Here is a 69,616-nt window from a genome sequence, read left to right on the forward strand (position 1 = left end):
CTCAGTGTGTTGAATAAAGCTAAATAAGATTTTTGATTTAATTTGTCCTATTTATCTTTAGAATGTTTGAAAAATCTGTACAAACATAAGACTTTCTTATTTTTTGTTAACATAAAACCCAAATACCTAGGTGGCCTCCTGACACAGTTTGCATTAAATTAGATTAAATTAAAATGAGAAGTTAGTCAACAGCAACACATTTGGCTGCAGAATAATGTCTTTGCTATTTAGTAACTTCAAAATAAAAGTTTACTGTGCTGGTACCACATTTAATTTCTATTTATTACCAAAAAACAGAAGGAAAACAAATCAAATATGTTAAGATAAAAAGACAAAACTGCAAGTTATCCATATTTTTGATAACTTACTGACATCATGATACATTTTTGATAAATCTCCAGCCTCTAATGTAAACTGTACAAATATAGTTATCAATTTAATATAAAATAATAAACACATTTTTTTCCACCAACCTAGAATTAGTTAGTATCCATGCACAAAAAACATATTATCCCTTTTTTTATTTTGACCTTCTGAAAGTTAAATTGTTTTATGTTGTCGATGTGTCAGATTACCTTATCAACAAAATTACAGAAAAAAATAAAGCAAAAAACACTTTTAAATTCACAGTTTTTTTCTAAATAAAATTATCTCTTTTCTTTTTCTCATCAGGGATGTCTGGGATCTTTAAAACTTTCTTTTAATAGTTGGACATCAAATAAAAATCATATTTTCCTGTGATCTGATCAAATCAATTAAACATTAAGCAAAGATCTCAGTATCGTAAGGTCCGCCTTTGTTTGAGCTCAAATAAGTGTTTTACAGAAAATGTAATTGTGATGAAAAACCACAAGCATGCAAAGTCACCGTGGTGTTATGTCGCCCTCTGGTGGATGATTGGTACAGACCGGTTCAGAGTTGGGAGAACTTCTGCAGCTAAAAGTTAAATAAAACTTAAATATAAAATGTTGCCGTGGTGTGCAGTTATGAGGGCGTGGGACCGGAAATAATAGAGGAAGTGGATTTCACTGAAAGACCAAACCAGACATAGATCTTCTCATATATCTAAAATATTTAAAGGTTGGACTTCTCTTTAATTTCAGAATAAATAATTAAATATGAGTTTAGGACTGAGCCTTAGTGGGTGATAATATTGGACTAAATTTTTTATTTAGTCTAATTCTTCCTCAAATGTCAGATTTACCTGAGCCTGCATAAAATTCACATTTTATATTCTGGGAAACAGCGATTAAAACCTCACTGCAGAAACCGGTAGATGGCAGCCAAACCTCGACCTGAACAGGAGAAATAGATCTCCGCTGTATACTTGTCTGAGGATGATTGATGCACGATGACATTATGACGCGCCGAAATAGCTCAGTTGGGAGAGCGTTAGACTGAAGATCTAAAGGTCCCTGGTTCGATCCCGGGTTTCGGCACACTATAGGTGACTGTGAGGATAACCGCCTGATTGTTTTTAAATAGTATATGATTTGCATCGAATTTTCAATAAAATGAATTCCATGCCAGCAAATATTATTCGACAATTTAAGCTAAATAAATCCACCTTATAGACACTCTGGGCGACCTTACAATACAAGCAGCTCTTTTTAGAAAATCAACCATTCTTTACATCATAAAAAAGAATAAAAGACTAAAAAATGGTAAAATATCCACTGTCAGAGTACAGACAAGTGATGACTATGGCGATGGGGTCAGAGGACCTCCTGAACCTCTCAGTGCTGCAGCCTCCTCTGCTGTGGACAGGGTGTCTGCCATTATGGCTCCCAGTTTGTCCGATGCGCCTCTCTGCGCCACAGTTCTGAGCCTCCTGCTGGCTTTCTTCCCCAGCTTCTCCAGTCCCTTGGTATTTGTGTCATAAGGTTACATGCCCAAACACTTGGCAGAATTTAAAAAAAGGACGCTACAGTGTGACTAAATGTCTGATCGCAGACATCGTAGGACCTCAGCCTCCGCAGAAGGAAGAGGCAGTTCTGCCCCTTCATGCACCAGACCCTGCGTTCCACAAGCCGATGGCTAGCCTTCTGTTTAACAACAAGAAATGAAGTACGTAAATGTTACATATCAAGAGAACCTCGTGCCAGGAGAGCGGAGAGACCACAGAATGTTCTTGGACCTCTTGGAGGTTCCGGCTGTGTCTCAGCTGTTCTAGCTCGTGTGAGCATTGCCAGGTCATGGTGTGTGTGTGTGTGTGGAGGCAGGAGGGCCTCGGTCCAAGAGAACAGGTCTGGGCCACGGCACAGCAAACAGGTCAGGGACATGCGTCATTCCTTTTGAGACCTGAATGAATGGCCAACGGCCTCTTTGTGGCGATGTGCTAATCAGCAGTGCAGTGATAATGAAGAGGCAGACAGCTCTGCAGAGGGCCGGTGACTCAGGGGACTGACAGGAGGCTCGTGAATCGGTGCAAAGATCCCCATGCAGCGTTCCCCTGGTGTTTGTGCGTACATGCGACATTCTCTAACCTACATGTCAAAATGAATTCAAACAGTCTAAGCTGATTAACGTGCACCGTGGTGTAGCTAAATGCAAACAATAACAACCGAAAATCTTTTTTTTGTTTGTTTTTTTTTGCTGTAAGGCACTTTAATTAGCAAGAAAGACATCTAAATACCTACAGCCTGACTCAGTAGTTGCGCTCAATCACTTATAATCTTCTCTTATATGTACTGATTGGTCAGAAATAAAACTAGAGTTTGAACAGAAGTACTATATTGTTTATGATTTGCTTACCAACCAGAAGATAAAAGTGGGAGGACATTTTATATCAAGTTCAGCCTAGGCAGTGGCAGTATAGACAAAATGCTGATGTTGAGTGTAGTTCCAACCAAAGATTATAACCTTCTGAGGGTTTCTCCTTGTAGACACTTTTATTTGTTGCTGAGTAATCCTGAGCAGAGGGTTACATAAAACTTCCTCCCCTTCTCCCCTTTTTGCTGTGGCCTGCACCGTGTTGTCCGGTTTCCTGGTGACTTTGTTCGTTTTTGTTCTTGGAAGGCTTCAAAGAGCCTCCAAAGATGTCAGTCAGTCCTCTAAAGCAGCCCTTTCTGTTGTCCGGAGGGAACCTGCAGGTGGCGAGCGGTCCAGACGGATGCACAAGCCCACGAAGAGGATGTTTTTGCTGCAGTTAACCAAAACTCTACTCAGTGCATGTCGCCTCGCTGCTAAGTAGCTCGTACAGCAGAGCTACTTTGGTTAATTTGGCAGAACTTCAAGGCTTGCGTAAGTGGAGCAGCAGTGACTCTCTCGCAGAAATCAGATGTGAGGACTTTGTCTGTCCTGGTTGCAAAGCCGGTTGAGCTCAAGCATTTCAGGCTACGCCGCAGGCCTTGTGACGAACTGTAAAAACATCTTTCACTGAGCGGAAAGATAAACCATGTTGTGATTGGGTTGCAGTTGTAATAATAAGAAAGGATGTCTGTTAGATCAAATAAATGTTCATATTTTCTACACTGAGCAACCAAATGTGCTTTCCATTAAGAACTTAAGAACATGTAAGACATATATACACATTCATACAGACATACAAACATCTTCACACAAGTGTGATATAAAACACCCAAGCAATAGACAACGTAATCATTTGCTTTTTCTAAAAGGAAAATTTTCAACTTTTTCTCAAAAATATCAACAGTGGAAGTGCATTTTCATTCATAGGAGCACAAATATTAAAGGCAGCCTACTTGTTAGAAATGCATGAATTAATTCTTTGAATCAGATTTTGATGCAGACTTTTCAACTTTAGGAATGTTTCATAAGTGATAAAAAGCCAATTTAGGGATCTGGTTGACGTGACTTTAAAAATTTAGATCCCCGTCTAATTAAGGTTTCATGCTTCAGAATTGGACTCCAGAGACAGAACTGAGAAGAGCTGCAGCTTTTTTTTCCTTGCACCAAAAATTAGCGTTTCTTTTTTTGTTAGTCGTAAGAGTTTAATTTCTTCACCACCTAAGGGAGTTTGGAGGATCTAACTCATCAGAAGATAAGGAAATGTACAGCTGCAAATCATCCGCATAGTCGTTATAGTTTACCTAAAGAATCAAAGGCTTTTTAAAGAAGAGCTCCAATGTTGAAGCATGGAAGCACCCTTATTACTGTTCACATGTTACTATTCTGTTTCTGTCACAAGTTCTCATTCCCATCTCCTCCAACAACAAATGAACGAACAAAACACCCCAAACAGTTACCCAAATAAAAAAGCACCTTGATCAGAAAGTGTACTATCACTTTTGGTGGCTGTACATTGTGCAACATTGACACAATTTGAAAAAAAAGTTGCAAAAAAAACTAAATGGGATTTTGGCAAATCAAGTAAGACAACCCAGTCCTCTTTAAAGCACTTTAAAAATTTAAAGTTGGACCTTATGTGACTGAACTGACATTCTGAGATATCTTTAACATCTTTTGCAAAGTCACAGTTTAGGTTTTTTTTTTTCATTTTTGAAGTTTTCCCACAGAATGTTCAGCTTCGAGTGGGATGTCGCACTAACTTCAGGGCTGCCTAAATTCTTCCTGTTTCCACAGTCTTTACTCTTCTTTTACATCAAAATGTAGACATTTCTTGTCTCCTTTCACCCAGCGTGTCTTTCACTGCTGCGGGACTTACAGTTTTCTCTGAAATCCCACCAGAGTGCAGAGTGCGCACACCCAAACTCTCACTGACTTCCATTGTATCTGAACCCAGGATTTTCTCTTCAAAACTGGAAGTGAAGGGTGTTTTTAACAAGTCGTGTGTTGAACATAAAACACTGCAGACACATGAAGGGTTTACTTGTGTCAGTCAGTTGCTTCTGCCGCTCAAAGTTGAGGATTTTTTTTATTACAGCTTATAGTTTATGGTTTAAAGCTTTGCACAGTTGTTATTCTGTCTGCCTGTCTTATTAAATGTGCTGTCAAGGAGTAACAGACCCAGGTGTGTGGTTACCATGGTGACCCTAATGAGTCATGGGCAGCAGCTTTAACATTACTTTTAAACTTGGTTCATTTTTGCTTTTAATACAGTCTATATATCAAAACTGTAGTGGTTTATGACTATTGGGTGTTATAGAAAACAGATTATTCTCGTAGATATTTTGGACAGTATTTGCTGTGGCACCATTCAAAGTTTCTTTGGAAACTTTTCTAGTTTTATTTAGAAGCGATCTGTGCCGTCACACAGACAAAACCTAGAAAGCAGACTGTGACTTTCGAGGAGGGCCTTGGATTTGAGACCACGAAGTTCCTACATTTCACAGAATCCCAGAAGGACACAGTTATGTCCTTTGTTATCTGCTGATGGCGTGCTGAATTTGAAAGCGCTGTGACGATCAACAGGCTGTCAAACAGGTCGACGAATGACTTAAACCGCTGAAAAACAGAAAAGCGTGATGAATGAGACCATACAGGTTTCTGTCTTCCAAGAAAACCCATGGGCAGCTGTATGAATTAGACGCAACACAATTCTAAAAATGTGCCTCTAAACTGACAAACAGAGCTGAAAAATACACCAATGTTTTTCTCCGATTGTCCCCTTGTTGAGCTCATGTGACTTAACCCACCATGATACTTTACATATGGTCCAAATGTGACAAGAGGAGGCTGTCTAACTGAACAGATGATGACCTCTCTTTTGTCCTTTGAAACAAAAAGAGGGAATTGTCTTCCCAGACTGGCTGAGTAGAAAGTAACAAACCCACTCAATGTTCCTTGAATAGGTTTCAAGGACATGAGGGAGGCTTGTTTCTCTGTGTTAATCTGAGGAGTTGTTGTCCTGGTTGGTGTTGTTCTTTCTCTGCACTGCGTTGACCTTTGCAAATGCCCGGGGTACTGATCTGCGTCATTTTTATCAAACAAGCAATTGAGAAAAGTTCACCATCGCTTTTGGCCTTTGTTCGCCACTGAACAATGCCGCTTTGGTGATGTGCTGGACATTCAAAGCTTATGTAATAAATTAAAGAAAAAAAAAAGTCTAAGCGTGGTTCAGCCTTCTGACTTGGACTGCGTCGAATCATTTCTTCCAGGAAGTGCAAATAAAAAGCGTGTCCCAAAAGTCGAAGAAAGAAGAGCATGAAGACTTAAAGGGCAGGCATTTCTTGCAGATGTTGCCTGCTGCTGTCCAGAGTTTTCAACGAAATTTATGTTAAAGTTTTAAGCAAAGATTAAAACAAAGAGAAGTGTTTGAAGTGTGTGTTGTGAACATGCCTTAGCCACTATCACACCAAATTTTAGCTTAATATCTGTAAAACTGACTGAGTTAGAGCCATTTTTGTGTTCTTTAAAGTCATCCAATAATCCCTTTCTGCAAGGTTTATTAGAGTTGTTTTTCGTGGTTCATGAGATATTTTGGTAACAGACGGACACATGAACACACACAGACGTGGGCAAAAACATTGTCCCTCGTCCTTCGCCCTTTGGGAGATAATAAAGCTTTCTGTGAGGCCTACTTGAATTTCCCTCAATTTGTTTAAAAGATTTTTTGGGAGTGAGCACATTTTAGCTTTCTCCTTTCTCTGCTCCACCTTCCAGTGCACATAGAAAGGGGTCACATGCAGGTCAGAGCTTCAAAAAAGGAATAAGCTGCTTCTGGTTTTTACTTTCCATGTTTAAAATTATATTAAGATTGTTGATTTCATCCACCAGAGACTGACACCACCAGGTGCAACAGCCCCATCTTCACTTTATGCTCAGTTTGCAGGCTTCTCAGTCTCAAACCACAAACACATCACATCCATCAGTCCTTGTGCGTCTACATTTCACATCCTTTACCCTTGACTTACAGAGGGTACAAGCGGGTAATGGCTGTGGTTTTCGTTTTTACGTCATTACATGCCAGCAGTTATAATGTTCAGAAAACAAATTGTTGGGCTGATCGTTGTTTCTTTTCTTTGTTTCCGTCTGCATCACTGTCAAGCTGTGTGTTCTTATTCCTCACGTGGAAGGTGCATCTGTGGTCTTTCCATCATCTGTCAGGGGTTTCATGAATCACCATATTTTAAACAGGAGCTGAGTGATACATACATCTCAGAGACACATTCAGATCACATAAAACAGCAGGGCTGGGCCAGGATCCAGAAAGCAAACATGCTCAGAAAAAAGCATATCCTCAATTTTTTTTTTTCATTTTTTCTTTATTTTATCTTACCATGCAAACACACATTGCCCATTTGAAACATTATATTACTGATATCTGCTGATGACGGGCTGCTTGCTCCTTCATCTGCGGTCTCAGCCTCACGACCTGTTCTGTAACTTTGCTCCTGAGCCGTTTTATTAAATATAACTCACAATTTTATCAAAGGTCAAGTTCAACTTTTAATGACAACATACATAATGACTAGTGTGACTACATCAGTGATACATTTGGCACTGGGAAAGGGTAAATTGGCTACGTATTTGTCAGACCTGAAAAAGCGGAGGCATGGTTAAAATATAAAAATGTTTTTTTCTAAATACATAGGTTAGTGCTGGTGAAGCAGAGTCTAAAAAATTTAAACCATTATAACATTTTTACATTTACACAAGAGAACAAATATTAGTTTACTAAATTATAATTTTTCATTATTTCACGTCTGTTTGTTCGACTTAGCTTATTTAAAGCATTAAGTATCTATCACTATACATAAATATACAGCAATAGACTTAATAAGTCTATTGTTTTTCTATTCTTTATTTATCAGCGCTGCATTTCTGTTTCCTTGACAACGGTATAAACTTCCGGGCTCGTGAGCCAATCAAATTCGTCTCCAAAACAACCCGGAAAAGGCTAACTTTTCAAAACAAGGAAAAGCCAGTGAGAAGGAAGAGGTAGTTTATTTATTTCTCTTTTTTTCTGTGTAAATATACTGGCAGAATACTAACAATTAAAAAAGCAGTTATTTAGCTAAGCTAAAAACAATTAGAAGCGAGCGGGTTTTAGCCGTGATTTAACAAGACTGAAGCTTAGCTTTGTATTGCTAGCTTTCATAATTCTTAAAGTTTCAGGTACATTTTTTTTTCTTTCTTTCTTCTTTTTTTTGTAAATTAAAGCCACAAAAAATAAGTGCTATAAAAGAAGAGAGAAAAAGAAAAGAAAATACTGAAAACTGGTGTCTAATATACGCAGCTACAATTGTAGAACTTTAAAAAAATCATTTTTTAATAAGATAACAGTTTGAAACCTGTCTGAGTGTTCAAGGTTTCTGTTTTGGAAATTGATTCTGCTTAGTCAGGTTTTTTTTTTACATTTACATACTTTAATGAGAGTTTTTAGGAAGCTTGTATTACCAAAAAAATTACTACTAATGATCCTGATCATGAAATGTATTACATGCTGATGTTCAGTAGCTGACAACACGTACTGTTTCACTGCTGTTCTTAACAAACAGACAGAAATCCAAACAAGTCGAGTTCACTCTGATATGAAACAGAGAACATTTACAAATCTTCACAGTCCTAAAACTGGAGCCAAAAAATGTTTATAACTGTAGAAAGTGTCTTAAGTTAACAAAGTAGCTGTTGTTCAACAGTCTTTCACGCTTTTTTCTAATGAAAAAGGGTTTTTAGTTTTGCATGTCTATTTTTTTCTATAAATGGTTTACCTGATCCTTTATCATTCGATAAATAGTTTTTTTGTTTTACAGTGAAACCCCCCTTTGGAAATCTTCCTTAATCTCTTGGCTCATCTCTATCTCTTGCATAACATTCCCTCACACCCACACACACGCACACACATGTGCACGTCCTCTGACAGGCATTGATGACCTCTTTAGTGCACCGACAGTATCAGTGTGTTTGGAAATTGAAGTCAGCTGGTTTCCTCAGTGATGACAAGCTGCCAACTAACTAAACAGAAAAGTTACCACTGCTTATTTCTCAGGAACTCTTGAGACAAACGGCTTTACGCAGGAATGGTGATGATTTGATGCAGCTATTTCAAAACTGATGATGATCTAAAGTGTAGTTTACATTAATGCAAAGTAATCGGTGGTTGCCAGCTTTGGCTTCCGGTTGTGCAGATGTCGTAAGACGCTTTCACGCTTTGGTTCTGCGATACGGCTGCAAAACTGAGCACCCCCATTAAGGCATCTTTGATTATTTACACATGAACTCATCAAACTGGTGGTGTGGATTTTGCTGAACCTATGGAGTGACAACACCCCTTCTGTTCATGCCTAAAGCTCTTCAGGGTGGAGAGCTGGACCCAGCCTCCTGCGTTCAACACGCAAGAGGTCAGATGTCTGGCATTCAAAGGGCCAGACATCAGATGTATTTCATATATTTATGAGTCTATTCCCAAGTGACAGCGGTATGCAATAACATGAAGCCATGAGTTTCAAAGCACCACTACTGATTGCTTGGTGGATGATACAGGAACTTCTGTCTTATTTACAATATTCAAGTTGATGGCAATCGTATAAACAAAGCACTAGATTGTGACCTTGCTAATCCTGCAAAGGCGTGCAGCTTTTCGCAGTCGTCCAGCGCCTGTTAAACTCCTTTTGGTCTGTGAGTTCATGTTACACATCATCATACTGACTGCCATATTTGTTGATACAGAACTGACTGGGATTTAGAGGCTGCTTCAGACAAGGTGCTGCTGTTGTCAGAGCTGACACAAACCTTTCAGGTATTCGAATGGCGCTCCTATGTATGTCACAAAGGCGCACGCCCTGACTTTCCTGTTCAGGTATGTGGTGTGCCAGTGAGAGTTACTGGACAATGAGTGCTGGCATTAGCGAGAGGAGATTCCTATATGGTTAGGTGTGTCGGCGAATTCGGATGACGCGCTGGAAAGGGTTTAAAAGCTGCTGCAACAGCTCAGTCCATACCTTTTCTTTGAGTTACGTTGTTCCATCCATGCTCACATAAAAATAAACCCGAACAGAAGGGCTTTGCTCTGAGATCAAAAAGGTGGGAAGAAAATAGACTCTTGGCCATGGCTGTAGATAAGACAAACCATATCAGGTTTGTGTTAAGGAGTGAAAGTCACACCGTGCTGCAGCCTCAGGCCCAAGTATCAAATAATGTTGTAGACTCAGAGCCAACAGGACTTGCCTGACCTTCCTGAATGATTCAGTCGCTTACCCTGAGCCAGCAAAGCTATCGTTCTCCTTCGCGTCTGGGACTTAACAATTACTCACCATCTCTCAGTCGTGGAACGTGCGGCAAGTTTTAATCCCGTTCTGCACACGATAATCTCTTCTCCGGCTTAGTTTTCCTACGTAGCTGCTGCGTGAGAAGCATAGAATAAGAGCCATAAAGTCCGTCATCGGGATGTATGTGTGGCCTGCGTAGGGAATAAGGGAGAGTTATTTGTCATTGAGAGGACACCGAGACATTCCTTGCTTCAAGTGCACGACCCGCTCCGCGTGGCTGCGGTATCATTTTGGGCCTTTGCCAACGTTCCTCCGTTTACCTCGTTCACCGTGGTCGGCAGCCTATCATTCAGGCATGGTTTCATTAAGTGCCCTTTTGTTTGGGGGATTACTGGGTTTATATTTAACTCTGTTCTCACTATCACTCAACTGTCAGAGCAGTTTTGGGCCATGCCGGCTATTTTGGTCTGGCGTCGGACTCCCACCAGCGCCTGTACACATTTGAACTCTTGCTGTCTGGCAGCAGTCAGACCTTTCTTCCTCTTGATATCTCAGAGCCTCTCGTCCGTTCCAGTCTCTAGGTTATCTGCTTTTTTTTTTTTTAGCTAAAGACAGGTCTTTTTTTTTCCCTCCTCATGCAGTTTACGCACAACATCTGAGTGCACAGAAAATTACTGCTTTCTCATCATGATCCCAAAGTCAGGCTCTGTTATTTTTGCTGAACTCTTTGTTTCTGACTGCTTTTAGAGGGTTTGTTTTTTTGTTGTTGTTTGCGTTTAACTGCACAAATACACATACCCTTTTTAATTTTTTGTATGACATTATTTGTGTACGTGTGTGTGTGTGTGATTCAAGGAACACACTGTGCTCCTCCTGCAAGGCACAAGAGTCAGAGAGGGTCAACTTAAAATTGGTGACTGACTCACTGAGGAGGCAGTTGTTGATGTTTTGCATCAAGAGAAATGCACTTTAGTGACGATAGATGGAAACATCAGAGATGGTCATGGTGGAGAAGGCTTCTGACGTGGCCAGAGTTTCTAATTTCTTTGTTTTAGTCTGCATCGGCCTGCGTGTGTGCACGTTAGACCATTAGTATGGTTAGCTAAGATAAGCAAATATGTCATTATAAATGTATAGTTTCATATTTTTATGATTTGCAGGTAGACAGAGCCTGTCAGGGGTCCACTGTGAAGCCCTGCAAACCAGGCTGAAGGTGTTTTCAGTCAGGTGAGCAAAGACATGGTGGACTCTTACTTGTCTGCTCCTTCATCTTGATATGCTTTGTGAAAAATACCCTTCTATTATAGTTCCTTTAGATTGCTCGTTTCTGACAGTGTTCCTGGTCTGTCACAGAGAACCATTCTTGGTTGATGGGTTTACAAGTCGCTCTACAGCTTTATGCTGATACACATCGTATTTTTGTACTTCTGGCCCTTAGATTGCTCATCAGCATGTATTTTGAAAACTTGCCTTTATGTCAGTACTACACGTGATGCTGTTGTTTTTGTTTTTATCTGTAATCCTGGATCTAAAAGAGAAAGAAAGAATTCCAGTAAGGTGGAATAATATCCTCAGACGTGTTCACAACAGATTATATCTGCACTAAGCTCAGTCAGTTCTTTATTTATAACAAGGTCAAATATTTTTGTAAAAACATGGGTTTTAAACATGATTTTAAGTTCAGGAAAACCTCTCAAAGTTGGACAGCTTCTAGTTAATTTATAAAATGTGGAATTTGTCTAACATGATACATGTTTCTTTTACAAAACAAAACACCAAAGTGGTGCAAAGGTTTTAAGTTGCCTGTTTTGGTAACATTTTTCAGCATGCAAACATTTTAAAAGTTATCTATTGTCAAATTTGTCATCATAGGTCCAGAAGTTGCAGTTATCTTTTGTTGCTTTTTAAAATATGAGGATAAAACTGAAGAAAAAAAAAACAGGCACAGAAAAAGTAGAAAAAGCTGCAATCTTTTACTGCTAGAAATCACTTAAGCCTCCGTCTCTTTGAGCTGCCAGCAAGTTGGTGAGCAGCATTCACATGGGAGTCTCCAACATGTCCCAAAACGTTGGTGGGCGCTCTTAATTTCCTCACTTGAGTCACAGAGGCTCATAGTGTTGTCTCTTAAATTTTGAATACGTTCAAACGTTTTCCATCCATCCATTTTCTTTACCGGCTTTTCCATTCAGCCTATTTCCAGCAGTCATTGTGTTACAGGTTGAAAGAGGTCACAAATGAAAAAAGAATTTGTGCAGCGAACTTTCTTTCAAAATAATTGCAGATGTCCCAAATCCATCTTGGTCCTGGGTTCAAGCCCTGGGTGGGACCTGGGGTCTCTGTGTGTGGCGTTTGCATGTTCTCCTCTTGTTTGTGTGGGTGTTCTTCGGGTACTCTGGTTTCCTCCCTCAGTCTAAAAACATGCATGTTAGCCTTGAAAATGAGATCTGTGATCTCAATGGGACTTTCCTGGTTAAATAAAGGCAAATAAATAAAAAACATTGTTTGTGTTATTCTAGAGCACTAGAGCTGTATTTTGACGCCTGCGCAGGATTTCTCTTTAATACGGAAAACATCTGAGGCTCCAGTCCTGAAAGTCCCGATCTCACTGCACCGATGATTAAAAAAATATATATGTTAAAACAGTCCAGTTCTGGCTTTCTTCATTTAAAATATGTACTCCTGTAGTTTAAATCATAAAAGTAGGGGCAGCTGCAAAGGTGTTTACAAAGCAGCCAACACAGGATTGTTATGGGGGCAACAACAACATAATGTGCATGGCCTAGAATACAATTTTACACATAAAATGGCAGTGATGTTCAAATATTGGCTGTGCAAAATGCAGCCACACATCTTGCTGGTCATTTGGCTGCAAACACTCAGAATTCAATAAAACTACAATTGGAAATCTGCCCATTCTCTTACAATTTTAAGTCGCCAACTAGGCTCCAACAGTCGCAGCCCAGTGAGATGCCGGCTTTATATGTCCACGTTTCACTCTCTTTGGTCTCAGGTTCTGCAGTCAGTCAGCTGACGGACAGCCAAGCGCAACAGTCAGCACGTATTTACAGACCATCATCAGGCTCATCACCACAAACCCCAGGAGTCTCAGCTCCCTCCGTACCAACCTGGTCATATAAGTACACAGCTCTGTCTTCGGAGTAATCAGGACACGGGGATGGGAGGAGAGTGAGAAGGTTATTTCATATTTAATTGAACTGGTAGTTGAGAGATTGCTGCGTGTGTGTAAAGGGGGTTAGGGGTGTGAGGATGCTTCTTTTTTTTTTTTTCCATAAAATGTTTTGTTCCAAAAACGGGCATTTTCCACCTGGCTGTAGTTACACTGTGAGTGCTTTCTATATTATGTGTGATTGTTTGGTAGTTTGCTGCTTTCAGGAGCTTTCAGGAGCTGGAGTGCTTGTCACGGTGCATAAATGCTGCTTTTTGGGGAAAAGGATTGAGGGCTGAATGCTCACTTGACAAAGAGACAGAAATAACTGCTGCATCAGGCAGCAAGGGGTGGAGGGGATGTTAAAATTTGTCTCAGGGGTGGGGGGGGGAGTCCTTTGAGGGGAATATTGATGGGCTTCTCTCTAATCCCCTGACATGTGCGCTCCTCCTCACGTGCAGGCCCAACTACTGCACTGCAGAGCGAATGAAGTGGCACAGAAACACACTGCTTTGTAGCAGCTAGCATTCCTCCTCGCACAGCCCGGAAAGCCAATTATTTATTACCTTACTATAAACTTGGCACTGTGCTTTAACCGTCAGGAGATGAAAGCTGGCGTGCTTATCCAAACTGTGGATGTGCCCACCACCATCCGCTGTAGGTAAAACAATGATTGTGGGCATGTTCTCCTCATTCATCTGGGTACTCTTTCTTCCCACAGTCTAAAAACGTGAATCTTGGGTTATTTGGAAATTCTTAATTGACCTGTGGTGTTGTCCTGCTTTGTCCTCCTTTTATGATCCCCAAATCAACTAAAGGGATTTGTATACTTATTACCTTAACTTTCCTTTCATTGTAGATTGGAGAAACTTAAATAAATATCACGTTTTCTCTCTTCAGTCACACATCTTTTGGTAATATGCATACACCCCTGCTTTTTAGGTCTTTTTAGGTGGGTCTATAGCAGAGTACAGAGTATTTTTCATCCACCTTGAAGCAAATGGAAATAGTTTGTCCCCGAACTTTGGGTAATTCGGGACCTGTAACTGTACTCCCACATTAGGGCATTATTTTACTGTGTGACGGGTCTTTTTTTTCTCCCAAGAATTAATATTCATCACGGCATCGGTCAGCGGGCGCTGAGACGGCATGCTTTCTGCAGGCTGTGTTGGTTTACGGTGTTGAGTGTCCTGGATGAACGTGCTGCTTGTGTTTTTAATACTGCGAAGATCATGTTTCTTTTAATTTAATGATATTAAGTTTCAAGCCATGGATTTACGTGTCCTACATGTTCCTCGTTCTGACCTGCATGAGGCTGCACGTTTCCCCAGCATTCACACACTCAGCTTCTTCCTTTGCTTTTCTTTTTTGTTTGTTGTTTTCAAATCTCACTTTATGAATTTTTTACTCTTTTACTCTGTGCATGTTTGTCTGCCTGTAAGCAAAATATTTCATGAACCACAGGACAGATTTTATTGAAATTATCAGAAAGTAATCCATGGATGTACATCTACAGCTGATTTACTTTTAGAATAAACCCTCTTCAAGATGGCCTACACAGCAAACACATAAATGGTTATAACTCAATCAATTTGACAAATACTGAGCTGAAATTCATTGTGGTAGTAGTTGAGAGTCACCCCCAACACATACTCCAAGCACTACAAATTGCACTAGATGTCCATTTAAAATATTGACATTAACTGTTGGCGTCAACTCTGTCTGTTAGCAAAATGTCTCATGAACCAATGAACATTTTTGAACGAATAAATGTCCATTGAATGTACGCCAGATTAACTGATTATCCCAAATCAACATGGCTGCCACAGCTAATCAGCCCTTAGAAAAGAGGGGGAAAAGCCTTTAACTCAGTCAGCTTCACAGGTGTTGTAGTAGCTGAGAGTCATGCCCAACAGATACTCCAAGCAGTAACAGATCATGCGAGATCTTGTGATGTCGCATGCAATCGTGCATATCATTATTTTCTGGATTTCAACGAAAAGGCTAACTCCATCATAAAATGAGCTTAGTTTAACACTTTGGCTTAAAAGGTGGACATTTAAATGCTTTTCTTAAAGAAACACCAGTCCTTTAATGGCCTTTTTTTTCTTTTTTTTCCTCCCTGAAATTTTAACTTGTACAATAAAGACCGTATCGCTCCCTTATAAAGACACAGCTGCGCTGTCTCCGCTGCAATAATCTGACCTTTCTGGGTAACAAAATAACTGACTCGAAATTGTTCTGGCTTGTCAGTGGCGCTAGTGTCTGCTGCAATCCTTCCTAATGAAGTTAGAGCCAAGGCATGCCGCTGTGTTTGTGCAAGTCTCTTTTTTTAAAGTATGTGATAAGGTGTGTGTGTGTTTATATTAAGTGTGAGAGATGTGCTAAAGGATGTGTAGTCGTCTCACGTGCCGTGGAGGAAGATGGGCGTTGACTCACTTTAGAGCTGAGGACATGTCAAGGATCATTCACATCACATTTCCGCACACATGCACCCGACTTAAACGGCTCAGGAGTGTTAGAACTCCTATATATTTATAAGAATCTCTGTTGCCAGGCCGTCCTGTGTCCTTGGCATTGTTGAGCTATTTCCTCACATGCAAATCTTAATGCGCTTCGTCGTAAAATATTCCAATCACACACCGGGGTTATTCTTGGGCTTGCAGAATGTGTTTACTTATCCGACGGAGATATTACACCTGATCACAACAAGTCAAAAGATGATTCAAAGAGAAATTTATAATTTGGCATATTGTAGGTATTATAATTGGTTTGAATGTAACTAAAAAAAAAGTCCAAAATATCTAAGCAAAGTTTCAGAGGGCTGTGAGTAAATGGGTTCTGGCTCCTTTTGTTACCCAGATTTATTGTGCACATGCCCAAACAAAAATTAAAACATTAAAAAAAAAAAGAAATCTTCCCTGTTTCCACCATATTTGACCTAGTAGTTTACAGACAGTCGGCTTATAGTCCTGCAAATTTACCACTGAGCGTGAATCACATTGGTTTGTTTGCTGTGGTTCTGTTCAAACATTTCAGTGCAAACCGTGTAGAACCGTGTTGTGACTCCACAAAGTTGGTTTGTGTACATGGCACATTCCAGGGTAGAAACAACAACAAAAACAATAAAATAGCACACAATAACTGTTTTTATTGAAGTGAACACATTCACCCCTCCATCCATCCATGTTCTTTACCCGCTTTGCCCTTTTTGGGTCGCGGGGAGCTGTTGTCTGTCTCCAGCTGTGTCTGTGCGAGAGGCGGGGGGACACCCTGGACAGGTCGCAGGTCCATTACAGGGACACATGGAGACAAATGAGACAAACAAACAATCAAACTCTCACTGACACCTGAGGACAATCGAGTTACCAATTAACCTAAGATGCATGTTTTTAGTCTGTGGGAGGAAACTGGAGTATCAGAGAAAACCTACAGAGGAGAACACGGAAACTCCAGCCAGAAAGGCCGGGAGGCAAACCTACGACTTTCCTGCTGTGAGGCAACAACTGTAACCACTGCTCCACTGTGCCACCCTTGTGATTATAGATAAATGTCATTTCTTCCAACCTACTTCCCTAAAAGTTTCACACTGGTATATTAAAAGGTTTTGTTTTTAATCACTGATTATTATGTTTTGATAAGCAGTTAAATTTATTTGATACAGTTTTAGACTTGACTGAACGAAAGAAAGTCAGACCTGACTTTAGTGTGAAAAGCATTAGTGTTTTTTTGGTTTTTAAATTTAGCATCTTCTAATGTTTTTTTGCCCCAAAACCCTCCACTGTCACATCACCGTGAAGAAACAGATGCAGTGTTGAGTGTTCTTGACATACAACTATGTGAAGGGCCCTATCTTTAGGATTACTGGGCTGGATCCTCAACTCAAGTCCACCTAGAAGCCCGACTGCTGCTTGTGCTACAGGCAGGTTGTTTACAATATGCAACCTTTCGCCCTGTCATATTCTGGACACACTTTTGAATTCAACTATTGACCGAAGCTTTTCCTACTCACAGCCTTGCTAGTCACACAAAAACATATTTTATTTTACCCTAAAGAAGTAAATAGGTCTAAATCATACTCAGATATTCTCTTTTTTGTTCATATAAAGGCCTACCATGTCAAAATCTGTAGAAAATGTGACACAGTAGGCCTTGTTTTCCTGACACTATTAAAAATGTAACTTTTTTACATGGACCAAATGACAAACTTACTGCCATTATATGGTAGTAACTTCAGAAATGAAGGGGACACTGCTTGGTTGTCCGTTCTCTGCTGCACTTTAATTCCTAGAAAACTAAAAGTGTGGGTTAGCCAGTGCACTTTGACCTTTCCCAGCTGCAGAAGGGAAACACAGCCAAAAAAGCAATGGAAGTGGTCCAAAAAAAGGCCTGGTTTAGCAGAATCCCAAACAAGATTATGAAGGCGAGTCCGAGGATAATGTCCAGAATCTGGAAATCTTATTTGCCTTGTAAAAAAAAGCTGTCAAGTTTCTGATCTGTTACAGATGCTAAAGTTCTTTCCTAATTATAAAATGAAGTGTGCAGGATGCATTCAGAGGCGGTAAAATTCTGTGATCTGATGGACTGGATCATCCCTGGACCAGAGCCAGCTCAGTCTGACTAATGATGCTGTGTCTGTCTTTGTTTCTGTGTGTGTGTGTGTGACCTGTAAAGTATCTGGCAAAGCTAAAATCCAGGAGATATGACGTCCTCACCCCAGTTTCCTGAATGGGCCTTGGGCTTTACGGCTTTAAAAGTCCTTTTAATGCCGTGAAGACTGAACAGTCAGTGACTTACTAACTTTAGCAGTAAAGCTGAGTTAGTGGATACGTGCTTAGAAGACAACTCTGTAAATGGAAAGTGTTTGCTTTTTACTGGCAGAAATAGGGTGTCTTCCAGTAAAAGTTTAATTGTTATTCTTTATCAGCACATCATCCACATACGGTCTGACCTCACCTAACTTTGTCCTTGCTCCTTTAATGTATGTGTAATTTATTGCATGGTTTTTTTTTTGGTCTGTGGGAGGAAACCAGAGTACCTGGAGTACATCCACATGAGCACAGCGAAAACATGTAAACTCCACCCAGGAAGGCCCCAGGTTCGGGAGGTAAACCCAGCTCTAACTCCTGCAAAACTGTGCCGCCCACTTATGGTTTATTTACAATAAAGGTCATGTAAGGTAAGGGTTTGTTACCAGTAATGACCCATTTCAAACATGTATTGCAAAATGGAAAGTGTCCATTTTCTCAGTTTTTATTTTTCTAAACTATACATATTTAAATTATAATATTTATTTATTTATTAGTATTAATAAAAAACAACAAATCAATAGGAAAATATTCAAGAATTGAATGAAATTCAACCAAATTTAACAGAAACAACTGTTTCAGTTCAACAAAACAATCAATGATTTATTAAGGACTTTAGTATTTTGAGTAAAGTAAGTAAAGTTTTTATTCATGTTTCAAATAAGAGAAAAGAAAAAGTTCTTCCTTTTTTAAAATGAAAGTGCTTCACATGTGAATGTAAAATTCACACTATGACTTTAAATACAATGTTAAACTCTTACATTGTATCACAGTTGTGTTTTGTTTGACTCCCTCAGAGTCTCTATTCTAGTTTTTATTTTTTTTTACTGGCAATACTGTAAAACAGGATCTCGTCGCCTCAGTTTTCAGCAACAAAAGAAAGCAGGACGTTACGTCCAGATTGTTTTTGGGGACGGCTGATGTTCTGCTTATCACGTCTGGCCCAAAACTTCTGTTTTCACGTGAAGGAGTTTGCAGAAGCGACGAGCTAACGTTAGCTTACTCGGCTATACAGCTGTTGTTGTCAGCTGTGTGTAGGATGTACAGCTTCTCTGATTTATTTATTTATTGTCTCAAACTCACAGAAAACACATTTTGCCTTTAAGAAAGTGGCCTGTTGATGTTATGAAGCGATATATTTGACCACAGTGAGAACAGTATGGATACAAGAATGTTGTTCCTACCGTTCAACTCTGTTACCAAACCTGACACTTTGAAATGAAACGTGATAAGGTGTGACATTTGCCGTTGGAAATATCATTGTGTTCGTTACAGTAACTGTCCCTTTATTTCAGTATGCAGTGCAATACCTGGATGTAAAAGATAAAGTCTCTAATGCCAGTTCTTGGTCTAATTAAAGCAGCAACATCAATTATGCATGTTACAGCAATTATCCAGATTCTTCGTGTTTTAAGTAAAGCAGTGCATCATTTATTCTTATTAAAAAGTCAAAAAGAAATATTTTTTCGGACTTGTTCAGCATAGTTCTTTTGTTTATCAGTACAAGTAATGCATACGGGCTTGTAACAATTTCGCTAATATTTATAGATTCAGAAATGATTAGATGAAAACTCCACAGAACTGTTTGATTTATCTGTATTATAGACAGAATGATGAACTAAAAGTTTCAGATTATTTGAAGCATTTATCTGGGACTTCTGTGTCCGTCCTCTGTCATCTTAAAGGCAGCCCGAGAAGTTTTTCCTCCCCGTGTAATCCCCTTGTTTGTTTGCCTGTTCCGTTTGGCATGATGCAAACCTTCTGTATAAATAGCCTCTCCATGGCCTGAATTGTCAACGGCAGGTGGTATTTTTAGTGGAGGGGGATTATGTGTTTGGTTACCCAGGAGGATTTGGTTAGCAGGTTTATCTGGCTTGATGTGATCTGAGATGATCGGTCTGGGAAACGACCCCGTAAATATCCAAGCAGGTAAGATCAGCCTGTTTTTCCACTGCCTGTGGGCCAGGTGTCAGGACGGCAACGTTGTGCTCGCCTTAGCGTGGGATTTCTCCGCGTTCCGCGTGTGTGACACCGTCAGCGCACTGTGCACAAACGAATTCAAACCTGGCCTGCATTTCTCCTCGATCACGTCGTAAATTAACGGAGAAAATAAGAAGTTCTCACCTAATATTTAGCTATTAGAGGCATTTGCTTGATGTTTATTTGGGGCATTTGCTGTACTTAGAGTTTTAGTGACTGTGTTTTGTGGCCGTAAGCCTAACCATGCTTGTTGTTAATTTGCACTTATTGTTCCCTTTCAGAGCCTCCGTATCTTTCGGCAGTTTTACATCTACTGTATATTCACTCATCACCTCCATATTAGCATTCCCCTCGTCTGATTTCAGTGGCTTCCCGAGGACAAACAACAGACCCTGTCCACCCTTCCTTCCTGAGCTCCGTGCACCCTCGCTGACCTGTCCTTCTCCGCACGGTCGGTCAGCTCTGTTTCTCAGCTGAAGGTTGGACGATTCGTCGCTCAGCTGAACATTTAGTGCTGGCGTAAGCTACAGTGATCAGCAGAAGTCGTTTCGGACGGCTGCGCGGGCTTCACACAGGCTTCAGGAAACGTTTTTGAGCTGATCTTGGAGTGCGTTGAGCATTTCCAGTTCAGTTTTCAGTCTTTGAAATGTACAGTTTTTTGTACTCTGCAACCAGTCAGCTTTTACTGGCTCCAAACAGTTAAGACATTTATCATCTGTCCATATCTAGTTTCACCTTTATTAACTAAAGGTTTACGTTGTTATGGACTGCAAGATTTCACACCTGTTTTAGTTTTAAAATGTAGTTATTTGAAAGAAGTTCTTGCACACAGTACTTTGCATTAACAGGGCCAAGATTGTTCTGTTTAGTGAATTTATTCAACCTAAAACATGCAAAAAGTCCATTTACAAAGAAATATTCAAAAAAGTAAATATACCGTAGAAAAATTAGATTTCTTTAAACTCATGATTAAACAAAAAGCCCCCCCCCGTCACTTCCTTCTGATAAAGCTCTGAACTTGAGCAAGACCACAAGGTGAAACTAAAAAAGGTACATATTTATACTTGCAGAGACTTGCATTTTTCACTTTCGAAGCTAGAAAAGCTTCATGTGTTTTGTTGAAAGAAAGATATTGAGACTTCTCTTGAAAGTATGTGGAGAACAGTCGCGTTGTTTAGGTTTTAAATTTAGGCTTAAAGCTCCCCGCGACCCGGAATGGAGAAGCGGGTAAAGAAAATGGATGGATGGATTTTGAGTTTGCTGTTGTTCTGGTATTTTTTTTTAGTTGTGTTGCATTCTGACTTGCTTTGGCTATTATCTTCCCTCAGTGAGTTGTGCTTTCAGCTACGTTCCCACCTGTCTGCAATCTGTAATCAACTCAACTGTCCTGCATTCAATAATCAATCAATGATCAATAATCACCTTCCCAGTGCTTACACTCGTTCGTCTTCTCAGCTAATTGTCAAATCCTCTGTTCATCTTAACTATGTCTTGCTGAATGATTATTTATTTTACTTATTTTATAAGTTCAGTTATTAAAACATTTTGTAATTGGTAACATGTCTTCTCATTGGTCTGCATTGAGCCATTTTAATTCTTTTATGCGTTATTTGTTAGATTTGCGAGTTTTCTTCGAGTCGTTCTGTCACTGAATGACTTCCCTTAGGCTTAGCATCGGCTTCAGGACATTGCATGTTTTCCAGGCAGTCTTTTAGACGTCGCCAAAATCAAAGTTGATCCAGTAAGGTCAGGTTTTTCAGTCTGCACACCGTTTGCAGCTCGGGCGACAACGCGGTTGGCTGGTTTGGACTCCATTTCAAGCGACGTGTCGGCCACGGCGTCAGCCGAATCCCCTGCCCAGATGCGGAGGCTCAGCCTACTCCACGTGACTGATGTAAACAAAACAAAGTTGTTTCGCTGCCGAGATTCAAACGTGATGAATAAGGTGACTGGATTACCTGAAGATGATAAATTACAGGCTCTGGGTTAAACAGTAGGTGATATGTTTTGTCTGTGTTGCACATTTATGTTGTCAGCTGTTAAATGAGACCAAAAACCTAGATCGCCCTGATAAGTCATCCCTGATTTAAGGTGACACCTTCCTTCCACCACCAAACACGATGCTCTCCTTTTAAGAGGAGGCTCCTCCTGCTCGTCGTCACTTCGACCCTGAGCGTCGCTCGGCTAACTCAAAACAAATTCACTACCACCACATGAAATTTTAACTTAATATCTGTCAAATTAAGTTATAGCCATTTGTGTGTTTGCCAAGATAAATTAGCTGTTGCAGCTATCTTGAACTGGGTTAACTTCATAGGTTTTAGATGTACATCTAATAATTACTTTCTGAGAGTTTTATTAAAATATGTGTTCATATGTGACACGTGGTTGACAGAAGTAGGAGTCCAAAAGGTCATGGGCTTCACCATCACCCATAACCCCACCTATCCCTGCATCTCTGTTTCATACTTTTTTACTAGGTTTTAAGACAAGCAGGTTCAATAATATGGGATAAATTATGTATTCTTATTTATAACTTGTTTCCCGACCCAAATTAAGTTGTCTGTTGTCCAGAAAATGTGCACATTTTACACCATAGAGAGCATTTGTGGCTCGCTGTTTAGTCAGAAGGGTTGTTTTTTTTGTTTGTCCCCCTTCAGGTGTATTTATTCCTATTGGTGTCATCCTTTAATAGTCTTAACTCCTCTTATTTGCAGGCAGGATCTTAAGCTAAATGGCATCGTAAGCTCTGGTGTACACGACTTAACAAGGAAGTTATTTTCAGTTTCCCAAGAAGCGCTGGTTGGCAAAGTCTCCAATTATATTTGAACTTCTGCAGTTTGAGCTCAAGCTACTGTGTGAGCTGAATAACAAGAAGCTGAACAATTGCAGCAGAGCTCCTTGAAGCTGCTACAACCTAGATTCAATTTAACATCGACCCTCTTAATTACCCCAATGTCAAGCCCATTTTCACCCTGCCATTTTTTTCAGTAAGAAGCTCGCAGATTAAAATCGCTAAGTAGTTTTCATCTGTTTGTTATAGTGTGGATGTTGAAACAGCTGTCTATGAATCCAAAGATGTGTTTGTCCTCACTCCATGAAGGCTCCTTGTATCATCTCGTATGTTTTGGGAATTTGGAGTGAGTTTTGATTTGCAAAGCTGCTTCCTTGATGTGCATTGTTCAGCAGATTAAAATCTGTCCTCCTCCTTTGGTCAGGGTTGGAGGAGCTCTGATCTTATCCAGTTCTTTTTTTTTGTTTTGTTTCGTTTTTACCAGCACCACTCTTGGATGCTCTGTTGAGGTGAGCGTCTCTATTTGTGTGTCTGCCACGTGCTTTCAGCGGCGCAGTGAAAAGCTCTCGCTAACTACTGCCTCAGGACGTGTGTGTCCCATTTTTACAAGGTCATGGCAAATAATTTCCCTGTTGGTGTGTAATTTCCCCTGTGAAGTGGCTGAAAGCAAATCTCTTTTTCACATGGAAACACGTGAATCAAAATGAAAGAACTTTAACCTTGATCTTGACCTCGGTGTACATCATGTTGACTTCCCCACAAAGTAACAATACATTTAAATACAGTCACTGGTACGTATTCTTGACTTTTTGGGGGCATTGTTTCATGTTTTCAAAGCAAAGCTAGTACATTGTTCTGATACGTTGATATAAAGCAGCTATATCATCATTAGTCTGGACAAAAGACTATATGATATGATTCCGTATGACAGACTTTATTGCCCTTTTAGAGACATTTGTTTTGGACTCCAGTGCTGTCGTAGTACATGCCTTCACTTTATAAATAAATAAAAGTAACATATTTTGAGGTAACGCAAATCATCACAAAATTTTAAACAGATCTCATGCGAGTTAGCGCTCAGGGTGTGTTGAGGGGTGGCTCTTGACGAGTCCCACACCCAATCTTTGCCTAATATCTGTAAAATTGACAGATGTTGGTTACGGATGATCAGCTGTGTCGGCCACCTCGATTCAGGTTGACTCCAAACGTTAATCAGTTGTAGATGTATATCTAACGATCACATTTAGAGTTTCATCAAAACCTGTCCAGCAGTTTGAGAGATATTTTGGTAGACAGATAAATGAACACGAAGGCGATAACATTACCACACACCTTCCATGGTGATGGGCAATCAAAACCCTGTACCACAAACGTGTTTTAATGTAAACTGTGGCTATTTTCCACTTGTTTATCATAGGCTTTTTCCCCTCCAAGTGTGCCAAAAGGCAGGATTATAGAGATTAGCGTTGAGTCTGCTCACTCCACAAGCAGTCAACAGATTAACAAACATTAATAGCTGCATAAAAACTCACACCGCGCCACGCAGAGGCTGCTTTACATCGATATGTACTGTAGGTTTTGGTACAAATACACTTTGTGCTTGTCAGTGTTTTAATGAGCAGCGACAGCAGTGAGTGACTGTCTTAATCAGATGTTTTGCCTGCTAAAATAATCTGTGTCGAGATGGGCCAGGAGGGTGGAAGATGAGGATTATAGTTTCCGCTCAGAGCACGAGCTCCTGGCAACTTCATACGTCAGCCCCACTGACTGCATCTCTTCTTAACAACACAACATCCTCACAGTCGGAGTCCTGAAATGGTAACGACTCATTAATTACTGCCCGCTGTGCAGAGGTAATATTTTTGCCCGTGTCTGTGTGTGTGTATTCGTTTGTCTGGACTTCAGTAAAGCTCTCAGAAAGTAATCCCTGGATGTACATTTACAACTGATTACCTTTTGGAGTCAACCCAAGTTAAGATGGCCATCACAGCTAATCAGTGCAACACAAAAATGGATATAACTTGGTCAATTTTACAAATGTCGAGCTACAACTTGGTATGTTAGTGTCTCAGAGGAACGCCCAATGCATACTCAAAGCGCTACATTTAACACAACACCCTTGCCTGACACTTTGACATTGTTACAGACAACCCTGTGTCTGTTAGCAAAACATCTCGAGTCACTGGACAGGTTTTAGTGAAACTCTCAAAGTAATTACTGTCTACATCTAAAACTCATCAACATTTTGAGTTAACCCAGTTCAAGATAGTTACTACAGGTAATTGATATTAGCCAACACAGGAATGACTTCCAAACTGACATTTTTACAGCTGTTAAGCTACATTTAGTGTGGGAGTAGCTGAAACGCAGCACTTTTCAGCAACAACTAGTTTCCAAATGAGGCTTGAAAGCTGGCAGGTGATTTGCATTACTTTAAGAAATGCCAGACCTTTAATTTAAATTTTAGCAGCTTCACGGCTCTCCAAGACTTTTGTTTTCACAGAAATGTTGCTGTAGGTCTGGGTGTAACTTGGTGAAGCGAGTACAGAATGTGTATGTTGCAACCAGCTGCAGAACTCACAAGTCACAGCAAGCCAGTGTGAAGTTTGGTCTGTTCTCTTCCTGGTGACCTTATTTGTCTTTTTAATAAATGTTTCCCGTTCTGTGACATTTCTGAAAGCTGTGCCGTTGCACGAACAGAAAAAAAAAAACAGCTGAGTTCAGCTTCGCCCTCCCTCCTGGTTTCTCCGTCGTCTCTCCCTTCCCCCCTTTGCCGTCGCCGTCTTTGTTTGCCTGCTTCTTTGCCTCGAAGGGTTAGCACCCGACAACCTGCTCTGGAGGCTCCTGATTGGACGATCTGAGCTGAAGGGGCGGGCCTAGCGTCAGGCTGCGGAGAGCTTTACCAGTGGTGAGGCGGCTCTCAGCTGTCAGAGCGTCCAGCCCGCAGCAGAGCAGGGTCTGTCCGCTGCATTAAAGCACACTTCCAGGCTTTAATGTCTAAAACCACCTGAAAAGGCTTCCTGTTTATGTCCGACTTCGAGAGCCGTCAGGAAGCAGCAGCTCAGGCGAATTAAATATCGGCTACACCCTGAGCTGTGTATTCTGTCTCTCTCCTGCTTTCTTCTTCCTGCTCTTTTGTTTTCAACCAGCAGAACCTATGAGAGCACAAGCAGAGCACATCGCCATCGCAGCAGCAGTGTCTGTGGACGCCGTGGGAAGAACTCGCGAAGCCCTGCTGCCTCGGTGCCACGCGCTGGGACTCGTGGTCGGTGGGTCTGCGTCGTCGTCGTCGTCGTGTGAGCGTCCCGTGAAAGCGGGACCCCCAGCGCACCGGCGCGTGCGTTCGTGAGGAGGCTGATGCCCGCGGTGGTGTGGTCCGAGCCAGCGGAGGATGAGTCCAGCCATGGAGGCTCAGGCCCAGGAGGCCATGGATGCGGAGCAGAAGCGGAAGCAGCAGCAGCAGTGCTACATGGAGAAAGGGGTGATGCTCGAGCCCTTTTTGCACCAGGTGGGGGGGCACTCCTGCGTCCTGCGCTTTGGGGAGCAGACCATCTGCAAGCCCCTCATTCCCCGTGAGCATCAGTTCTACAAGAGTCTGCCTGCTGCAATAAGGAAGTTTACCCCCCAGTACAGAGGTAAGGCAGCCTGTATTTATATCCTGCTTCATTTCACAGACTCTCCTTTTCTAAGTATTGGTTTTAGCAGAGTACCGAAAGGCTCCACAAGAGGGTGCTGCAGCTGTCTGTGAGCAGGACAGCTATAAATAGCGTTGTCCTGTTTGTAAAAGCCTGAACTAACTCAGGTATGTCAGCTGAGTAGGTTCTGACAGAAATATGGAGAAACCGGTTTAGTAGATCTGTTCTCACAGCCCCCAAATACGCCTACAACCTTTTAAAATATGTTTAAAAAATGAGCCACAGAAACAGCTCGTTTGGTTAAACTTACAAAGATCCCAAGAGGCTCAGTGCTAATGCATTGTAACTTCTTTACTTCCTTTCAGTGTTTACAGATGACACATCTTCACAGGCCAGACTAGCTGGTTCCTTTGTGTCCCTCGACAGAGAATTGTACATTCAAACACAACTTCTGCTTTTCTTTTATGTATTTACCGATGGCTGGTTTGAGTGTTCACATGCAAAACACAGAACAACAGCAAAAATTCAAATTGTATTATTATTATTGTAGTGTTATTTTAGATTATTTTCCACCTCTAAACCTGTACATGAAACTCTGTAGTGATGATAATGAAAAGGTGTGTCCCTTTATGATGTAAACAAGTTGAGAATGTGATTGAAATCGATTTAACTATGCAAAGGTTTTTCGAGGATACTGGAAGACTAGAAGAACTGGTTCAGGTCTTCTAGTGTTTTGTATCTTTGGCTGTTATTTGAGGACACTTCTTTGAGATCTTGGTGCCTCTGTTCCATCCAATCTTTTGAGTCATGGTTTTATTGAAGTGTTAGTTTGCCAAAGCTCGTTTCGGTGAAGAGGAAAGGTTTACGCCTTTGTTTCATTTTTGAGTGTAGGACACGTTCTTTTCTGCTCCGTGGCGACATCCTAACACCTTTCTCCTTGCTCCCGTCTCAGGTGTGGTGTCGGTAAGCTTCGAGGAGGACGAAGAAGGGAACCTTTGCCTGATCGCCTACCCGCTGCACAGTGACCCAGCAGCAGATCTAGAAAACAAAGACCACTCAGCGGACTGTGAGCCAAAAAGCAAGATGCTCACATGGGGGAAAATGATGGCCTCCTCACTGCTTGTGGACAGCGAACATTACAGCAACGAAGGCCGAGGCCGCCACTTTCGCAAGGACAAGGACAAGAGGTGAGACCACAGACAAAATCCCAGCACAGTTTACTCATGATGCCGGAGAATATGTGTTCACAGTGATGCCAAAAACTCACGTAAAATGAAATGAATTGGATGCATGTTCTTGATAACCACGAGATGTTTCAAACAATAGCTTTTCATCGATTTTGTCTTTAGTAAATGTTAAAAAAGGGATCTGCGTGTGTCTTTCAGTGCCCACAAGCTGCTGGACGACATGGAGCTGGAGTGGCTGCAGCGGGCCGAAGTGCTGCATTACAGGCTGGAGCACAGCCACAGTAACGCTGTCCCGTCGCTCAAACACAACCCCTGGAGCCTCAAGTGTCATCAGCAGCACCTGCAGAAGATGAAGGAGAACGCCAAGCACCGCAACCAGTACAGTATCCTTCAAGAGCTCGATGATGCTGCCCCTCGAACTGCCATTTGTTTTTTCTCCAAGTCAGAGGACGTTTGGGCTCCGGCCAACAAAGCCAACAGAACAGCTCTGCATGTTTACATGCACTTGATACACGTAAATGTTTACCAGAGGCTTCAGCTCGTACCTGAAACCTGTTATCTAATCCGGTGTTTGGCTATTGATTTCTCAGCCCGGAGGAGCTCTGTTTCAGAATCGCTCCCGTCGGTTACTTGATATTTTAGTGATATTCGCGCAAATGTGAGTGAAGTTAAACATTAGAAGTGAAAACCTTTTTTTTTTCTATATTTATATTATTCTGAGTCAGGTTTACGTTTTCAGCACGACGTTGTGTTTTTCAGCGTTTTTCTTCCTTGATTCAGTGTGTCAGAATTCATCCTGTTAGAAAACCTGACATGGCGACACTCGGTGCCGTGCGTGTTGGACCTGAAGATGGGCACGCGGCAGCACGGAGACGACGCGTCCGAGGAGAAGAAGGCCTTGCAGATCCGCAAGTGCCAGCAGAGCACTTCAGCCTTGATAGGAGTCCGTCTCTGCGGCATGCAGGTCAGGAAAGCACACGTAACTCGAAGCTACTCATTGCTAAGTCACCAAGACCAGGCAAAAAAAGAAGTCGGACATTTTCGATGTGTTGGTACATAAGGGTTGCGAAACTGTATTGCAAATTTATTGTTACTGCAATATCAGTGAGTGGAGTATCAAAATCTCAAATGACTGCTTGGACTGCAGTAAACCATAGTCCATATCGGACTATGGTTTCAAGTAGCATTCATTCTTGTTCTGCTTGTAAACGATCCATTTGGTCAATCCATCAGCCTCTCACTGGCCTTGATGCCCACACCTGGTTCAGATGATAGTGATGACAGAAGAGAATGTGAGGAAAATGTAGGTTTATCGCAGTTGAGGTTGTCATCGCAATATTAAACAATAATAACGCAAGTTTTTAGTTTTTCTAATATCATACAGCCCTATTTCTACGTATGTATGTATGTTCTGATTTGTTTAGTAGTGTCTGCAGCAAAAAAGATGAGATGGTAAACTCACCGGTGTAAGAGAAAGCTGAGTGTGTTTTAAAAGCCAATCTCCCACCTCCCTGTATGATCCACACTAGTTATTCCTGATTTCTTTTCCTTTGCGTTTAGCAGCAGATTCGCTCTCATGTTTCCACCTAAGCATCTTCTCCAAGATTCTACTTTTGTCCGATTCCGCCGTATTTGTTTACCTTCACAGACAGCAGCCAGCCTAATGTAGGTCCATCACTTGACTCGTGCTTTGTTTACATTGAGTGTGTACCCACATTTCAAAGTTCCATGTCAAATGTACTGAAGTAAACTCTTTCAACTCCTCCGTTTCATCTAGTTCAGGATAATCCTTTTCACGTTTGATTTCATGCTTTGCAGTGAGTGAATTTAATCCTTTTTGGAAAAAGGCTAAATTGTTTATTTTCCAAAAGCATTTGACAGTAAAATCAATACTGCTCTTATTTGCCTGTAGCCGACAAACAGTGATCTTAGCACAAAAGGTGGAAACAGCAGGTCGTTGACCTTTCTTAGGTTGTCTTCCTCGTATCATCACGTCTGCACTTCATATCTTTTTAAACAGTGAATCTTTTGAAGGCTAACAAAATGAAATGGAAAAGAATATTGACATTTTCAAGCTGAGTTTCACTCGCAGTCAAAAAGTTGTCACAGGGGTCTTTTTTTTTTTTTTTTACCTTTTTCTTATACAGAATAACTCCACCAGAAGGTTTAGTAATTAATGCAGGTGAAACTCGTTGAATATATTTTTTTTTTATTGGAAAACATTTTCAACTTCTGTGCTTCCTGATCCCTGCAGGTGTACCATTCTGACACCGGGCAGCTGACGTTCATGAACAAATACCTTGGCCGCAAGCTGACCCTGCCAGCGTTCAAAGAGGCCCTGTTCCAGTTCTTCCACAGCGGGCGGCGTCTGCGCCACGAGCTGCTGACGCCGGTGCTGAGCCGCCTCAGAGAGATGCAGGCCGTCCTGGAGGCCTGCGAGTCGTACCGCTTCTACTCCAGTTCCCTGCTCGTCATCTACGACGGAGCGCCGCACAGGAAGCACACGCGCCGACGCGCCGAAGACGGGCTCTCTGAAGACGAAGAGGAGGACGAGGACGAGGAGGTGGAAGCCGAACCTAAAATGGATGAGGAGGAGGACGAAGAGGAGGAGGAGGAGGAAGAGGGCGAAGTGGCCGGTGCGCTTGGCTTCCCGCACAGCCCCTCCACATCCAGCGCCAGCAGCAGCGGGAGCTCGGGTATCAGCCAGGCTCGCCAGTCCCGGTCGGACCCCCGCAGCCCTGCGGTGGACGTCAGGATGATAGACTTTGCCCACACCACCTGCAGACATTATGGAGACGACAGCATGGTGCACGAGGGCCAGGACACTGGCTACATCTTTGGTCTCCAGAACTTGATCACCATTATCTCTGAGCTGGAGAACCACAGCACAGACTGAAGACTGAAATAAAGCACATAAAGACACAATAACTAACTCTGACCTTTGGCAGAACAGAGGAACAGACTGCAAACAAGGCAAGAGATTTCTGCTCTCGTCTTCAGAACTGTTGTAGCTGGGGGTTGTTTTGTTTTTTTTACACCTTCCTGTTTCTGCCATCGGTGCTTTTACTTGTTGCAGTTGTCTACGTTTGTCATCAGGTTCTAAAACAGACTTCAAGTGGCGCAGAAAAGCCATCCGTGTGAGCGATTTGATCGGCGTCCTCGCCCTGTTTTAACCCTCCTAACCATCGAGAAGAAGGGTAGCCAGTAATGAAAGCCATTCAAAGTTTGGCATGGTCGGTGTGCTTGTGTCGGGTTTCCAAAGAAAGTGTCGTTTTGCACAGACAGCCTGAGAAGCCGCTCTGCAGAGTGGGCTTTCAGACCGAGACAGGGCTACGAGAAGGAGCAAAGATTTGTGTGAAGACAGAAGAAATGTTCAATCTGCCATTGTTCTTCTTTTGTTTGTCTCCTACGTTCATATAATCCTCAGAGAGATGATGTAGAGATATATTTATTTTGTTTCATCGAATGACTAAACATTCAAAAAAAAAAATACGAATGCAGAATAAAACATTCCACATAATTAATGTTACAATAACGATATTAATTAATATTGTTATTTGACATGTTTGGATACCTCTTTCTTGTTTATCTGTGTTGTCCACATTCTATTGGAGGGGAATTAAAAACTTTGTGGTAACAGCGGCGTCTGCTTTGGTGTTTGTTGTTAGTAGGGGACTGTCAGGAAGCAAGGTACTTCTTGTTTGCATGAAATTTGAATGTTGCACCAATCAAATTTGATGTAAATATTCACTATGTGAGGGATGCACATACATGATGCAAATTCTTCCTTTTTTTTTTCTGAGGGTCAGGCCGTTCACGTCCATTATGAAAGAATCATTTGTGCTCCTAAAAATTAATTAGAAAGTTTAGAAAATGATTCAGATTTTTATGTTTCTACAGTGTTTTATGGAGGAAGTATGCCAAGTAAAAAAAAAAATACTTCCAGTTTTGAAGAGAATATTTTGAGTTAGAAGTCTCTGAGGTGTGCACTTTCTGGGATCTGCGAATGAGGATTTAGAAAAAACCCTAAATCCTAAAGCAGTGGGGGGCATACTAGATAAAAGAGGACAAAATTGTGTACACATTAATGTATAACTTGTATATACCAAAAAGACATTGTGCAATAAAAAATTAGAAAATTGGAGCCAATGCAGAAAGTTAGTGTGACATTATTACCTGCTGGTTGAACATTTTGTTTTATTTTACATCATCTCAAACTGAGATTATGTAAAAACTGAAAGATATCCAAATCCAAGTTCAGTCGTGGGAATTCCCACGATGTTTCTGCCCTGAGACTCTGAAGAAGGCTGGGTTTTCTCATTGATTCACTGATTTTACAAACCTTATCAAAACCGTTTTAATGCACCACTACCAAAGGTCATCGCAGGTTTCAGTGTATAATTTACATATTTTATTTCAAAGCTGCATGACAAAATAAAGGGCAAAATTTTTGAACAGAATAGCAATAAGGGTGCTTCAATCCTTTACTCATCGGCACCTCTAAATATAACATATACACATAAAACAGCTGAAATCATCTGTGTTGTTCTACATACAGTATTCCTTAAATATATCGACAGCTTTTACTCCCCACTGTCTTTAAGGGTTTCTGTTGCAAAGACGACGAAGGCGCCCTGGGGGCCCAAAGCCGGTCCTGGTCATCTCCAGCTGGTTCGAGGCAGATTGCAGGGAGCGAATCATCTGCTGAGTCAGAGGCACATCACCGCTTAGTGCTGGGAGATAAATAAATAAATGAAGACAAAAGCTCTTAACCAGACGGTGGTTTGTGTCAACAGTGTGTGCGGGTCGTTGCCGGTCTCCCGTCCTCTCTGGAATGTGCCACACTCCTGGCACAGATCCATCTGAAACATCAACCAAAGGTCAGACAATCTTTATGCTAGCTAAATAAACTAATCACCCATGACTAATAATTGTGTTCTGATTAAAATAATTCATAAACATGAGGACTTAGGATTTACTTTTTCTTTCTTTTAGCTCATCCTGTAATGCATCAGTGGTTTCATGCAAATGATGGCCTCATGCATGGTTTAAAAGCATTTTATCAAGCTTGCTGGGTTTAAGATGTGACCCATTATATATTTAATATGATATTTTAATATATATACATAATTAAAAGCTACACAGTGGTGTAATTATGTTGCCATACAGTCAAAAGGTCACCAGCTGGGGCCTTTTTCTGTGGAATTTGCATACTCTTCCTGTGCAAAACAGGGTTTTTCCAGGTATTCCCATTTCCTCCCCGTACAAAAATATATTCACGTAGACGGGGCAGTGGTCAGATCCATTGCCTCACAGCAGAAAGGTTGTAGGCTCGCCTCCCGCCCGGGGCCTTTTCGTGTGCAGTTTGAATGTTCTCCCAGCGCGTGTGTGTGGGCGCTCTCCAGGTGCTCCAGTTTTCACCCACGTATCAAAAGCTTTCACGTTAAATTATCGGTAACTCTGAAGTTTTCCTACGTGAGAGTGAGAGCGTGAACAGGATTGTAATGAACTAATCTGCACACGGCACTGCTCACAAAATCCAACCCATTGATCTGCAGTGTGCATGCTGTTTACGTCTTGTAGGTCATCCCTAGTTTGTTGAGTTAGTAATCCTATTTCACTGTAGGACAGAACATCACCGGGTCAAACGCTGAGACTGAACAGATATTTGTGTCTTTGAGAGTCTAGGTCAGGATTTGAAGAGTCAGGAGCATATACAGTAGTGTTTTTTCTGTTTTTTTTATTTCTCTTTGGGGTGGCATGGCAGACCAGTGGATAGCGCTGTAGCCTCACAGCAAGAAGGTCACAGGATCAACTCCTAGTCTTTCTGTGTGGAGTTTGCATGTCCTCCCCATGCTCCGGTTTCCTCCCACTGACCATGTTAGGGTAACTGGTAACTCTAACCTGACCCGGAAAAGAAAAATGCAGGTAAAGAGACTGGATGGATGGATATAAGGTTAAAGAAGAAGATATATGGAAGAAAAAAAATTGTGGCATGAAAGAGAAAGCAACAAAAGAGGAAAAACAGAAAAAATAAAAGTCCTGAAACGTGCATGATGTTCACGAGCTGTTCCGTGCAGAGATGAGGGATCAATAAATGAGAGGATGGAGAAATGGAGCAGATAAGCTCCTCTATCTCCACTCCACTGGTAAAGGGGGGGACGGTGGGGAAGAGTAATCAGCATTGCATAACAGCCAGGGCCAGTGGGCTGCTCTCCACCATCAAAACGCTCCCATTCTGTCACCGTGTTCTGACAATACATTACACCATGTGTATGTTGTTTTAATTTATTCATAACACACCTTATGCGTTCCTTTTTTTTTAAAATCTTGTGCGTACACCTATGTGTGTAATTATAGCCCATTGCTTTGTGGAGGTTGCCACCATAAGTGGAGCGCTTGCATAACAGTGGTTAAAATTACTATGGCAACAGCAGCCAAGTATGAAAGAGTGTCAGTGTGTTGGGTCCCTGGTCACATCCCCAGCTCATCAAACTATGATACACGTTCTGACGCCCCTATTTTCATTCAATAAATCCCCTCCAAAATCCTGCAAACACTGGGCCAACCTTTGCTTACTGCAGATGCACACATAAATACCTGTTGGTGCACTCTTTTAGCACCAGTACATCCAATAATCCCATCAAAGTGCTTTGCAAAGGCTGCCAAACACAACCAGATGTGTGTTGTCTGTTCACGACCATTAACTTAGTCTTTTATCCTTCAGGAGCTCACTCAAATATAAATATTCACAGCCAGCCTTTCTACAGATCTTCGGTCTTTTGTTAATGGGAAACAGACCAAACTCTCTTCCTGGCTGCTCAGTGTTTGCTGAACTCGCCCTTGACTTTTACTCAAACAGAGATACGACGGCAGAAAACAGTAAGGGATAACATCGAGCTTTCTATTTATATATCTTTCTGTTCTTGGAAGTGAGTCCGGCCTAATGTTTGTGCTTCATTCCTCATATAAAGTCTATTTTTGTTTTCATCGGTCTGTGTGAAATCCTATTAAAGACTCCAATAAGTCATGCAGAAACTCATCTACATGCTCGTTGTTACTTGTTAACGTTTGAAAGAGTCTGGGATCAGAAGGACGATTAGTGGAAAGGATTCAGTTGTGGTCTGCAAGCCAGTTACTGAGAAATGCATGTGATCCTCGCATCATCTCTCACTAACATCTGAGGGTTGTTCTTTAAACCATTTCCTAATTTAGCACGCTAGCGTTCATGCTGTTGCGAAATGTGGTTAAATCAGACTGAGGGCTCAAAGCAGTGAGCGCCACTGTGGCCGAGGAACCACAGTTCTGTGTGTTTTTCTTTGCAGGACAAAGCACCAGATGATTATCCAACCAAAACCTGTGTCCAGTGCTTCTGTGCAAACATTATCTCTATGAAGTCTTTATTTGAAGTCTCATTTGTAAATTCAACATGTCTACAGTTTGAACAGCTTGGATTTGATTTTCAAACGTACATTAGTTTGTACGTCGTGGCGATATAAAAACATAAAACCAAAGCTGCGGAGATCGGGATCACGGCCAAGTTGGTTTAGACTGGTGTTAAACGGAGACTGCACGGTGGGGACAGTCTCTCCAGGCTGTTACATAAACACAACGAGGGAATAATGAAGCCAAACCTGAGAGTAGATGTTACCGCTTTCCTGAATATTACAAAGAAAAAAAATGTGATTAGGGCAATGATGGTTGTGGAGATTAATCTGACCTGCATGCAAGCCTGTGCATGATTTGATTAGAGATCAGCTCAGGTGTGTGTGTGTGTGTGTGTGTGTGTGTGTGTGTGTGTGTGTGTCTGCAACTGGAGCACCAGATCTGGTTTTCAGGTCATGGTGGAGGAGATTAAACTTTGCTTCACTGACAGGATTGTATCATATGAAGACAGGAATGCAGCTCAACTTACGTTTGCAGATAAATCCACAAGCCTCCTTAATGAGGCTGGATGTCAGTAGATAAATGTTATTGTGGTAATCAGAACCTGATAAAAACTCTCATTTGTTGTTGTGGTTAAACTCGGGAGGCTTTCAGTTTAGTCCATTTTTGACACGTCACAAAAACGGGAGACAAAGATGACCAAACTTGCTAGCAACTATTTAAGCTACATGCTAATCACGTTTAGATTCTAGATATTTATACTAATATACGTCACGCAGGTGTAAGAATTTTAGGTTTATTTAGTCATGTACTGTTTATTTTTTTAACACGTCTTTCTTCGAGTGAACCCGAATCACTCCTCATTCTGATTTATTTTAGTGAACCAAGATGCAATTTTTTTTTAGGCTTTAATGTTTGCTATCTAACAATAAAAATAATGTAAAGCTAAGACTCAAGGAAATTTTTACTTTTTCATTTAAAGATTAAGTCATAAATTAATGAAAGAAGTCCAAAAATGAAGAAAAAAAAATCACTTCCATCTTTAGGACCATGAGTATGTATTTTTTTTGTTTTGTTTTATTTTGTTTGTTTTTTATGACAGTCCATGTTGCAATAATATGCTTGTATGTTTATGAATAAGTACTAAAAATGGATATTTCCCCCTTTTTAAATTTGAGGATATGTGAAGTACTTAGAAGTAGTTAGCATCTTGTCCGTAGCTAGCATGTAACCTTAGCCTTCCCTTAAAATATAGAATTGTATTGTAGATAAAACTTAAAAGACATCATCCTTTTAAAACCAATAAGGAGCACACTTGGTTCTTTATTTTAAGAGTCAGTGCAGATCTATGTCAGGTAAAGATGAAACGATAGAGGTAAATACTAAGCTGCACTTCAACTTTCTTGCTGAACCCAAACAGAGAATCCATCAAAATTTGCAAATTTTGTGAACCACAATCAATGAAAAGTGATGTTCGTCAGTGTTATTAAGACATACACAATGATAGATAGACAAAAAGGTAGGAAGATCCATTAATCCTTTAATATCTTCAGCTGCAAAACCCACCAGTCTCTTCACTTATTATAAACATTACTCATGTGCTGGAATAAATAGTAAAACAGCAAACTAAATGCACTCAAATGTATTATATAATGAGAGGAAATACAATATTACAGCATAGTTCAACACACAATAATGATTATCACTGTAAGATTAAAAAAATATTTCATAACTTGATTTCCAGCTAAGCGATCCAGCCCGTCATTCCTGCGCATACCCAGTTTGGATATTAACAGAACTTGTATTAAGCTGGTTTTAACCAGAAAATGCGATTAATCTGATTATTTGTTAATAGCTTGAAATGTCAACACAGGGAACGGAGGCCATCACTGATTATCCGACCACAGAAAAGTCCTAAAAACATGAAGAGTAAACGAGAGAAAAGGTGTGTTTGAGGCAAGATGTAATCAGAGTGTTATATAACTCTCAGCGAGGCAGGGAGGCTGTCTGCCGGCCTCGAGCTGGCTCCTGTTGTATCCACAGCTCCATGCTGTCAAACTTATTTACACAGAACACCTCATTACCATGATGACCCATCACAGGCACAAATTAACTCTAAACACTATTTGTTTAGGCTCACCCGTGAAGGTCAAACAGAGGAAGGCAGTCTGCCCTCTCAGATCAGGTTCATGTGGCTTTGTCTTACAGTGCCAGACCTCGGAGGGATTAATCGCAGATTACAGCAGTTTGGGCTTTGGAGGGAAACAGATAAATACTGTGGAAACATAAAACCATTGTGAAACACTTTGTAGTCGTAAGTGGCTGCCAAACCAGAGCGTGTCCACAGCCTGAGACGTGCCAGACGCTGTGTTATGTTGTGAAACAAACGGCTTCGTCGCTTTTGTTCCAGTGATTCGTTTTACACAATGATGTTCTCCGTTTTTTATTATTATTTTAACAGAATTTAGTTTAATCTGTTGTGTTTTCATTCTACTTCCTGCCTCCTGTCATGTTCTTTTCTTTTTTTTTTTATGTCCATTCATTATTTGCTCAAATATAAAACAGCCCACTCACATTTAGATGCCTTCAGACCTGCAGAGTAAATTTGACTGTTTACTTGTAGCTAAAAATAAGGAAGAAAAACAATCTGACTCATCAGGAGCAGACACAAAACCCGCTGATGTGGTTGCAGAGTCACCGTCGGAGCGATTCCTGTTCCTGTTCACAGCTTGGCCTCCCACCCCTCCGGCGCCGTGCACTTCTGTGTCACTCTGCACAACATTCCTGTGAGGAGACATATGTGTCTGATGATATGTGGGTGAAAAAAAAAAAAAATCGATGTGGCGTGTAATCTATCGTGGAACAAGGTGAGAACGCTTTGCCCTAAGGCATTTTAACAATATTCACGACACTTACATGGGCAAAAAGCCAAGTAAATAAAGTCTAATTAGCCTCTGCATGCGTGGTTGTTAGAGCTGTTGCCTCCCAGCAAGAAGGTTGCAGCATCGCTTCCCGGCCTGAGGCCTTTCTGGGTGGAGTTTGCATGTTCTCCCTGTGCACACACGGGTTTACTCCTGGTACTCTGGTTTCCTCCCACAGACTAAAAACATGCATGTTAGGTTAATTGATGACTCTAAAATTGTCCCTAGGTGTGAGTCAGAGTGTGAATGGTTGTTTGTCTCGTTCGTCTATATGTGGCCCTGAGATGGACCTGCGACCTGTCCAGGGTGTCCCCCGCCTCTCACCCAGTGACTGCTGGGGATAGACACCAGTTCCCCGTGACCCGGAATGGAGAAGTGGGTAAAGAAAATGGATGGATGGATGGATGGATAGCCTCTGCATTTGAGATCTTTTCTGCAAGTGAAGCATATGATCACAGGTACTTTAACGTAGGTTTGTAGTGAGAAAGAATTAACTGACAGCCTCATAACATGCTAGATAAAGACACTCATGCTGGTACAATTTATAGAAGCAGATCTAGTTATTTAACTGATTTAAAATACTGAATACTGTTAATAGAAAAGGAGAGTATTATCAGTCTACATCTGTCAGTGGGCGTTCAAACCTGACTAAAAATATATTAATCCTGCCAAAAACTAAAACCCCTCCTAATGAATTATTATTTTTTTATTATATGTTCTGCATCCTCACTTTTATGTGATTTGGACTCTTGAAATGTTGTTCTCTGTCTTAAAATTGTATTTGTTAGTCTAAAAAAATCGGATTTAATTAGAATATGTGTAATAATAAATGACAGTATATCCGTGGTTGCTCAGATAGTGAAGAATGTTTGCTATCTGGGCCACATCTACAGCTGTTTTACGGCCCAGATTGAACCTTCAATGACAGAGATCCAGACATGAGCCCAGTGGGCCACAACGGAGGTATGACAGTCGTATAACTGAGACCCAAATGGCAAAAGTAGCCTAGACTAGTTTCTGCTGACCTGGCAGGATTCGGATTGAATTTTCTGATTTTGTCTGTGCTCTCAGATGTCAGGGTGTCAGTGTCTCTCAGGGGTACCCCTGGGGATAAATTGTGTCACGACACCTCGGCCTGAGGGAGGATGTGACCTCCTTTGTTAATGTTTTTTTTTTTTTGAAAATCTATCATTTAAATTGGTTTTTTTAATATGGCTCAGAGTTTCATGTGTTACATAGTCTGAAGGTTGCAGACCCACAAAATGCCCATCCTGGGGGCACACAGGTACTACAGGAGGGGAGACATCCTGCAGAGCCATGGTGCCAGTGGGGCTTTATTTGTTTATGCTGTTTACTGGTTTAAAGATAATTAGTATTTTGTTGTAACATTATTTATATTACCTGTCGCAGTGGGAAGTAATGACATATAAGTGTGTTAGATTTTGTCAAATATAAAGAAATTGCTTTTTTATGCACTAATTACTTTCTAATTTACAGCTTGAAATAAGTTAAATTTATGGTTTGCATAACAAACCAGAGAGAAAGAAAATGCTACCTAGTTCCCTTAATCTACAATATACCAAACTATTTAAAGGGGTGTGAAAAGCCGAGCCTGGAGGGGGGGGCTTTGTGTTTGGTGGTTACTTGTCCTCACCTCTGTGCTGGCTCACAGCTTTCTGCTCATTATGTAACCACACGAACAAATATCTCTTTATCCAAGGCAAGATGAGCGTGCTTCCAACAACTCGTCATTGTGTGTGTGTGTGTGTGTGTGTGTGTGTGTGTGTGCAGGAGTGTGGGTGTTGACCGAAAGCGCAAGTTGTGGTTGTCCTCTTGTTTTACTTGTGCAAAGTGTGCCTCCAGCTCTGTGCTCATCCCCACTGAACTCAGAAGTCACCCCCCAAGAAGCTGACAGACACAGAAGAGGGATGCAATCTGCTCACAAACACACAAACTCCAGTCACTGCTGTAAAATCTGCCAAAAAAATCAGGACATTGTTTTGACTTCCGTTCATTTATGTAGGCTAACTCAAACTCCAACCCTAACTCAGTTCACATTTTAGCCCTAAGCATAATCTCTAACCCAAAACATGACATCCTAGTACTTTAAGACTGAGCTTTGGTCCCCATAAGGACTACTGGTCCTGACAAGCAAGTGATTATACCAGAAAAAGGCGTAAAAAGTAACAAAACCAGGTCCACACACACACAGATGCATAACCAGGGCAACAGGGACCTCTAGTGGTTACAGCTGTTATCACGAAAACAGTTCATTCTCCAGATGCATTTAGAGAATTTTACACAATTATAATTGATTTAGTTTGCACCTCCTTTTATCTACCTTAAAACTCCATACAAATCATAATTGCATCAATCTTTATTCAAAATGCAACACAATGCTCTTTGTGCATTGTGATGCTGCTTGTTGATCTTGCAAAACAAACAAACAAAAAATCTATTTAAATGAGCAGGATATCCTGGACACCCCCACACTCACAGATGCATCCCCACACATACTGTGCAAAAGTCTTGAGTCGTTCCTCATTTCTTAATATTTTGCTTTGTAGCAGCCAGACTTCCTTGTAATCTATTAAATTGCTCCATGATCTACATTTATAATACACACGTGTTGTAGCGGCTCTCAGAGTCAACACCAGTTCAACACCTCTAAGTAGTGAGGGCTGCCACCAAGCACAAATTATAAAAATATAATAATGATAACCCTGAACCCTGAACATCTCACAGAGCACCAATAAATCTGTTATTAGGAAATGTTAAGATTTTGTCATCACAGCAAACCTACCAAGAGACAACTGTCCACCAAAACTTGGATTCTGGGGGCATTATTTTAAAAAAAAAAATCAGAATATCTTTTTTTCAAAACCTTTGTGTGTGTGTGTGTGTGTGTGTTTAATGAGCGCATTTGTTATGCAGGAACATTTTGGACAACTTCTTTTATATTTTCTTTTCTTTTCTTGCTAAACATGCTGCAACACGGCCAAACATTTTTCCTGTGGTCCTGTCTGTCCAGAGGACACTGTTCTTTAAATCTGCTGATTTAGATTCCCCTTTTTTCAAATCTATGTTCTTTTTAAAGAATAGTTTGCTTTCAATTACTGAGTTTTGTCATGAGGTGCAACTTGTACCATGCTGAGGCCTGCACATTTCTTTCATTCTCTCTGATCATCGACCTCACGGCGAGCTCGCTGGAATGTCAGCTTCTGGGAAAATTGCAACTGTCTTGAACGTGTTCCATTATTTTCTTTTTCACTTTAGACTATGGGGTTGATCCGGTTTTGTGTTGGCACAAAACATTTGACCTCGCAAACCTATCCCCAGGGCGAGTCGTTGCTTCCCTAAGACCATTGTCGGTGTCTTGTGTTATTAGGAATGCTTAATGACACGTCCTGATGTGCAAAACTTTAGAGTATAAACCATGGCAGTAAATAAATTTATTATATTGTTCTCACTGGCAAGTTGTTTGTGGTATGAAATTTTTTTAAAAATCAGGATTATCTATCTATCTATCTATCTATCTATCTATCTATCTATCTATCTATCTATCTATCTATCTATCTATCTATCTATCTATCTATCTATCTAGTGAAACTCCTGTATAATTATTCAAAAGGCTACATGTGTTATGACATTTGCTCGTAAAGAGTCATTTGACTTCTTTCACTCAGTCCTTGATGCTCGGTGTTCAGAGGGAGCGGAGGGGGCGGGGCTTTGCTCCCCGGTGACTCTCGGGCTGCAGCGCCCCCTGGCGGCAGGGAGGGTTTGGTGTTTTCAACAGTTTTATTTAAGATATTCCCGTTCATATTTGTGCTTTTTTTTTTTTTTTTTGAGCTGCAGTGATTCTTTTATCGCTTTGAATAAACCGTGGCTTCAGACAGGTGTGCGAGCAGGCCGTGGCCCGGCCGGCGCGTGTTTTTTTCCCCGCACGGAGAAGTGACGTGTGTCTGCGGCTGGTCTGGTGACGTGTCTCTCCGGCTCGGTCTCTTTCCTCTCGGAGCGGCTGATGGAGCCACATTGACTCCACTGAGCACCCAGAACTGGTAGCAGCTACACGGCAGGAGTCGACCCGAGGACGCCATGGGGAGTACGTAGACTTGTTTCCTTTCAGGCAGGAGTCGAGGGCCAGGCTAACACGACTACTTTGTGTTTTTTAGACCGGAGAAATAAGCAACACTCGGCGCTTGCAGGGAAGCTAATTGTTCAGGTTAGGTCGTGTTAAGAAGTTACGCTAGCTCGTAATGGAAACAAACCAGTAGCACTAATAGTGTTTTAATTAACATCCCAGTGACTGGTGTCACATTTTAGAATAGGTTTGTAAAGTAAAAATGTGTGTTAGCTCTGGTTTTAAGCGTTTCTTCGTCTGGTTTGAGATTTAGCAGCTACAGCTAGCATCCTAGCTAATGCTGATAATTTATTTTAAAACGATCAGCTCCTTCTTTACTTTCTAGATCCGCTTTGGCGGGTTTAAGACTTGCCTTTTTGGAGCGTGTTTGTAGTATTTTTGAATAGGAAATCGCATGCTGTCAAAGTCACTTTCAGTGATTGATACAGAGCTGATCGACACTCAGATTCAGCGCAGAAATCCGTCTGAAACAAACCTCACAGCCAACACCAGAGACTCTGAACACAGCTCACATTAATGCTGGCCATTTATGCATGAAATTGATCATTTTCCTGTCGTCTGGCAGCTGTTTAAGTGGCTGCTTAGGGATGACGTAGCCTCTGGGCTCACCTGGTCAGAGAGGTGCAGCTGAACTTCAGCTCTCAACTCTTTGTCTTTATTTGATTTTAAAAACTAATTAAATGTTTGTTTTCTTTCCTCAGTTAAGTTTCTGGAAGTCATCAAGCCTTTCTGTGCAGTCCTGCCAGAGATTCAGAAGCCAGAAAGAAAAGTAAGCTCAAGCTTTGTGCTATTTTTTTTTTACATTTGTTTGTGTTGAGTTTTGCACGCATGACTTGAAATGACACCCACGCCTGTTTCTTACCTTGCAGATCCAATTTAGAGAAAAAGTACTATGGACCGCCATCACGCTATTCATCTTTCTAGTGTGCTGCCAGGTTTGTGTCCATCGACGGCCCTCACCCAGCCTCCCTTTGATAACGCTGTTTGTTTGCGGGGTGTCTTACGTCTCTTGTGCTTGTTTAGATCCCACTCTTTGGCATCATGTCTTCAGATTCAGCAGATCCGTTCTACTGGATGAGAGTAATCCTGGCTTCTAACAGAGGTGTGTGGCAGATTTCGTTGTCACATTAAAAGCGCGGAGCTGTCTTGTTCTGTGTGTCTCAGCTACAGACAAGAGGAAACTTGTGCTACAGTTGTTGAACGGAGGGTGGCTTTATCTTGTTACCACATGCCATAAGCCAAAGGTCAAGAGTTCTTGGCCTCCTTAGTGTTTTTGTTGATTTTCTTACTCTGCTTTCTTTCAACACGGTTTTTATTACAAATGGAGAAAGATCCTTCTTGAACTTTCGCTGCCCTTCTCTTGGACATCCAGGTACTCTGATGGAGCTTGGTATCTCACCCATCGTCACCTCAGGCCTCATCATGCAGCTGCTGGCCGGTGCAAAGATCATCGAGGTGGGAGACACTCCGAAGGACAGAGCTCTCTTCAACGGGGCTCAGAAATGTAGGTTTGCCCTTGCCGTTTCTGGAATTTGATACTTTGAAGCTTAAAAATGCCACGGATCAGGTTTTGCTGCGGTTGCTACAAGTGTTTGATGTGGTGTTTTTGCCTCTCCTTTGTGCAGTGTTTGGAATGATCATCACCATCGGACAGGCCATTGTGTACGTTATGACCGGCATGTATGGAGATCCTTCAGAGATGGGTGCTGGGATCTGTCTGCTCATCATCATTCAGGTATTATTGTAGTCCTAAAAATACAAATAATGAAACGATGAATTCCATTTTGCCTTAAAAATATAAATGTGTCTGCCCAAATGAAGAGAGATGATGGATTATTTCCTACAGTTTTCACTCAAACCTCTTGTGTTTTCAGCTCTTTGTTGCAGGTCTGATCGTCTTGCTTCTGGATGAGCTGCTCCAGAAGGGCTACGGTCTGGGCTCTGGTATTTCTCTCTTCATTGCAACAAATATCTGCGAGACTATTGTCTGGAAGGCCTTCAGCCCCACCACCGTCAACACTGGCAGAGGTACAGGCTCAGCTCAGAAACGAAGTAGATTTATGCGTCCCACCTGTATTGCAGTGACTAACCCAGCGATTCACGTGGTTTATTCAGGCACAGAGTTCGAGGGAGCCATCATCGCCCTCTTCCATCTGCTGGCTACTCGCACAGACAAGGTGCGCGCCCTGAGAGAGGCTTTCTACAGGCAAAACCTGCCCAACCTCATGAACCTCATCGCCACCGTCTTTGTGTTTGCAGTGGTCATATACTTCCAGGTGAGACGGAACGCCGCAGACCGAGTGCTGCTGTGTCTCAGCAGCTTTTACTGCAACAGAAGACGTTTTGTGCTCAATGCGTGTCACTTCCTCAGGGCTTCAGAGTGGACCTGCCCATCAAGTCAGCTCGCTACCGTGGCCAATACAACACATACCCCATCAAACTGTTCTACACCTCCAACATCCCCATCATCCTGCAGTCTGCGTTGGTCTCCAACCTGTACGTCATTTCTCAAATGCTGTCAACCCGTTTCAGCGGCAACTTCCTGGTCAACCTCCTGGGAACCTGGTCTGTAAGTAGACTGTAGATGCTTCCTCTTTGACACGTCCAACTTCAGCCTTTGGGAAATACAACATGGTTAGGCTGTAAAACGGTGTACTCTGTACGTGTCGGAGTTGTTCTCACCTCCAACATGTTTGTGTCCAGGACACAACGAGCGGAGGACCAGCTCGGGCCTACCCAGTGGGCGGTCTCTGCTACTACCTTTCTCCTCCGGAGTCGTTCGGTTCCGTCTTAGACGACCCGGTTCATGCTGTCATCTACATCGTCTTCATGCTTGGCTCCTGTGCCTTCTTCTCCAAGACCTGGATTGAGGTCTCAGGATCCTCAGCCAAAGATGTAAGTGTGTGTGTGTTTAACTGTACGCAGCTTGGCCTTCATCAGAGTCCGATACTCAAAATGGTTTTTGTCATGTTCATCTCAGGTGGCGAAGCAGCTGAAGGAGCAGCAGATGGTAATGCGAGGACACAGAGAGACCTCCATGGTGCATGAACTGAACAGGTATGAAGCTAATGTGGAATTAGTTTATTTGGCAGCTTGGAAGAAGCAGTTTTCCGTAATGAGTTCGTATTTCTCTACAGGTACATCCCTACAGCTGCTGCCTTCGGAGGGCTCTGTATAGGAGGGCTGTCTGTCATGGCAGACTTCCTGGGCGCCATCGGATCGGGTACAGGAATCCTCTTGGCTGTGACCATCATTTACCAATACTTTGAGATCTTTGTGAAAGAGCAAAGTGAAGTCGGCAGTATGGGAGCACTTCTCTTCTAAAAGCAAAAACAAAAAACGCCAGTTCTCTGACACACATCAGACACAAAGAATCCACTTTTCAGTTTATTTTTTTTTTTGCAGTTTGTTCAATCAGTGAACTTTGCAGCAGGGATATGTAATTTTTACTCCTCCATTTTTGTTCTGCACCGTTCCGCTCTCGCTTGAGAAAACGGTTATTTCAGGGCTGAGCATAGTAATGAGTGTGTTCAGCCATTTTATTTCAGTAGTGCTTACCCATGTCCCTGCCGGCTGCCTGAACCCCCTTTTGACTGTCTTGTCAGCCAAAAAAGGTAAATAAATAAAAGCACACAATCACAAGGGGTTGTCTGCGACTTACCTCAGGCATTCTGTCATTGTAGATCATTTAAGGAACACTAAGAGCGACATGTTGAGCCCCGTCTTTGTGCCTGAATATTTCAGGGGAGTTGATAGAAAGCCATGTCACGTTCATCACCTGTCAATAACGCCTGAGGGTGCTAAAGTAGGATGTAAAAAGCTGATATGCTGGTTCTCCTGATAATGCTTCTGGTACTCTCAGATAAAACTTATCAGTGGCGCTCATTTACCTTTTTTTTTTTTTTTTTTTTTTTTTTTTTATAGTTTCATTTTTAATCAGAGACTGTTTCTATTCACGCTGGTCTTACCCAGGGTGCACAGCGCGTGTCCACCGTCCCTGGCTCCTCAAAGAAAAGTGTTTGTCTGTGTCGTCGTGCTCTTTTACTCCCGGACTGAATCGCTGCACAAAACTGCCGAGATGGTCGGGATGAGGGTGGGTTTAATAGGGCTGGAACAAAAGAAGGGGTTTCATTTTGTTTTTACTTTATGTAAAACATAATTGTGTTATTAAAAAAAAAAGAATTTGTTTTCCAACACACTTGGACATTGTGTTTTCATTTCTATCTTATTACTGTTTCGGTTAGTCGTCTCTAAGGCGTCAGTAGAAACGTTGTAGGGAAGTTTGATGAAGACTTTATGAAAGGAGAGTTAAATATAAGTTGGCTTATGTTTGGCCTCAGTTATAAAACCGATATTTCTGTGAAATGCTGACCATATGAATGTCAAATGGTTTTATTTAGTGTTGTTCTTAGATAATAAAAATAACTAAAGTATAAGTCAGCTGCAGGACTTTAATGTAGACAATATAAAACTAAGTCATTTACAAAACATACAAACACGTTTAGCATGTTTTATAGCACTTTATTTCCAACGATTGGTGGTTTGTTTGTTTTTTAAATCATGTCCAAGCTCAGCAATTAAATGTTATCACCCAGAGAATTTTTGGTCCAGATAAGTTTTATGTTATTAAAGATGTGGCAGAAATTTACCGCCCTCCTAATGTTGGCGTGCAGAAAATGTCTGCAGCCACACATTTAGGTGAGATTTAACACCTTAAGGCTCTGCGTGCCCGCAAACAGAAAATATTCTGTGAAGATTTTTGAGTTTTTTTATTGAGTCTTTAAAGAATGTTTTCCTGTTTTATTAAACTGTTTAAAAAAATAGGTTTTCAGGACATCCTTTGGAACAAAGTTTGAGCTAAATAAAGGTTTGAAGAACAGTTTTATAAATACAATATTATGTATAAATCAGAGAATCTACCAGGAAAAACATAACTGAATGTTTCTTTTTAAACATCTCAGTCTATATAATAAAAAAAAAAAAAATAGAAAAATAAACATTTTACTTCGTGATCTACAGTTAACTTGTTTTTATACTTTAAGAGCATGAAAAACATCTGTTTTATCTTCATGCTGGAACAGTTACAGCTATTAGGATCGTGGCTTTTTTTATTGATCTGTTATTATTTGTAAATAAAATGTCTCAGTGAGGCATGAAAGTTGAGAAATACATGACCTGCGTTTATTTATTGCAGATGTTTGAGCAAGATCCTGAATTCATCCTAAAATCCCACCTGAGGTTTTACCTGTTTGGCTGTACTGTGATTCCACCACAAATGAGCTGTAAAAACAGGCAATAAGGCTTTGTAGAGGCTACTTTAACACCATCAGTATATTAGGCTGGACTATACTGATGCTGCACAATAATATTGTCACACAGATCATACTTGGTGTTATAACCTTAGTTTACTTACCACACCGAACACTTGGTCTCCAAAATTATTTTTTGATCCATCTAAGTTGTAGAAATCACATCACTGGAGTTCAGCACAGTACCTTTACTGCAACCTGCAACCAGTTTAAATATCTAAATGTTGTAAACCAGCACTATCAGGAAACAAAATAACTAAATACTGCATACTTCAAATGATCATCAGGCCAGTTCCCAATCAAGCATCAAATCTTACACTCATTTAGATTTTTTATGATTTGTTTTAAATAAAATCATTTAGTGTGAATATCAGAGTATAAAGATAACCTTCTCTGACAGGTGAATAAATAATGTCCTATGACTGCTTCAGTCAAAGGCTTTAGGTATATCCAGAAAATATAGGACAGAATTGAATCTTTTGTACTTTCTTAGTTTTTTTAAGACATTTTTATAAATGTTGTGTTTGCTTTTAAAACCAAACTAATTATCAGGTGCCATAATGTATTCTTGAGTTGCATGAAAACTAAATGTGAAATTATATTCTCATATGGTTTAAAGTTTGGGATATCTCAAACAGTATGTATTTTCACGACAATGTATGAAAAAAAAAACCGCGTCGATAAGTGACGTCATCTTTGTGCGCGCGCATGTGGACAGGTCACCGGTTAGCGGGTTAGCCTGTCAAATTAAGTCCACTCACTATGGCGCTCCGTACCTCAGCTTCTGAGTAGTTTTTTTCTTACTGAGGTCATCTTTTATAATAAAGACGAAGCCCGACGGGCAAAAAGACCAGCGGACATGTCGTACTGCAAAGAAGAGGGTAATTTGAATCTCACGTTAAGTCGTTTTCCGTCCTCGGTAGACCTAGCATGCTAGGCTAACACGTAGAAACAGCGAGAACTTTCCAAAGCTTTCCTGGCATTTATTTTAAGCTCTGCTGAGTGGGAAGTTTGGTATGCGATGGCTGTAAATTTGGCTTGAGAAATGTACTCTAGAGATCTCTGAGTTAATGTCTGTATTGACATTTAAACATGGGTTGAGAGCACTTTTAGACGATTAGTGTTAATCCTGTGTGACACCCAGTGTGGCCGCTAGGGGTCAGTGGCCGCTCACTGTGACAGCAATAATACTTTTATATTCTGATGGAGTACTAGAGGAACAGAAAGTGTCAGCACAGACCTAATTCATGGTTGGGTTTTCTACTAATGTTTATATAACCTGAATGTTGTTGTTTTTGTCTGCTTCAGGAAAGGATCGTATAATTTTTGTGACCAAAGAGGACCACGAGGCTCCCAGCAACGCTGAGCTGATCGCTGATGACCCCAATGATCCCTATGAGGATCCGGGTTAGTACTCTGTAGGCCTGCACAGACCAGGTTTTTAAACATTTCTTGAAAGGGAACTCAAGTGTTGTGTTGTTAAGGAGCATGAAGTCTTTGGAGTTGAGCTTAACATTTAATGAAAACCGTGAGACTGTCAAGAGGTTTTTATCCTCGTATTATCACTGATGATGTGAAGTCAAACAAGAATTACTGTGAAGATTATTGGTGTAAGAACAAGGAGCATGTTAACTGACCTGTTTTATGAGTGGTGGTCTAAGACTCTCTAAATAATAACATATTTCCCTGTAATTTAACTATTTATAATAAAGTAAAGAATAGAGCTTATGTGAATTGTTTATTTATAACTAAATAGTCAACTCAGTTAAACTGTTCATAAGGATGCTCACCTATGACTGCCATCAAAACATTTTCATTTAGATGTTGCAAATGTTAGCTCTGATGCGTACATAATGTAACAAGATTGGTTTTTGGTCAGGAAAAACATCACAGACAGACATCTTCAATATAAGATAACCAAAACTGACAAATGTGGTCGTCTGGTTTCTACAGGCCTGATCCTGCCTAATGGAGACATAAACTGGAACTGCCCCTGTCTGGGTGGCATGGCCAGCGGGCCCTGTGGTTCGCAGTTCAAGGAGGCCTTTTCGTGCTTCCACTACAGTAAGGAAGAGATAAAGGGCTCCGAGTGCATCGACCAATTCCGCAGCATGCAAAAGTGCATGCAGAAGTTCCCCGACCTGTATCCTCAGGAGGAAGATAAAGAGAGCACCTCCCAAACAGAACCCAGCCCTGTTTCCGATTCTGCAGACAGCAGTGCCATGTTGTCTGAGAATGACTCGGCTCCAACCACGTCAGGGGGTCTCGTCTAACGGCGCGTCGCCCGCAGTCAACCAGACTGTCGGCTCATCATAAGGGACTCTCCAGGAGCAGCTCCGATCGGCTCATTTGCGCCTCTGAGAGGCTATTTATGGGTGAACCCGAAGAAGAGCTTCAAAAAAACATAGCATTTGTACAAACACACAGGCCGCTTTGTTGTTCTGGGCAATCAGAAATGATCTAATTCTATGTTTACTGAAAGTTAACCATGTTTTTTGCTGCAGGGACTCATTAATTTATATGCAAAAAAGAAACAAAGAGCTCTTTTTATTAGTGTTTGAGTGTTGTCTTCTGAATGTCAGCTGGTTAGGAGTCCCATTTAAAAATGTTTCAGACTGACTCAACGTTAAACTGTAATCGTTATATCCACTGGTATAAGTAATATTTGTATATTTTAACCTGAAGAGGCAGTTTAGACTCTTTTTCGCCTTTCCTTTTGAGAGACCAAAGCTCATGGCAAGAAGAACCGGACTGCCATTTATGGTTCACATGTTCTAATGTTTCTGTGCTCACTGTCAGGGGTCTCCTCTTGCTGTGCAAACAATAGTTTGAACTGTCTAATCTGGCCTTTCACATTTACACGTGACTGCGTAAATGTTTTTTGCTGTCAGAAGTCGTCGTTTGGAGGCTGAAGTCACGACCTGAAACGTGTGCTGGTGTCCGTCGCAAATTAAAACATTAAACTGTTCGCATTTCAACTCGTCCCGTTTTCTGTTTCTTCAAAGACGTCAAACATAACTTCTGCTTTTCTAAATAATATTTGGTTACCTTAATTAGTCCACAGGAGAGGGGACAGATGGGTGTGATCCTGAGGCAATAAAGCCAGCTCTGTTGGTAATAATTATCTTCTGGATGAACGGCTGCCATTGTTTTCTGTACGCAGTTGTTTTTGTACAAAAGGGGAAATGAAATATTTATTGAACAGTTAAGTTGTTTTATCACCTTTTAGTCTGACAGGATGGCTCTGGCTGATACCTGAGATGTAATGAAGTCAGTTCTTCAGGTAGGTATAACTCAGTCACTCTGACTCCCTAAATATTTAATCACAGTTTATGCAACAATTGGTGCCATAAACTCCTTTTACATTAAACTGATCACAAGTTTGATCATTTCCACTATGATGGCAGTAATTATTGTGGGTTCTTCAGTGCTTGGTCCCTTTAAAGCACTACTGTTGATAATCTATAAAACAAAAAAAAAGTATTGTTTTTTTGTCCTACAGGTTTGAAACAAAACAAAATCCAACATTAAAACTCGTAGCTCAGTTGGGATTATTAGTAGCAGCGTGTCATACAACAAAGAGAAAATCAGCAAAAAAAGAACTAAAAACAACAATGGCAATCAATGGGATTTTGGTGAAACATGAGAAAACCCAGTATTCTCAGACAAAACATCACTTAAAGTTTAAACCGGTAGCAGAAAGTTAAGCTTTACATGTTTAATTTTATACAAATCTTTCTACAGATTGTTTAACTGATAGTTGACGTCACACCAAGGTTTGGATCATCTAAAAATATTACATTCTTTTGAAACAAACTCTTCTTAAGCCATAACTTTTTTGATACATATACACATTATAGTACATCAAAATGTAGGTATTTTTGTCCCATTTCAAGGCTGACGGTTTTCTTTCAAATCCTCCCAGAATACAGAGAGCACACACCCACGCTTCCACAAGTTCAGGTATGTTTTAGCTCAAAATATTCTCTTCAGAGCTGTAAATGAAGGGCCATTTTAACTTATCTCCTACATGAAACAATGTTGAAACATGGAGGTTCACGTGTCTGACCATCAGTCTTCTGCTGTTTGCAACATCCAACTCACTGTTTTGGCACAGCAGCTGTTTGAGGCTTGTCTTTCAGTCTGTTTCTGTCCGTCTCTCATAAGATAGCAGTCAGGGAGTGAGAGACTCAGATGTGTGGTTACCACGGTGACCCTAATGTGCCATTTACAGCAGCTTATACGGTTCACCCATCAAAATGTAAACGTTTACTATAAAACTGATGATGGAAGTTTGGGCAGCAGCTTCAACATTTCTCCAGAAATGTTTTAGTTTATTTATTGTTTTTTTTTTTGGGGGGGGGGGAATCCTCTTAACCCGCTGAAATCCTCTTAACTGTATTCCGATCTTGTCAATCCTGGACATCCGTTCCTCAGGCCCTCTGATATAAATAAAGCTAGCCGAGGCGTCCATGGAACCACTACGCTCTGCATGGTGACCAACAGACGGCCGGATCCAGGCTCCTCTGGACCTGCAAGTAGGTATTTCATACCTGAGTTCAAAACAACAAAAAAAGGGAAAATACAGTGAAATGAATGAACAAGCCGCCTCCTTCTAATGTTTGCTTTTAATGCACTGCATGTGAAGAATTTCTCCTTCGCCGTGGATCATCTGAAGCAGGACGTCTCACCCGGGTTCAGGACGGGGCAGGTGCAGCCTCGGCTGGTCCAGGACAGAGGATACAAACTGAGGGTTCCCTGGTGCAGCGGCACCCGGCCCGACCGGAGCACCTCGCGAACTTTCACCCGCACTTCGGCGTGACTGCCTTTGTCGTGAGCGGACAGCACACTGGCTTTGATCACTGTCATGAGCCACAAAAAAAGAAAAGAAGACAGAAAAGATTTTTTTAGACGCGTCGGCGTCATGCTGCAGATCACAGATTTGAACAAAAGTAAACATCAGAAACGGATTTCTCACCATAGTCATGTTTGGTCTTACATAGATCCGACACACTCCTCAGCTTTTTCTCCTTACACCCGCACTTTCCTGCACAACAACATTATGTTATCTGTGTTTTTTTTCTTGCTCATATGTGGTTGTTTTGATCCTCACGGTGCAGCAGAGCGTCACCTGTGTTGTGCTGAGCAGAAACTGGGAGTTCCTTGGACCACGGCACCTCTTCTTCAGGTGGGAAGAGAAGATCCACATCTGGGACTTTTCCACCGATGGGCACGTTTAACACGTGATTATCTGAGTAGCTGCAAATGTAAGGGGGGGGGGCGGGGAGAAATCACTTCACTGTCTATTTTTAGCAACTGAATTTATGCAAATACGTTTAGCAGCCTAAGTGTTCGGTGCAGAATGTGGCCAGAAGGGACTCATAAAATCCCTTCACATGGAGGAACGCTGAATATTGCTTTGATCCAATCGTCCACAGAGCATAAACTAATTCCCTTTTGAGAGCGTGTTTTCTTCTCTTAGCTGTTATTGTTTCCAAATGCAATTCAACTAGATTCTATTTTTAAGGCATTTTATTTTTTAGTTTTCTGTCCTAAAAGAATAGAATAGAACATACACTTTATTGAAATTAGGGAAATTAGTTATGCTTTAAAGTCCTCCTGAGTTTACTTGGTTCCTTTTTAAAACCACCGCATTTTTTTTCCCCTTTGGTCCACATTTTAGACACAGCTTGTTGGGAACAATCAGCAACTTTTGATTTACTTAAAACCCTCTAGTTGTTTGAGCCGACCGCACTATTGCTGCCTGCAGGCACTTCCCTTTAACTGCAGGCTCAGTTGTGTGTTTGGGGTTGTGTATCTGTTTAATTGTTCAGCTTAGATTCGAGACTGATACTTTATTTTTTTTTTCCCTCTTGATGTGAAAAAAGGCAAAAGTTACAGTTAGATTCATGTTTATCAAAGTCAGCTGTTAAACGAAACGGCTTGGCATCAACTAGGGGCTCGGCGGACATGAAGTCGTGACTCCCTTCCTTGTTTCCAGGAGTTGTGCGTCTACCTGTTCAGGCAGCACCCGGTGGTTGGATGGCAGCTGTGCGGACAGGCGCAGGGCTCGCAGCCATCGTCTCCAAAGCCCCAGTAGCTGGGCAGGCAGCGGTCGCAGCTCGAGCCCCCTACACCGGGTTTACAGCGGCACCAACCGCTCCTGTGGTGGCACCAGGGGCCGTCCTCTCCGGGCGCGGGGGGCAAAGATCCCAGGGGGTCACACCAGCAGCCTGCGACGCAGAGGCAAGAAAAAAGGGGGCTTGAGTTTGACGCGAGCTGCTCTTTGTCTATGACTTTAAACTGAGCTTTCAGCAACATCAACAGGAAGCTTAGTCAGCTGCTACATCATGCAAGTCTTGACCCTTACGTGTGCAGGCGTGGGGGGACTTGAAGGGCAGCGACGGGTGGCGACGGTAGCCGCGGCGACAGCGCTGGCAGCGGCGTCCCTCGGTGTTATGCCGACAGCTGTCACAGACCCCGCCGCTGGTTCTGCCCGAGGAAAGCCAAGCTCGCTGGGAGAAGCGACAGCTGTCTGCGTGGCCGTGGCACTCACACTCTGTTAGGGGGTGGAGGATTTAGAAACAGGATGGGAGGAAAGTAAACGGCGAGGACGGGCGGGTTATTAGCAGTGGAAACATTTTGATGAGTCAAGGCAGGCTGTTCAGAGTCAAAAGGACATCAGGCATGTGAAGAATGCAGACAACGACGTAAAGAACAGATTTTCAGTCAAATTCACGAAGCTGTTTAAATTCTGTATCTGTACTCTGACTTTTTTTTTGGGTTGTTGTTCTTTTGAAAGATTTGAATAACATTTTAAGTTTTCGTTCCTTTTTTTCTGCTTTTGTATGTTCTTGTGTGTGCATGTTCCTGGTGACTTATTTGGATTAATCAGCCATCAGGCAAAAAAGCCTCCAGAGTGGAGGTTCTTCAAATGACAGACCGTGGCCCAGATCTGGACTCAAATGAAGTCTTTGCCGGACCTTAATTGTTTGTTAAATTTTAATAAAGTAACAAATTTTCTTTTTCTTCACAGTAACTGTTTTAAGCATTGTGGCTTTTCTAGCCTATAAGGTCATTTCCATAGGCTGCCTTAAAACAACATTGCAAGAGAAAGAGGAAAACAAAGCAAAATAAGACTTTTTACAGTGATTGGAAAGGAAATAACTTGGATTTGGACAAGTAAGTCCCACCCACGAGGACTAGTTCATCACTTACTACGACACGGGTTGGGCTCGCCGCTGCTGCCATTGGCGGGCCTCCAGGGCCAGTCGTTATAGAGCGGGGCGCACTTCTCACAGTGGTCCCCTCCCGTGTGGTGCATGCAGACACACTTCCCAAACACCTGGAACACACATCTCGTGCTGCTCAGTCCCTTTGCCGACATCAATCTCTGCTGCCTGGAGACGCTCATAAAATATCCATCCAGGCGGGTGGTGGAAAGTGCAAAAGGAACCATTTAAAGTCCCTTACCTGGCAAGTCTTGTTCTCTTAAAATGCGGAGAAAGCCAACTTACCATATTACTGTCTTGTGTTTTGTTTTGACTTGTCTTGAATGGTGCACAACGCTCAGCATGTCCATGACACAGGCAGGTCCCTCTGGCCTGTAATGTATAAACGGCAAACGGTGCTGGTGGTGGGCTTTCTGATGTGGCTGTGGGGTTCAGTGATGTAGTGCAGGCCTGAGCTTTCAGTAGTCTGATGCGGAGATTTGTGATGGTCAGGCGGACGAGCGCTTCTGGACTGTAGGGGTCCAGCGGTTTAGCATTTCTTGGGTCTAGATTACGTAAAATTACCTACAGAAAGAGTAGAAAGAAAGCACTAAACAGCACTGGTTGCAAACACTTTTTAAAAACCATCTTTGTGCATTTTTCTTTACCTCTCCGCCACTGCAGGGTTGAGCACCGGAGTAACGGGACGTGCAAAGTGAGCCCGGCTCGTCCAAGTCATCGGCCAAGTCGAATTCTGCGCCGCAGTCGGACGCGAAAACCTTGAGCGTCTCCCAGCTCCGCCCAAAGTCGGCCGAGCGCTCAACCGTCATGGCAGCAGGTCTGGGTGACCTGAACACCAAAACTACGTGAGACAGACAGAACTTCGTCTCCAGCTCCAGTCGGATTTCGTCTGGTGGGGCGGTGCCTCCTCCCGATGCCCACCAGGTACCCGGGTGCAAAAACGGGTCGTCAGTCATGAGAGCAGGTGGATGAGCGTCCTCTCGGCACGGGTGGGGGTTCGCAGGAGGATGCGAACACAAGTGGGGTGTGCTGGTACCACAGCAGCTCGACAGGGTCAGAAGGGTCCTGCCAACAGCCAGGTTCCCTATAGGTGGACTACAGGCCTGGTCCAAACATCTAGAATCTGACGGAGATGTGTAGATGATATTTTAGATCATGTAAAAATTAAAGCTCTGGCACTCCTTGAAGGAATGCCTATCACCTTTCATGCCAGAGTTTCAGACTAAAATGGACTTATAGTCATCTTTGTGTTGGCAAAAATCGATTAGCTGTGGAGGCGATCTCAAATCCAACTGACTTCAAATGTTAATCAGTTGTAGAGGTACGTCTAATGATTAATTTCTGAAAATTTCTTTTAAATCTGTCTAGTAGTTCATGAAATATTGTGCTAACAGAAAAAGAAGGGTTAACTCCAGTAGTCAATGTTTCATTTTTTTTTTTACAGAGATCTTCCACAATGATTAGCACTTTAAGTATGTGTTGTGAAAGACTCTCAGCTACAACGACACCAAAATCTAGGACAATGTCTGAAAAATTGACTGAATTGTACCATTTTTTGTGTTTTGTAAGATATGTTGGCTGTGTTGGTCATCTTGAACTGGATTGGCTCCAAAGGTTAATCAGTTATAGACGTTCATCCAGTGACTATTTCCTGAAAGTTTAATTAAAATCTGTCCAGTGGTTGATGAGATATCTCGCTAACAGACAGAGCTGACTTCAAGTAGTTAATGGCAAGATTTTAATTAAAGATCCTGAGCAGCATGTTAGCGCTCGGAATATGTGTCGGACATCAGTCTCAGCTACCACCACAACAGGTTTTTAGGTCAGTGTCTGTCAAATTGACTGCATTATCGCCATTTTATGTTTTCTTAAGTTTAGATAGATGTGGCAGCAATCTTGACTCAGGTTGACTCTCAAAGTTAATCAGTTGTAGGTGTCCGTCCAATAATTACTTCCTGCACGTTTCATTAAAACTTGCCCTGTGGTTCAGGAGATATTTTGCCAACAGACAGACACAAACATGGGCAATAATTTGGATCGTCGTGCTTTCCTTTTAAATTGCTGTGACAAAGAAGAAGGAGGTAGCCTATTTCTTTCTCTCTCTCTCTCTCTCTCTCTCTCTCTCTCTCTCTCTCTCTCTCAAATTGAAAGATTCAGGAAATGCAGCATACAGATGGGTATAATTCCTCACCTGCTCCGCTGAGCGCCGCGGACAGAAGCAGCCAACTGAGCGCCACCAGCATCTGCCGCAGAGCCGTCCCCAACATCCTACACACCTTCACCCGGGATCCCGTCGAGTTTACGGCACGCGCGGCGCGACGGGACGGGTCCCCGTGTGGTGAGCGCGCATTTCTCCTCCGGTCCCGCAAAAGGTTCCAGAAAAAATCAAAAAAATTAAAAATCCGGGAGATTTTCCATCCACGAAAATCCCGCGACGGGCTGAGGCTGAGCTCCTCTTCTCTGCCAGCGGATCGTCGGTCCAGGGCGCACCTGGTGAGGACGTTTTAAGATTCAGGTGTTGTTTCCACGTGGAATAGATTCGGCATCTTCTTTGTTTTTATTTTTTATTTTTTGGAGCATGAAAACGCAGATAATCCCGTTTCCACGCAGCTCCGGAGCTCTGCGCCTTTACGCACGAGAGACGAGTTTGCGCCCCTTTTTTTATATCTGGCTCTCCTCCTCTGCCAGCCTTCCCACCCCCCCTCTAATTTCTGAAAACTGTGATGCTGTACTGTGTCATTCCTCTGAAACCTCTGAAAATTAAAGGTCCTAGCATTTTTTGTGGTGGGGTGGAAATGCATATCGCCCGCCATCTTTCATGGCCCGTTTTAGGCTTAGGTCAAATCGTGCTGAATAACTGATGGAGCTGACCAAACCTTGAAAACGACAGTTTCACTTAGGACCACATCTAATTTCAGCTCAATATCTATACAGCATAAGTTAAAGCCATTATTGTGCTTAGCTGTGGCAGCCATCTTAAAATGGGCTGACTCCAAAAGTTAATCAGTTGTAGACTTACATCCAGTGATTACTCCCTGAGGCTTTTAATAAAATCCATCCACTCGTTCAGGAGATGTTATGCTAACAGACAAACAAACAAACACATGCTCAGACACAGGCGTAAACATTTCTGCCCTCCTTTTGGCCCCTGGCAGCAGGCATTAATCCGTACTGAATGTCATACATGACAGTCCCTTGTGAATTGTTGTCAGCCACATAAAACACGCCACATCCTACCGTATGAACTTGATTGTACTCTCTCCTCTGGCACACACACACACATTTTCCTGAGCTGGAAGACGAATACACGCGATGTCAGCTCAGTTTTATGGCTTAACTTGAAGCACAGGCCGCTCAGAAAAAATTGGAATAGACACAGAGATTTGGACTCATTTCCAGAACCGTACAAATTGTTCACAGACCCCGGCCTACTTGCTTTTCTCCCTCCAAAAGAAGGAGATCAAAACCAGAATCGACTAAAAACCGACGTGAATAAACAGTGACGGTAATTATGTTTGCTCTGCCAAAGTGGGACAGGATTAGGTTCGAAAAGCGGCTGACAGCTCAGTCACATTTGTTTGGTCGTCAATCTGAATTTTGTCCATTTAGATTTAAAAAGTCACAGCCTGAAAGTTTTTCTTCTGTTTTTTTTTTTCCCCCCTCAGAAACAGAATCACTCCCTCTGTACCAGTGCTGAACAAGTTGGGTCATTGTGTAAAAATGTAACCAAAAACAGACTGCAAAAGTGTCATAAACATAAGTGATGTCACAAACCCAAATTTATTCACAATGGAATATAGTAAACATATCAAATGTTTAAAAAGAAAAAAAAAGAAAATTTTGCGTTTGATGGCAGCAATACGTCTCAAAAAAGTGGGGACAGGTCCACGTTTCCCACTGTGAGACGTCCCCTCTTGTCTGTAAACATCTAGGAGCTGAGGAGAGCAGCTGCCAGAGGTTTTGGAGGGAATCTTGTCCCATTCTTTCCTGATGTAGGACTCTGGCTGTTCGACAGTCCTAAGTCTTCTTTGGTGAGAGGTCTGGACTTCAGGCGGGTCAGTTCAGCACCTGGACTCCTCTCCTGCAGAGCCAAGCTGCTGGAATGGATGCAGTCTGCAGTTCATCACTGTCCTGCTGAAAGATGAAAAGCCTTCCCTGAAAAACACTAAAACCTGTTCTAAAACCTGTATATACTTTTCTGCACTGATGGTGGCTTTCCAGATGTGTAAGCTGCCCTTATCACTGGCACTAATGCACCCCCATACCATCAGAGAGGCAGGCTTTTGAACTGTGTGCTGATAACAGGCTGGATGGTTCCTCTCCTCTTTAGTACACGGCATCTGTGGTTTTCAAAACGAACTTCAAATTTTTATTTGTCTGACCAGAGAACAGTTTTTTGTCTCAGTCTATTTTAAATGAGCTTTGGTCCAGAGAAGATGGCAGCATTTCTGGATGGTGTTCATATTTGGCTTCTTCTTTGCCTGATAGAGCTTTAACCTGCATTTATGAACAGGGCAGTGAACTGTGTTTAGAGTCAGTGATGTGTGGACGTGTTCCTGAGGCCATGCAGTGATGTCCAGAACAGAATCAGACCTGCTTTTAATGCAGGGACTGAAGATCCCCATCATTTATACACAGTCTTTCACAGACTTATGAACCTCTGCCCATCTTTACCTCTGAGAGATTCAGCCTCTCTAAAATGCTCTTTTTATAACCAGTCTGACCTGTTGCAAATTACCCTAATTAGTTGCAAAATGCTCCTCTACGATGTCCCACTTACTTTTCTACTGTCTTTTGTTGCCACTGCCGTGTCTGTTTTGAGACATTTTGATGCTATTAAATCCAAAATTACTGTAATTTTTTCTAGAGGTTATGCAGTAACTTTGTTTCTTAGTTCAAACATTTGCTACGCATGCACCTTTGTAAATAAACTATGTGTTTATGGGCTTTGCAAATCATTGCATTCTGTTTATATTTACATTTTACACAACATTTCAGTTTTTTCTGACTTGAGGTTTCACTTTTTTTTCCTGATTCCCTTCCTGCTGACATAGTTTTTTCATCTCTTTGTGCTTCTTTTGAATACATTTGGCACGCCTCCATACAATAAAACCTGCTTTTATGTTCACACATCTCACAGATTAATATTTTTTTTATGTTTGTTCCACTCATTAAGCCATAAATAGCTTTATGGAGAGTCAGGTTGATTCAGTTTATAACATGTTAGCTCTTATCTGATAATTTTAGTAACAGACGGACATAGTTTCAGGTTGTTTTGCACTGATTTAGAGTCCGTTTTGGCTCAATGGGACTCGGAAATGAGCTTTCCAGGTTTTTACAGTTCACAAGGAATTCTGTGCGGATTTGTGCGTTTGAGGAGGACAGGTAATGGATAAAACATTAAGGTAAATCATTAGTGGGGTCTTGCAGGGTCTGGAGAGAGTTTACAGAGTATTGGAGGGTTTTTTTGATATTTGAAAAGCCTTTAAAATGGTACGTTTCATTTAATACAAGACATTTAGGGTCAGAGTTTGCTGCAGGGCTGTAAAAAAAGAAGAAGGAAAAAAAAAACTTTTAAAGAGCAGCACGTGCAATAAATGTCTCTGCGAGTAAATTACACGCCGATGCCCATTTGAGCTCTAAAATGCAAAACACATTGAATTCTGAGGTGACAGGGCTGAAGTTCGGGGTAATTTTGTGTCGAACGGGAATGCAGAGCAAACCGCAAGCAATGAAGCACTTGTTTGGAACGTGAGCATAAACAAGAGAATCCACATTTCTGGTCCCAGCATCTGCTCCCGTGTCGAACGCTGAGAGAAAAAAACGTCACTTTGCAGAAACAGATTACAAGTCTAGCCTCCCAGCCATGATGAGTCACAAACCAGCCCAGAAAAAATCCTTGATATGTGCTCACCTGATTCCTTCTCTGATTGCTCCTTTTTCTCTCTGGCGCAGAGCCAAAGATCCAGATCAGATAAAGAGGAGCCCCTGCTTCTCTTCAGCAAATACTAGAAGAAACATATTTTGGAAGTTCTAAGTCCTAGGTCATCTTTAATCAAATGTTCCCAAAGAGCCCCAGGCGAACAGTTCATGTCATTCGTGATATTCTGCTAAAGCTACTGAATATGGGGATTGGACCGCTAATGGTTAAGATTGAATCCCTTTTCTGATTGTTTAGGACATCTGTTAAAAAAAAAAAGATTGTCTTTGGGGGAAAAGGTGAGCACTACCATCAGGCCTGGGTCACGCCAACCGGTCAAACATGCCGACGCCGTTCACGTGTGGGGGAGTGGGCTCGTTCACAATTCTGCCAAAGAACCCCGAATGAAGAATGGCTCCAAAACACCCTTTCGAGAGCAGCTTCCCCCAACCTTCCAAACACAGCCTGGTGACAAACAGTGCCTTTTCCAGCCTGATGGAGCTTGGTGCCATAAGGAGGAAAGTGACAACTACGTACTGACTCTTTGCATAAACTCGATATAATTGTCAATAAAAGTCTTTGAAACTTTCTGACAAAAAGATGTGGAAACACTGAATCGGCAAACTGAACACCGGCACTCGTGTGGTTCTTAAAGATTTTGTCCACATGGGTTTGTTCCATCCCTGTCCTCGTAGTACTGTCTAACACAGAGGACAGAATGCAGATGGAGCTTGGATGATCAAATACTTGTGGATGTAGCAAAAAGAGAAGAACTAAGATGGTGCTCAAGGGGGCTGAATCATCCACTTGTTTGTTTCCTTTACCTGCTTTTTCCGTGCGGGGAGCTGGCTCCTATCTCCAGGAGTCACTGTGTGCACCCCGGACAGGCTGCAAGTCCATCACAGGGACACATAGAGACGAACGAGACAGGCAAACATTTACTCTGTCAATCACGGGGGCTGCATAGGAGTCTGAAAATGACAATTTTTTTTTTTTGGTCTCTGCAACTCCTGCTGGAGCCGAGGGTGAGTCAGAGATCGGGCCGCAGGCAACAAATATGTTGTCAGTGAAAGCCAAAGAGCAGAAACACAGAAAACAAGCAGGAAATGTCTTTTCACTTATTCAGAGACATTCTCTTGCTGTCTTTTCTGACGCCTTGTATTAACATATAACATCATAATACCAAAAACTGCAATGTTTGCAAACTTGGATCTACTCTCTCTCTTTAATTTGAGCCGATGAATGACACAGATTAAGTTGTCAGGCCAGAACCTGACGGAGGCCAGATGATGTTTATAGATCCTCGGTCAGTCACTGGGACGCATGTCTAGTAATGTGAGGAGCAGTGAGCTCGTGGGAAGATAGGAGTCTTTATTCGTGGATGTGTTATTGTCGTATATTGCATAAATGATGGGAAACTATGCAGAACTCGTTCTAATTGCTGTTTATTAATTTTCTAACAAAGAGAAGTCAAAGACAACTCACCAAGTGCCTTTTTTTTTTAAAGAGGCCTCAGCTGAGAGGTGAGGGCTTATTTATCCCTCGAACTTAAACAAACTCGAGGCACTAATTAGTCCGACTGTCCCCCGTCGGTCTCATGTCTCTATCTGACTCTTTTATATCGGCTCATGATGTCAGCAGCTAAAAACATAAACATTTATTTTTGTGTGTCACCAACTCCCTCACATAAACACACACACAGTCACTTGATAACTCTTTCCATCTCCCCCCCCGTCCCATGTAAACAAACTTGGAGTCCCCACGCAGACGTTTTGTTTCTTCCGCAGTCACACAAAGACACGCGTTACAGATTCTGTTCGCTCGTCTCTGTCCCTGCCAGCTCCACGCCCACTTTGACTAGACAAAGATTTATTTTAAGTGGCTTTAGAAGAAACTCGTGGGGAAAGGATGGTTCAAGAAATTACGGGCACGGCATTCCTCGAACGAATGCGTATCAAGTTTTTAGACCAGGGGCTATTTCACATCCAGCCCACGGGTGAACTCAGTCCTGCCCACCGATGAGTTCATTCAAAATAAAACTATATTTAAAATCAGAAAGAAAAAAAAAAAATTCAGGAGAGAAAAGTTTAAAGAATCTGAAATGACAAATATTTCTGTCGGAGAGGCGATCCTGTTGTATAGATGATCTATGACAGTGAGTTCATTTAAAATAAAACTAGGTTTTAAATCATAAATTAAATTTACGTAATGACAGGAACTGCTGGATGTCCGGCCCCTGAGCAATTTATTTGAAAAGCCGTATTTTAGACTAAGACCATCTTATGTGTAGAAAAGTTGCAGCTGTTTTGGTCAAACCTTGAACATAACGTTATGCACAATCTCGTGCAATATTGCCAGATGTCACACTCAGAGTATGTGTTGTGAATGACTCTCGGCTACTACCCTACCAAATTTTTGCTCAGGGTCTATAAAATTCACTGCATTATCGCTCTTTGTGTGTTGGCTCATTGTGTGTTGGCTCATTGTCAGTCTGCGGTAGGTTAATCAGTCGCTGATGCACATCTAATGATCATTTTCTAAAGGTTTCATTAAAATCTGTTCAGTGGTTCACAAGATATTTTGCTAACAGACAAACAACCTGGATGTCAACAGCTGATGCTAAAGTTTTAAGTAAAGTTCTTGTACAATGAGTAAGCACTTGGTGTATGTTTTGTGAAGGACTCTCAGCTACTACCAGACCAGTCTTTAGCTCAATATATGTAAAGTTGGCTGAATTATAGCTGTTTTGTTCTGTTGGCTGTGTCAGCCATCTTAAATCTGGTTAACTCCAAACGTTAGTCAATTGTAGAGGGACATCAGGTGATTATTTCCTGAAAGTTTCATTAGAATCCACCCAGAGATTAATTGGATATTTTGCTAATAGACAGAGTTGACACCCAATAGTTTACGGCAAACGAAGATCTTGTGCAATCTGTTAGCGCTCAAATTGGGTGTTGGGGATCAGTCTCAGCTACTACCACACCTTTACCTTTTAGCGGCAGGGGATAACAGCCAAACATAAACAACAAACAGTGAGGAGGGAATAAATTAAAGGTTTCAAACAAAGCACAGTAAGACTGAACCAGTCACACATGTAATTTTTTAATCCTTCAAAACGTGGTAGTTAGTTTACTAATTTCTCCTTGCCAATCCTCCCAATAAAGTATTTTTATGGCTTCTGACTCTGTTTTTTCTTCAAAGTTCACTCAAAGGAAAGGAGCAAATGAGAGGGGAAAAAAAAAACAAAATCAGATTCAGCTGCTGGAGGCTGGGGAGGGTCCACGCCGCCTGCTTCTTCTGTCTGACCACTGCGCTTCTCCCGTTAAACTCTCCTTTATTGGCATGCCAGGTCCACCTGAGGGTCACCCGGCCCAGGATGGCACATTTTTAACACACGGCCCAGTTCAAAGATCACCCATAAACGACAGTACATCACCTCACCTGGCAGGGTTGAGAACGGTGCGGCAGGCAGCCTCGCGCACGTGTCGCACGCAGGGGTGGCCAGATGGGGGCCACTGTTACCCTCGGGAACGAGACAGCCGAACCAAAAGCCGTAGCTGAATTTCAGGAGTTTTGTCCTGATGTTTGTATGTGCAGGCGGAGAACTGCTTTCTTATATGAGCCTACTTTGAATTCTCATTTTGCCATCAGACACATTGTGCACGTAAGGCTTTCTGACCACGGTGGCCCATGGCGGGGGCAGGAAATTCATTGGAGGGGGGCCTTTGCTCCCCCAACCCCCCCTGGCTGCACAACCACAAAACACAGGGACGTTAACGGGACATTTGCTGGCCTCGTGGAGCTCCTGCTTCATCTCTGATGTGACACTAGTAACATTCACTGGCTGTAAACGGTAGACGCAGTAATACAGTGTTGTTAGGAGTCGAAACTCCACAGTCAGCATTATTAAATCATGAGGAACACTTTAATGTCTGTAACGCTAGAGGCGCGTATCCAAGTTTGTATCATGAGCAAAACCCTGTCCTGATGAAAGCCCTACAGCAAAGACTTTCTTTTTTTTTTATATTTCCAATTCTGGCAGGGAGGACGAAAACACAATCACACCAGAAGCGTGTGGGTGTGCCTACAGCTGCGGTTACCGTAGACTGTGGGTTTTTCCAGAAGGAGTATGCAAGTTATTTGTAGCCAGCGAGTCCTTGTTCCTTACCCAGAATGTGACAATAAGAGGGAGGCGGCCCGTGTTTGATCCTGTCAGCCAACATCTGGCCCTCAGGAGAACCTAAACTTAGCAGCTCGAGCTGATGAGGTTTTTTTCCCCCTTGCGCTAATGCTCGAAGACAGGGGCACAAAAAGCTGCGTTCAAAGATTCAGCGATGAATTTGAAGGTGTACTTTATGTCCGGGTGACTTATTGTACTTTTTTAAAAAAAGAATACATGTAGGAATGAGACCTGCAGATGAAGAAATGGGATTGCAGACGGGATCAGTGGCAACATCTGTCCAATCACGTCTCGCCTCCATGGTGGCCTCCTGGCTCCGGGGATGGCTACAGCATTGTCAGCCAAATGTCGGTAGGAAATTATGCTCCAAGGACCACCACCTCATCAGAGACTTGTGGTTCTCGTGTGGTTTTTTTTAGTGGAACCTCTCTGGGCCGGGTCTCCGCACAGATTTAATCAATAGCGCTGACATGTGGTAATCATTAATGAACTAATGTGGTCAGGATGTTCTGAGTGCCACGCCGCTCTGATGTGATAATGTCGTCATTAGATGTGGGTTGTTTCAATCCTCGGGGAGCCTTCGCTTCAAGTGAAGTCATCGCTTAGGAAACTGAGCTCGACTGGGAGAAAGTCAACGGAGCAGAAGACTTCTGGGCGAACATTTCATCAAGACTGCCTTGAATCACGACTGGATGACTCAGACTTTCAATAACTTTACGTCAAGTCACTCAGCGTGTGTGACCCTCGCTCTTTGGCTCAGCTGTAAAGCGTTCTGGTCACGAGCCTTTCACCGAGCCGAGTAATGTAATGTGTATCGGCCTACGAGAGCTGAACCAACTCGAGGCAAGAGCTCATATGTCCTCGGATTTCACTTTTCACATCATCAGCAACTCTTTTCTGCTTTCTCTGCCTTAATTTCCCTTCACCTGGCCTGGCAAAACGTGAGCCATCAGTCACATTAAACTGTTTCTGGTGGCTGAATTTCAGGTCCTCTGATGGGTTTCCATTGGAGATGGAGACGGGGCAGCAGTCCATAATGTTTGTGCTCTGTCTTTGAAGACAATGGAAATCATGATGCTGCACTCTGAACATTCTGTTTCTATAAAAGCCGGCTTTAAATTGTCTCACAAATTGAAATGATCTGACTCGACTAGCTAGATCCTGCTTTTTTCTTATCGTTGTGGTCAGAAATCTACTCATCACGGGCAGAGAGGCCATATTAATTTGGGCTTTAAATTATTTGGTTGAACTGTTCTTTTTATGGGGTAGAATGATTATATACTGTAAAACTTCAGTAATTTTTAAAAACAAGAATTGGATGCACAAGCTTCAGTTTATTGTGGATTTTCTATAATGTTAGATATTTGACCCCCCCTGTCCATTTTCTGTTATTAATAAGCCAAAGGAAGTTATCAGACTTTTATGCTTTGAAATGAATCAATTTAGTCAAAGACAGAAAAAATTGATCAAATAAATGTAATAATGTCCTCTGAGCGGGGATCCAAAGGGACATGGGTGTATTTTAAAGAGTCACACTGAAGCAGCGAGGAGCAGAGATGATTCAGACACAGATTTTTACATTTCAGGAACAACCTAATAGGGGCAAAAACTCAGAGTGATGAGCTGATAAATCAAAAAGATGCCTAAATGTTAGCAGCAGGCGGCTTAACTTCACGATCGGTCTTGAAGCTCTGAGTGTTTCATAGTGTTTCAATGAGACTGAGAACACTGATTATTTTGTTTTTGTTTCACATTAGAGAAAGTCAGCCTGTAGGCAAATAACAGCACAGCTTGTATTTGTTTTATTCTTAAAGGGGAAATGAAAGAAAATATCAAAATAATGAGTTTTTCTGTGTTTCTTTAAGTTAAACACTATCATAAAACACTCCAGTGGTCCATTTCTTTGATTTAAATCGTTAATGACTCGTTTTTAGAGTTTCTGTGTCAAAATCCGGAAGTGGGGTGATTGTGTAGGCGGAGTTACCTCCTTGGTTGGTGACGTAGGAGGCGGGGCCAGCTGTGGCAGACCGCTGGAGGACACGGAGGAGGGAATTGTCGCAGTGTTTATCAGTGACAATGGAAGCAGAAGAAGAAGCAAGATTTGTTAATAAGAGTACCATTTTGAAAACATGACTATTTTTTTTTATTATTTGTTTGGTCTGGAGTGATGCTGTCGGAAACTGGAGACCCACATTTCACAAGAGATACCCACCAAGCTTTATGATGATGTCACACAGTCGTAAAGGAGTTTCCCAACCGGACAGCCAGAGGCGGCCGGTGCCGGTCAGACGTCAGGAAATGGCGGGTGCCAGTCCAACAGGCGGTGGTTCTTTTATTGAAAGCTTGTATTTCAGGTGGTCCTCTTCCAAACGTTAACTGCAGTCAGTCACCAGACTCTGGGTTGTAATTTTCACCAGGAGCTAAACTAACCACATCCATCAAACCTTCTTGTCCTTTGCGAAGCTGAAGAATGACATAGCTGTTGGAGTTTTGGGTCGGTTTACACAATTAATTGCAACCATTTCATCCACACGCTATCCTTATATGCTATTTACTGCCTTGTTGGCGTTCCTACGCTTGGCATGTTATTCGTCACATCTTTCTGAACGATCACAGAAAGTGCCAATTTTTTTTGCAATGTTTGATTATTAAATTTAAATTTGTTTTTTTTTTAAATGAGACACACTTTCTTTAGATTTATGTTAGCTTCAATACACTTTTCATTTCCCCTTAAACCCTTTTAGCACTACAAAAAAATGGTCTTTCTTGTCTATTTCTGTCAATAATTGTGTGAAAAAATGCCCTATGTGTATATACACATGTGCTTTGGTGTCACAGGTGATCCCCCTGGTTTTAAAAGGGTTAAATGTGGGCTGAACCCCCATTTTGTAACGTCCTAACAACGTCCGTGGGCACGAGAGGCACATCTTCGTCTCCATGGCAACCGTAGTCCCTTAACAACGGTGGAGTTTCTGTTTTTTCGTCCACTTAGAAACCGAGATTTGTGAACTTCAACGCCGCATTTTTGTGAAAAATATGTTACTACAAACAACTCTTGTTTAACTCTTGTTTAATTTGGCAAAAGGTACGTGGTGCTTATTTATACTTTTTAAAAATAAGCTAACTCTTCACAGTTTTATATTACCTGTTCAGGGAATACGAGCCGACGCTAAAGCTAATGCTAACCTGTTCGTTTATGTTAACGAGCTTGTATGTTAGGTTTTCTTTACTTGTTTGGTAACTTTTGAGTGTGTGTGTTTTAGATGGATAAGAACCCTTTAGGGGTACCGATGCCCCGGCGTCCTTCTGGCAAACCCACAGAGCACAGTTCATCTGTGAGACGCAGGAATAAGGTGACCTGCACGGAGAAACAGACGCTGTTCTGCTCAGATATCCTTTCGACATTTAACGTCCCGGTAAGAAATGAGGCGCGTCTTGCAACCTGCTAGTTTCGAGACAAAGTTTGTTAAATGTGTGCGTGCTCTGAGAACATGTTTTTGGTTCTCAGCAGAGGTCACAGGGCCAATCCAGTCTGACGTCTGGTCATTTGAACTCACCAGAAGGTGAGTGTTACCGGAACCAGATCTAGGGGAATCTGGTCCAGCAGCAAGCCCCACACAGGCTGAAGAGCACTGTGCAGCTCATACTGTAAATGACAGAGAGAGGAGACGTGTTGCCCAAACAAGAGCGTGTTCATTCTGAGCTGCGCATGCGCAGAGCCGCACACTATCCACCTTGGAAGACCCACAATAGCACGAGAGTGCCCTGTACTAAACTTACAAACACGTTGTAATAATAATAATAATAATAATAATAATAATAAAAATAGGGGGGTAACTTTCAACCAAGTTTTCATAGTAATTATCAACTCTCTACACGAGCATACACTCGTTTATTTATTAAGACATATATATATATATATATATATATATATATATATATATATATATATATATATATACATTCATTCCAGTGATCCAATAACTGCATTATGTTTAGCTCATTAAAAACTGGCCTGCTGTCTGTAAAATGTTCTGTCTGCACCTTTTCCTTAAGGTGCAACCATCAAGGCTTCACTTGTGCGGTGCGAGGATCTACCTCAGACTTCACAGCAGCCACTAGCTTCATACTTCTCCTCACGTGGAGAGATGCCCAAAGTTCAAACTTCCTACGACGATTTCCGTCCTGGCCAGATCCCCCGCAAGTTACTTATCGAGAGGTATGAGCTGTGTGTGTGTGTGTGTGTATGACGGAAGTTAATGCTTTAATACGTGTGTTGTTGTTTTTTACACAACTACACATTTTTTAAACTATCTTTCAACAGAATTCGGAGGGAATACTTGAAATTAGATTTGGAGGAGCTCCTTTCAGAAAAAGGAATAGACTGTAATCTCCTAGTCCCCAAACAGGTGACCACACCAGACTATCTGGTGCCACCCTATTTCTCCCTCGAGGTAAGACTACAGTATTCTTTTTTATTTCTGGTTCCACTCTGTAGTTTTGTGTTCAGCACTGTAATATTCCCAAATCTCCCCAGCTTTTTGACAATGAGGATTACGACTGCCGGACACCAGAGGACTGGCTTGCCCTGGGCATTGATGAAGGATCACCTGTTCGAAAGCCCATTCCTGCAAAAGCCCTGCTGTCTAAAGACGATGAAACTCAGTCAGGTAAAAGAGCAAATCTATTTTGAAAAAAATTAATGATCTTTTATTTTTAAGCATCTTTTAATTCATAGTTGCTTTTTTCTACCTAATCTGAAGAAGATTCCAGAAGCCTCGAGTACAGCTGGCATTTAGTTGGGGTTCTTGACTACAGCAAGGAAAAATGTGAATACCTTGTACAGAAGGTTCATCAAGACACCAGGCGGTCAGATGGGGAAGG

The 69,616-nt window shown here is 41.8% G+C and overlaps 5 protein-coding genes and 1 non-coding gene across 10 annotated transcripts in view; 5 read left to right on the forward strand and 1 right to left on the reverse strand.

Moving 5' to 3' along the window:
* Nucleotides 1–1,366: 1,366 nt before the first annotated feature.
* On the forward strand, nt 1,367–1,439 carry trnaf-gaa. Its single transcript has one exon. It is a non-coding gene; the product is annotated as a tRNA-Phe (tRNA).
* Nucleotides 1,440–25,643: 24,204 nt separating this feature from the next.
* LOC108241216 (inositol hexakisphosphate kinase 2-like) lies at nt 25,644–31,282 on the forward strand. Its single transcript, XM_017425230.3, has 5 exons — nt 25,644–26,456; nt 27,409–27,643; nt 27,842–28,026; nt 28,432–28,607; nt 29,898–31,282. The coding sequence occupies exons 1-5, from the start codon at nt 26,213–26,215 to the stop codon at nt 30,537–30,539; spliced, it is 1,482 nt and encodes a 493-aa protein (XP_017280719.1). The 5' UTR covers nt 25,644–26,212; the 3' UTR covers nt 30,540–31,282.
* A 10,614-nt stretch (nt 31,283–41,896) lies between these two features.
* On the forward strand, nt 41,897–46,287 carry LOC108241220 (SEC61 translocon subunit alpha 1). Its single transcript, XM_017425237.3, has 12 exons — nt 41,897–42,052; nt 42,793–42,860; nt 42,961–43,026; nt 43,115–43,193; nt 43,464–43,595; nt 43,717–43,826; nt 43,966–44,119; nt 44,207–44,367; nt 44,463–44,660; nt 44,795–44,986; nt 45,072–45,148; nt 45,229–46,287. Exons 1-12 carry the CDS (start codon nt 42,046–42,048, stop codon nt 45,413–45,415), a joined length of 1,431 nt encoding a protein of 476 aa, XP_017280726.1. The 5' UTR covers nt 41,897–42,045; the 3' UTR covers nt 45,416–46,287.
* A 1,802-nt stretch (nt 46,288–48,089) lies between these two features.
* Nucleotides 48,090–50,378, forward strand: LOC108241177 (mitochondrial intermembrane space import and assembly protein 40). The gene is made up of 3 exons (XM_017425163.3): nt 48,090–48,281; nt 48,709–48,807; nt 49,354–50,378. The coding sequence occupies exons 1-3, from the start codon at nt 48,260–48,262 to the stop codon at nt 49,671–49,673; spliced, it is 441 nt and encodes a 146-aa protein (XP_017280652.1). The 5' UTR covers nt 48,090–48,259; the 3' UTR covers nt 49,674–50,378.
* Nucleotides 49,970–57,279, reverse strand: si:dkey-202e22.2 (netrin-4). 2 transcript variants are annotated; one of them, XM_037975518.1, is made up of 10 exons: nt 56,824–57,279; nt 55,280–55,755; nt 54,918–55,196; nt 54,619–54,745; nt 53,771–53,959; nt 53,417–53,633; nt 52,532–52,659; nt 52,379–52,447; nt 52,092–52,262; nt 49,970–51,932 (listed from the first exon to the last, which is right to left on the reverse strand). In XM_037975518.1, exons 1-10 carry the CDS (start codon nt 56,897–56,899, stop codon nt 51,793–51,795), a joined length of 1,872 nt encoding a protein of 623 aa, XP_037831446.1. In that variant the 5' UTR covers nt 56,900–57,279; the 3' UTR covers nt 49,970–51,792. The 2 variants fall into 2 exon arrangements, with proteins under 2 accessions (XP_037831446.1, XP_017280673.1); XM_017425184.3 differs by having other exon boundaries at nt 49,970–51,953.
* A 10,705-nt stretch (nt 57,280–67,984) lies between these two features.
* dnah1 (dynein, axonemal, heavy chain 1) overlaps nt 67,985–69,616 on the forward strand; it is a 29,033-nt gene continuing 27,401 nt past the window's right edge. For 3 of the 4 annotated variants that reach the window (XM_037975291.1, XM_037975293.1, XM_037975292.1), the window contains exons 1-6: nt 67,985–68,148; nt 68,244–68,295; nt 68,789–68,951; nt 69,057–69,186; nt 69,270–69,402; nt 69,496–69,616. The exon at nt 69,496–69,616 is cut by the window's right edge and continues 32 nt beyond it. In XM_037975291.1, coding sequence (XP_037831219.1) covers nt 67,996–68,148; nt 68,244–68,295; nt 68,789–68,951; nt 69,057–69,186; nt 69,270–69,402; nt 69,496–69,616 — 752 coding nt within the window. In that variant the 5' untranslated portion in view covers nt 67,985–67,995. The remainder of the gene's footprint in view (nt 68,149–68,243; nt 68,296–68,788; nt 68,952–69,056; nt 69,187–69,269; nt 69,403–69,495) is intronic. The other variant, XM_037975294.1, reaches the window with a different exon arrangement.

Source organism: Kryptolebias marmoratus, linkage group LG4 (genome assembly GCF_001649575.2).
Source record: "Kryptolebias marmoratus isolate JLee-2015 linkage group LG4, ASM164957v2, whole genome shotgun sequence".
Classification (NCBI taxonomy): Eukaryota; Metazoa; Chordata; class Actinopteri; order Cyprinodontiformes; family Rivulidae; genus Kryptolebias; species Kryptolebias marmoratus.

Excerpts from the sequence above, each read along its gene's own strand:
- LOC108241216 (XM_017425230.3), top strand. The coding sequence starts at position 26,213 with ATGAGTCCAGCCATGGAGGCTCAGGCCCAGGAGGCCATGGATGCGGAG. Across the intron at positions 26,457-27,408 it reads GTTTACCCCCCAGTACAGAG|GTGTGGTGTCGGTAAGCTTC; the intron begins GTAAGGCAGCCT and ends CTCCCGTCTCAG. Across the intron at positions 28,608-29,897 it reads TCCGTCTCTGCGGCATGCAG|GTGTACCATTCTGACACCGG; the intron begins GTCAGGAAAGCA and ends TGATCCCTGCAG.
- LOC108241220 (XM_017425237.3), top strand. Across the intron at positions 43,194-43,463 it reads AATCCTGGCTTCTAACAGAG|GTACTCTGATGGAGCTTGGT; the intron begins GTGTGTGGCAGA and ends TTGGACATCCAG. Across the intron at positions 44,120-44,206 it reads CACCGTCAACACTGGCAGAG|GCACAGAGTTCGAGGGAGCC; the intron begins GTACAGGCTCAG and ends TGGTTTATTCAG.
- si:dkey-202e22.2 (XM_017425184.3), bottom strand. The coding sequence starts at position 56,899 with ATGTTGGGGACGGCTCTGCGGCAGATGCTGGTGGCGCTCAGTTGGCTG. Across the intron at positions 53,634-53,770 it reads GTCCCCCCACGCCTGCACAC|GCTGCTGGTGTGACCCCCTG; the intron begins GTAAGGGTCAAG and ends TCTGCGTCGCAG. Across the intron at positions 51,954-52,091 it reads CTGCCCCGTCCTGAACCCGG|GTATGAAATACCTACTTGCA; the intron begins GTGAGACGTCCT and ends TTTTGAACTCAG.
- LOC108241177 (XM_017425163.3), top strand. The coding sequence starts at position 48,260 with ATGTCGTACTGCAAAGAAGAGG. Across the intron at positions 48,282-48,708 it reads GTCGTACTGCAAAGAAGAGG|GAAAGGATCGTATAATTTTT; the intron begins GTAATTTGAATC and ends TGTCTGCTTCAG. Across the intron at positions 48,808-49,353 it reads TGATCCCTATGAGGATCCGG|GCCTGATCCTGCCTAATGGA; the intron begins GTTAGTACTCTG and ends TGGTTTCTACAG.